Raw genomic sequence first — 72,089 nt, 5'->3', positions numbered from 1 at the left:
AACTGCTGTAAAGCAAACAACAATGCAAGTGTTTCCTTTTTGATCGTAGAATAATTTCTCTGGTGTTTATTAAATTTGCGTGAGAAATAACTAACCTGATGATCCACACTATTTTTATCCTCCTGAAGGAGAACCACTCCAGCACCAAACGCACTCGCATCAAATTCAAGTTTGAAAATCTGAGAAAAATCTGGAGCCAAAAGCACAGAAGTATTACACAGGGTATTACACAGAAGGGACTTTACACAGTCAAATGCATACTGACATTTACTAGAACAATCAAAAGATTTGGACGGGCTAAGCAATGCAGTAAGGGGACTGTCAACAGTAGAAAAATTCCTGCAAAAACTGCGATTTATATAACTTTGGCCTCTACCGATTGCACTTGTCCCTGCCTCACTTCATTACTAAGATAAATGACCGTAGCTTGGCAAAATTTACACTTGGCCAAATTAAGGGTTAAATTGGCACTAGCGAGACGTTCAGAAACTGTTCTCAACACACACGTGAACGGTCAAATTTGCAGAATATATAATACGGTCATCAAGGTAGGTATTACAGTTTAGCACACCTGGCAATACTAAATAAAAGAGCCGCTGAAAAGTTGCAGGTGTGCAACAGAGGAGACAGTTGGCCCTGCAGTCTGTTCTAAGGCTTTTTTCAGTCTCCCTGGTATGATAAGCTTTTAACATATTTATGTGACATGCGTGAGATTGGCACTTTCTATCAGGTGTTTTAATCATGTAATCAGTTTCACTCATTTTCTTTTTCACTACATAGGGACCATGGAAATGAGCAGACAAAGAAGATCCAAGTACTGTCAAAAGTACGAGCATCTGATCTCCAGGCATAAAGGAGCAAAAAGTATGGTCATACCTACACTTCATGACCTTCTGCTTCTTAGTGAGGGACTCTTTAGGAAGTGCGCAAGCGGCATGCAAAGGATTTCGGAAAGTGCTCACACGATCAAGTACATTTTCCTTCTGACTTGCATCACACGACAACATCTGGTCTTTCAAACCTCGGACCTTGGACTTGATGTCCAAACACGAGTTCGGCTGGGCTAAAACCAAGAGATTCTTGTACAGTCTCTCGTACAGCGAATAAAACCAGAGGAACTCCCTCATCCCAGTCTTTAGCTGTATCCAAACAATATTTCAGAAACATAGACTTTAATGTTTGGTGAAATCGCTCTAAACATCCCTGAGATTCTGGGTGGTATGGACTTGAAACACTATGCGTAATCCCCAAAGACTGCAAAATTTGTTCAAAAAGTCTAGATAAAAAATTTATACCCTGATCACTCTGTACAAGTTTAGGCTGTCCAAACCTAGAGAAAAAATGCACAAGGGCTTTACTAATAACAGAAGCAGTTATTTTTCTTAACAGAATTGCCTCAGCAAATCTAGTAGAAGTGCACATGATAGTTAACAAATGTTGGTTGCCCGATTTATTTTTACGCAAAGGCCAAACACAATCTACAATTACATGTTCAAAGGGCTCACCGATTACAGGTATGGGCACAAGTGGCACAGGTGGAATAACCTGATTCAGCTTCCCGGCCAGTTGACATGAGTGACAAGCATGAAAATATTTCACCACATCTCTTTTTAGACCTCTGCAAAATTTGTACGTTTTCGTCACTTCAAGATGACCAGAAAGTGGATGATTGTGAGCTAAAAACAAAACATGCTAGCGATAAGGAGAAGGGATAACAATTTGGTACATGACATTCCAATCTAGGTCTGTATCCATATTTTGCACACCATTTTCTCATTAACAGGCCATTGTCAATAAAAAACTTTCTTATCCTTAATTGATTCAGATGAAACGACAGAATTAAAAATAGGTAGAAATGATTTATCCTTTTTCCTGTACAATGAAACTTGAACCACAAAGGTTTCATCAGAAAATTGTAATTTATCTGCCACAATAAATGACTGCATCGCGCCTGTATCTCTGAGCATTTTTATTTCTTTTTGATCTTCATAATTACCAGTCAAAGAAATTAGCCCTTTTAAAACAAAAGGTTGGTAACTGTCATAATTTTTTTCTTCGCAAGAAATATCAACAGTAGAGTTGAAAGTCTGCACAATTCCAACACTTTTAGTTTGGGGTTGCTGTTTACGTTTTAAAACCACACAGTCCGCTTTTGCATGTCTGATTTTATGGCAATAAAAACACAAGTTTCTCGAGGACTCGGAGGACTTGATGTGGACTTGGACTTGCAAAAACACTTTTGCGCGTTTACACAAATCGTCTGCTAACACTGCTGCATGTGACAAAGTCGCAGCTTTTAAATTCTTCCAACAAAATAGGTTCTTTCAACGAATTAAAATCATTGGCTTTTCTGGCGGTGCACCGCTTATCGAATAAAACTCCTTTCTCTCGTGCACACTCTACAAATGTGTGGTTAGAATTTTTTTTATGTCCCCTAAATTTTTGTCTATATGCTTCCGGAACTAATTCAAATGCACAAAGTATGACTAATTTAACAACTTCATATTTTAAACTCTCCCCCAAAGACAGAGTTGAGCAAACTTCCAGAGCTTTACCAAATAGTTTACATTGTAACAGAAGAGACCAGGCATCTTTGGGCCAACGAAGTGATACAGCAAGCCGCTCAAACGTTCTAAAGTAAGAATCTACTTCTGTCTCTGGAAATTGAGGTACTAAAGCAATATGCTTACCCACATCAAACACAGTCGAGGATGAATCCAACAGTGGAGAAGTCTCACTCTCGGACAGCTGACTTGCAGTCGGCTGCACAGCAGGCACAGTTGTCTTGACGCAGGTTCAACTCAGCCTAACATACTTGAGCTGTCTCTAGAGCATCATATTGCATACGGGCCAGGCGGATCTTCAGTCGCATATCCCCTCTAGAATCAACAGAGCTGGGAGAGAACGGCTCAAAGCAGGGCAAACCGGCCTTAGCATCAAGTTCACACTCCGCCTCAGCATCAGGTTTACCACTCTGCGGCACCGTATCTCCCTTACTGAGTTGCTCCACAGCCACGTCAACACAACTTTACACACCACCAGTGTCCACATCATCAGCTGAGTTTTACATAGTGAGAACTATATCACGTTTGAGCGCTATCAGAAATAAATTTTGCTTCCTGCATAATTCAATCTGCTCTAATGAATGAGTAACAATGAAATCCTGCAAGCTAAACATTACCACAATGCACAGCCAGCAAAAAAAGAGAAAAAAACGCCACCATGCTATCCTGCATAAGGACGTGCAATGTTACACAAATAAAGCACAGTCAGCTTCCACCAACATACACAAAAACGATCACAATACTCGGTTTTGGGATTAAAGAATCTCGGACGAGCCCCCATTAAATGTTACAACTTCATGATGTTAGACTAGGGACTGAAGTAAATAACATTTATATTGTTTTGTGTAATATGGGAGAGAAAGAACCATGCATCAAGCAAAATACTGCCAAAAAAAGAATAATTTATTATACAAAATAATCAAAGATCAAAGATAAACGAAAATAGTAATAATGAAGAAGAATAATATAAATAACAACCAATAACACAAAAGGTAAATTTATATACAATTTATAATAACTCAGTATAATCCTTTTACCTAACAGAAAACAAAATAATCGAAAGCAAGTCTTCTGCGTTTACCCCCAACTTACCTACTCTAAACTTAACCAAACAGAAATATACAAAGCCAGTGCTCACTCCTAAACCTGGTGTGTCTACACACAGGTTTGCTATAGGTGATGTAAGGATGTACGTCACGTGACATCTACCTCTCCAAATCCCCCCTGGGGTAAACAAAGAATTTCAGCAAATAATCTCAAATGAAGAATAACAAGAAAATTAATGAAAATAAACAGGATGGCAATGACAACTTTTGGCAAAGCAATATTAAGTACCAAAAAAAAAAAAAAAAACACAAAAGAAATTACGGGAGGCAGATTAAAACAAAGAACAAAACAGTAACGCAAAAGCCTCTGTCTGGCGTCCCACTCATCGTCTTTTTAAAAACCCGGCAACCACTCAGATTGGATGCAGAAGCCGCCACGTCACAGAAGAGAATGCTGATTGACTGATCCTGCAGCCAATGACAATTCGACGGGGGTTGAATCCAAAAATAAAATTGGGATTGGGCCATAGACTCAGCCTTGTTTTGGTCATTTTTCTGATGAGTGCTCCAGCAATCTACACGCTTACAACGGGGGATTCATCGGCTGTTTGTTAAAGGAAGTATCAGAAAAGACTATTGATGTATGGGACTTTGTCAAAGCTTGACAGGAACTTTACAGTACACAGTTCATGGATAAGTTTCTGCCTCCATTTCACAAGTTTAAGTAACTTAAGTGCGATTAAAATGTTTGCTTCCTTGCTTTCTCTAGCTTGCAAATTATGCATTTAATAGATTTTTGTTACTTGTAACTGCTCCACACGGCTTGTTCTTTATCTGGTTAACTCTTTATATTCTCATTTTGCACCTTGAACCATGTTGAAAACGAGACACGTGCCGATTTGTTTACGGCTTTAAATGCGTTTGTGAGCTCGCGATTCACTGCCGTTTATCATTGCCATGGTTCCTACACACATACGGTGGTCAGGTTTCAAAATAGTTGTTTTTGCCACTGTGTGGATTAATACTGAATGTGTGTGATGGTTAAGAGCAGGGGTGTCAAAGTCAGTTCCTGGAGGGCCGGAGCCCCTGACACATGTGGTTAAGAGCAATGTGCTGGTGTTTAACTGCATTGCTTTAATGCACTCCTGCATTGGGCTCACACATACTCTCTGCTCTCTGACTACCTCAAAATTGTTAATAAGCCGTGATGGACATTTCTCTGTCTCACGCTGAACGCTGTCAACCAATCGCAATAGACTGGGTCAATGGACCAATCAGCGCAGACTAGCATCATGCTAAAGAGGAGTTTGGGAACAAATGAATCAATGTACGAATCATATGGGAGTCGTTGGGATAATTAAGTGAGAATAAATGCGTATTAGAAGACAATGAAAGTGTTTTTGACCTTGCATGCATATCAGACGGTTGTTGGAGACATTTTTTAATGTATAATAGGGGCTCCTTATTGGCTACTGACACCAGACCAGGAAGAAGCAAATTGAAGCGGATTGCACAACTAGTTGAGAAACACGCTGATTCCTTCCTGGACAAATGTGGTACAAATGTTGTGGGTCAAGGTTTTGCCTCCCTTGTTTTGCAAATGGAGAACCGAGTTGAGAATGTTAGACGACAGTATGCTTTGTACGCATGCTCTGTAGAGAGGCCGAAGAAAAAGTCCAAATTATCTGACCGTTATGGCAGCAGTCAGTGGGAACCAGAGTCACTGAATGACTACTGCAACCATGAGGAAAAAAGAAAAGGCTGCAAGAAGTAATTAAAGGAAAATCTCTTCCTGAGAGTGACATTAAACGATTAATGTCTGACTATGCTCAGCGAATCACTCTGAATAATGAAGACAATGTAACTAAAGACATAGAATAATGGCCTTACCTCTTCGAAGCCACCCATCTGCTAGATCACACAGAGAAATTGGTGAGGTTTCCTGTTCAAACTAAATTGCTGAACGAAATTGGGGAGAAGGGCAAGGCCATCACAGAGTTTCTTATGAGCAAGGGAATCAGAGTGACTGCAAACCCATTAAAACTTCTCCAGGGCCTTATGGAGTACCTTGCAGAGGACCCAAAGGTGCTGCTTCTAAACAAAGATGTAAGTGCACAGCATAATATCTGAATTTGTTATGTTTTAATTATCACAGTTAACAGAGAAAAATGATTTCAATGACTTATGTGTGTATCCAGCATTCCTAAATTGACCTTTTACCCTGTTTGTTCTATTTCCTAGGATGCTTTATCAGAGCCAAGCTTAATGTCCCAAAGCTCCCCATGTATTCTTGTAATAGGTAAGGGTATGCATGTGTTGCATATTTGTTTCATTGCTTTTACACACTCACTCATGTATGCACATACGCTGACACATGCACATGCAAACACACACCTTTAGCATTTCTAACATGCACATTTTCACTCACTTTCTGTATCTGTAAAGAGCCTCTATTTGACCCCTTTTTCAAGATTTAAGATAAGTCTTGTGTGTCTCCAGAATGTGTCTGTAAATTTTCAGCTCAAAACACCCATCAGATTATTTATTCTACCTTTGTGTATGTTGGAAATTTGAGCTGTTTTGACTTTGTAGCTGTTTTTGGTGCCTGTGCCTTTAATGCAAATGAGCTGGTTCTCCCCACCCACCATTCCCACATGCGTGTCAGAACCAAAAAGTTCGCTCACTATTGCTATAATGGGTGTAGGTTCACCTGCTGCGTCTCACGCAAAAGTAGCACAGTGACAGACAAGAATGAAGCAGATCTCCCTTACTACAGTAAGAACTTTCCCAACGGTTATTTTGATATATTTGTTTTGGATTTAATTCAAGCCCTTCTGAAACAATGAGTCACACACAATGTCGTTATGAAGTTTGCACACGCTCTCTCTCTCTCTCTCTTTTGCTCTCTCTCTCTCACACATACACACACACACACACACACACACACACGCACGCACGCGCACACACACACACACACACACGATTCATGTCAGACCTGAATGACTGTCAGAATCCTCGGAAGATTTAAAGGTACACTTTGTTCATCTTACTGCTTCTCTCTTCAACCTATGATTTTCCAAGTATTTTTGCAAAAGCATCTACACTTTATTTGGAAAAATGATTGTGATTGTTCACCCAACAATGAAAATTCAAAATTTACTCACTATCTTTATATCTTAAACCTGTATAACTTTGTTTCTTTTTACAATAGACAAATAAGCATATTTTGAAGAATCTTGATAACCAAACAGGGGCAGCACCCATTCACTTGCTTTGCTTTTGTGTCAGTACAATGCAAGTAAATGGGTGCTGCCACTGTTCAGTTACCAACATTCTTAAAAACATCTCCATTTGTCTTCTGTGGAAGAGTGTGAGTCTGACAGGTTTGAAATGACAATAGAGTGAGACAGAGTTATGGAGCAGATCAGTCTCAAAAATAATACATTTGCATTCATAAAATTGATATATCCACAGCACAATTCATAAATCCTCAAATCCAATTTGTCAATTTAAAACACAATTCATCAATTCAAAAGTAAAAAGCACAAATATTTCCCAAATGCTCACACATATCTTTCATAAATCTTACATACAGCATCTTACATAAATACATTTCAAGTGTTTACACAATTATGTATATTTGAAGTTCTTGTATTACTTTCCTCATGCATTAATGAATTGTTTTGGATGTGTTTATGAATCACTGAATCACTGAAGCTCCACCATTTAATTATTATTATTTTATATAAAATAAACTGTTTTAGCAGTATTATTAGACATTTGTCATTAAAATAACATCATAGAAAGGTGTTTTAAGCTATTTTGTCTTGACAGACGGGCACAAAAATGCTCATTGTAACTTGGATACTCGTTGTGTTTACTACAGATGCTACTATGCTGCGCCTGGGGAAAGACACTGAAGTCCCAATGTAATTTTGTTTCTCCTGATAATTCAGGTATGTTTTATAAAAAAGTCAATGTGTTTATTATAATTCATGTAAAACATGTGAGTACACATTTCCTATGTGTTTTAAAGTGAATAGCTTAATTACAGTTGTTTATTGAGTAGCGTGATTCAGATGAAAGTACCGGTAAAATGACAGTTGGTTTGAGTTATGTTTGTTATAACCATAACTGACTCCCCAGTAAATAATATGTATTTTACTCAGTATGTGATAATTGAACAGAAAATGAATTATTTGTATATATTGGTTGTATATTTGCAAATGTATTCACCTTGTTCTCTGTGTATGAGCGGGCGCAGCCATTTCAATCTTTTTGGCTCGAAACTTCTGGTCTCATTCACTTCCATTCATGTTTAGAGGTTAAAAACAGCTCGTTCTGCTGCTTGATGTTGCAAACTGATCTTTTCGTATTATATTATTCTACTTTTTATGTATAGTCATGCAAACACTTGTTTGTAGAGCGAGTAGTTTGATCGTTTTTTGCCATTTATTTTTCTAGTCATTTCTCCCATAGGCGTAACAATGGCAAAAACGAGCGCACTTCCGCATTGTAGAATAAAGTCAATAAAGTTTATGAGACTAGGGAGTAACATTGGGAATCGGTGTCAAGTGTAACGGTTACAATTTAAATGATACAAATAACAGACGCATGATTGTTCTGTGAGTATAGTAGTTTTATGGTAAATGTTTATAAACAAAAGTATTTACAGAGAAAGAAAAAGGAAAAAGATGGTTGAAAAATAATTTAAAGTGTATTCTGTATCATACTGATAAATATACAGAAGGTATAATATTTATATGTGTTAATGATAAGAGAGTACAGAGTGTATAAGTATTTGAAGAATTCATTGTGGTAAAAAAAAGAGAAAAACAAAGAGAACAAAACTGAATGTTTGATTAATTGAAACATGATTTGTGAGGATATATTTTCAGTACATGATTTGTGAAGACATGTTTGCTATAATATGACTGTTAATAAACAGATCCTACTATGCTGCGCCTGGGGAAAGACACTGAAGTCTCAATGTGATTTTGTTTCACCTGATAATTCAGGCACTTTTAATCTGCCTATGAGTTCCACTGCCGGGACCCGTAACACCTACACTGAAGTCGAGTCTACTGGTCACTACAAATTCATTTACTCTATGCTGTGCAATGTGACAGGTTTACCACGGACTATGAGAGCTGGTCAGCACAATAAAACAGATGACATGCTAAGATGCCTAAGTATGCTGAGAGTCTGAATATTTATTCACATCTGTCAAGACAAAATTGCCTAAAACACTTTACTATGATGTTATTGTAATGACAAATGTCTAATAATACTGCTAAAACAGTTTATTTTATATAAAATAATAATAATTAAATGGTGGATCTTCTTGAGTTTGTTCAGCAAGGAGTGTTTTTATTGGTGGATTAAACACTCACCGCGATTGGCTAAACAGAATACCCTCCAAAAAAAGATGTGTACAATCATGTCCTGCCAGAAAGATCTCAAAAATACCACACACAAATTCTAAGGACTCCATGCTGGTGTGAGCATTTTCAAATGCACATTCTGTCACGGTTGCAGGTTTGTGCGCTTTCCGGAGTATCTGTTTTGTCACATGGGTTTGTGTTGTTTGTTTTTCCACTTGTATTTGTTTGGTCACGTGTTATGATGGCACTCAGCTGTTTGATTGATCACCAGCTGAGGTTCATTACTGAGCCTATATCTGGGCTACGTTTCTATGTCTCTATGTCAGTTTGTTGTGTTTGCTTATGTGTATCTGTGTTGTGCTCAGGACTAGAACAGTGACTGCTGGTATCGTTTCGTCCCTCTGTTCCTGCCCCTGAGTTCCAGTGTCCTCACCCTCTTTTTGTAGCCCTGTTGGCTTATTTTTCACTGTTACCATTAAATATCTCACTTGCATTTGGATCCATCTCTGTACTCTTATTTCACACATGACAGAACGAACTGACCTTGTCATGGATCCAGCGAGTGCATCCCAGATCTCTGAGTTCGTCTCGCTCAGTAACGCCAGGATTGACCGGCAGGATGAGGCATTAGCTACCACCGCTCAGGCGATTCAGGCTCTGGTCGGCCAGGTCTCCTTGCTCACCACTCAGGTCCAACAGCTGGTTACAGGAGCAGCACAAGCTGAGACCGCACCAGCCCCTGTAGTGTTGCCAGCACCAATGGCTACTAATCGCCTTGTTGAACCTCGCCTTCCTCCTCCAACCTGCTATTCCGGAGAGCCTCACCTATGCCGGTCCTTTCTCTCCAAGTGTTCGTTGTACATCACGTTGCAACCGTTGTTGTTCTCCACGGAGCAGGCTAAGGTTGCCTTTGTCATCACTCTCCTTTCGGGTAAGGCGGCTCAATGGGGAACTACAGCCTGGGAACAGAAACTGCCATGCTGTTCTACCTTCGAGCTGTTCTCCAAAGAGCTTAAGAAGGTGTTTGATCGGGCCGCTTCCGGGAGAGAGGCCGCCCGAATCCTCGCTGAACTCCGTCAGGGAAATCGGAGCGTGGCGGACTACTCTATTGAGTTTCGGACTTTGGCGGCTGAGTGCGGCTGGAACGAGGAGGCGCAGTGGGACATGTTCCTGCATGGACTATCCGAGCGTCTTCAGGACGAGATCTATACTGCAGATCTTCCAAAGACCTTGGACGAGTTAGTGGATCTGGCGGTTCGGGTGGACGCCCGATTGCTTCGCCGAGAGAATCGCAGGCAGCAAGTCAGGTTTTTGGAGCCGGTCTCTGGTCCTCCGGTTTTGGCTGCGGCGCCGGAAGTGGGAAGCGCTGACCCGGAACCGATGCAGGTGGGCAGGTCCCGCTTGTCCGTGCAGGAGAAGCGCCGACGGAGAGAGGAGGGACTCTGCCTTTACTGTGGTGGCACGGGACATCGTGTGGTTTCCTGTCCAGTAAAAGATAACACCCATCAGTAGGTAAGAGGTTACTGATGGGTGAAATTAATCTGGATAAACCCTCTGCGGCGGCTACCTTGTTGCCCGTCACTTTATCATGGGGTTCCAGAAGCCAGAACACTCATGCCCTTGTTGATTCCGGGGCAGAGGGGAATTTCATTGATTCCAGTTTCGCTTTCAGTTTTAAACTTCCGGTTAACACCCTTTCTCAACCCATTGCAGTACGCGCCCTCAGCGGACTTTCCCTTCCCACTATCACTCACTCCACTAAACCCATAAAGATGATCACGTCCGGAAATCATGTTGAAAATATATCTTTTTTTTTAACAGACTGTGCTAACACACCAGTGGTTTTAGGTCATCCTTGGCTGATCCTCCATAAGCCTCACATTAACTGGGGTCTTAATACTATATTTTCGTGGAGTGAGAACTGTCATGAGTCTTGTCTTTCGTCTGCTCGTTCTGCTGTGTCTTGTTCTGTGTTTCAGGAGGAGCGCATGGACCTGTCAAACGTGCCCAGTGAGTACCTCGACCTGAGGAGAGTGTTCAGTAAGTCTCGGGCTGCTTCTCTGCCTCCTCATCGTCCCTATGACTGTGCTATAGATTTATTGCCAGGTACATCTCCGCCTAAAGGCAAACTATACTCTCTTTCTATTCCTGAGAGGGAGGCCATGGAGAAATACATTTCTGATTCTCTAGCGGCTAAGATAATTCGCCCTTCTTCTTCACCGGCGGGGGCGGGGTTCTTTTTCGTGAAAAAGAAAGATGGGTCTCTTCGTCCTTGCATAGATTATCGAGGGCTGAACAACATCACGGTGAAGAATACATATCCTTTGCCGCTGATGTCTTCAGCGTTCGAGCGTCTGCAAGGGGCATCTTTTTTCACGAAATTAGATCTCCGCAACGCATATCATTTGGTTCGCATTAAGCAGGGTCATGAATGGAAAACTGCATTTAATACCCCCAGGGGTCATTTTGAATATTGTGTTCTCCCTTTTGGGCTTTCCAACGCCCCCGCAGTTTTCCAAGCACTCGTCAATGATGTGTTGCGAGATATGATAGATCAGTTTATTTATGTCTACCTGGATGACATTCTGATTTTTTCCCGTTCTCTCCAGGAACATGTGCAGCACGTCAGGCGAGTGCTTCAGAGGCTGCTAGAGAATGGGCTTTTTGTCAAGGCGGAGAAATGCATGTTTCATGCACAGTCTGTTCCTTTTTTAGGACACATTGTGTCGGTCGAGGGGGTGCGCATGGATCCAGAGAAGATTCAGGCTGTGGTGAATTGGCCAATTCCGGAGTCTCGTAAGGCCCTGCAGAGATTTCTGGGCTTCGCCAATTTTTACCGGCGTTTTATTCGCAATTTCAGCCAGCTCGCCGCTCCTCTGACGTCCTTAACCTCCTCCAAGACTTCCTTCAGGTGGTCGAGTGCAGCACAGGCTGCATTCACAAAATTAAAGGGCCGCTTTGTTTCAGCCCCCATTCTGGTGACTCCTGATCCCTCCCGGCAGTTTGTGGTGGAGGTTGACGCGTCAGAGGTGGGGGTGGGCGCTATCCTGTCCCAGCGTGCATCCTCGGATGACAGAATTCATCCTTGCGCGTTTTTTTCACACCGATTATCTCCCGCAGAACGTAATTACGACATTGGTAATAGGGAGTTGTTGGCTGTCAAACTCGCTTTGGAGGAGTGGCGTCATTGGTTGGAGGGGTTCGGGGGTTCCCTTTATCGTTTGGACCGACCATAAGAACCTTGAATACATCAAGTCTGCCAAACGACTTAGCTCCAGGCAGGCTCGGTGGGCATTATTTTTCGGACGATTCGACTTTACCATCTCTTATCGACCGGGTTCTAAGAACATCAAACCCGATGCGTTATCCCGTCTTTTTGATTTTTCCGAGCGCAATACGTCTCTTGAGCCCATCGTTCCTCAGAGGATTTGTATTTCTGCGGTGACATGGGAGATCGAGAGCAGGGTTCGCACAGCCCTGGATGGGGTAACGGCCCCGGCCGGATGCCCACCCAGCTGCTTGTTTGTGCCGGAGGAGATTCGGTCTGACGTCATTCGATGGGGACATTCCTCCAAAGTGGCTTGTCATCCTGGGGTGAGTCGTACTATATTTTTGTTTAAACAGCGATTCTGGTGGCCAGCTATGGCACGGGACATACGTGAGTTTGTTTTGGCCTGTTCCGTTTGTGCTGTTTCTAAGACTTCTAATCGACCTCCCGCTGGACTCCTTCATCCTCTGTCAGTGCCTTCGAGACCCTGGTCGCACATTTCGCTAGATTTTGTCACAGGTCTCCCGCCATCTGGTGGCAATACGGCTGTTTTGACCGTGGTGGACCGGTTCTCGAAGGCTACTCACTTTATCCCTCTGCCCAAATTACCCTCAGCCAGAGAGACAGCGGATGCTGTCATAAATCACGTCTTTCGCATTCATGGCCTCCCGACGGACGTGGTTTCTGACAGGGGGCCTCAGTTTGTCTCTAAATTTTGGAGAGAATTTTGTCGTTTATTGGGGGCGTCTGTAAGTCTTTCTTCTGGTTTCCATCCTCAGAGTAACGGACAGACTGAAAGGGCCAACCAAGATCTCGAGCGTATGTTACGTTGTTTGGTTTCCCAGAATCCCACCTCTTGGAGTCAGCAGCTCCCATGGGTGGAGTACGCACACAACTCATTGCCAGTGTCAGCCACGGGCCTTTCTCCGTTTCAGTGTAGTTTAGGTTACCAGCCACCAGTTTTTCCCAGTCTGGAATCCGAAGTCGCGGTCCCCTCCGCTCACGCCTTTGTCCAGAGGTGCCGACGCACTTGGAACAGGGCCAGACAGACCCTCCTTCAAGTGGGTGCGCGCACCAAGGCTAAAGCCGATCGCCACCGGTCTAAGCCTCCCGTTTACGTCGTCGGTCAAAAAGTGTGGCTTTCAACCAAGAATATTCCCTTCTGTTCCGTATGTAATAAACTTGCACCTAAATTTATTGGCCCATTCACTGTCATCAAAATCATTAGTCCGGTGGCAGTCCGCCTCAAACTTCCTCCAGCGTACAGGAGAATACATCCCGTGTTTCATGTTTCCAAATTAAAGCCCGTTTTTCATACGGCCATTAACCCGCCCAGTCCGGTCCCTCCCCCGCCGCGTCTCGTAGATGGGGAGACCGTGTATTCGGTTAAGCGCATTCTGGATTCAAGACGGAGGGGGCGAGGATTTCAGTACTTGGTGGACTGGAAAGGTTACGGTCCAGAGGAGAGAAGTTGGGTTCCGGCTAGGGACATATTGGATCACTCTCTTATCGATAAATTCAATCGCCAGGGAAGCTCTTCTGGGAGCACCAGGAGGTGCTCTTAAGAGGAGGGGTATTGTCACGGTTGCAGGTTTGTGCGCTTTCCGGAGTATCTGTTTTGTCACATGGGTTTGTGTTGTTTGTTTTTCCACGTGTATTTGTTTGGTCACGTGTTATGACGGCACTCAGCTGTTTGATTGATCACCAGCTGAGGTTCATTACTGAGCCTATATCTGGGCTACGTTTCTATGTCTCTATGTCAGTTCGTTGTGTTTGCTTATGTGTATCTGTGTTGTGCTCAGGACTAGAAGAGTGACTGCTGGTATCGTTTCGTCCCTCTGTTCCTGCCCCTGAGTTCCAGTGTCCTCACCCTCTTTTTGTAGCCCTGTTGGCTTATATATCCATATATTTTTGGCTTAATATGTGGATGGGATATTAAAAATAACATTATTTTCTTTTTTTCCCTCAGTTTTTTATTGTTAAATATATAATTTTAGTAGCTGACTGTTGAAGACGTTTCGTATTGTTCGGTTCCTGCCATCTTGCAGTTTCTTTAAATGTACAGTATTTGAATCTGCACACTTGTCCTCTAAAAGTAACATTGTAAAGGCCATTTTCTTTGAAATTGTTTGCCAATACTTGTTTTAATATGTATTAGTTTTCTGGAATTACAAATGATTTGTGTTCAATAAAGTACCTGTTTTTATTGCAAAGTTGTTGTTTTTTTTAATCACTAAGTACAGATCACAAATTCTTTCCTGCTTCTCTACATATATACAAGAAATGTTTGTTTTTACTATAGGTAGACCATAAATAAAGTGTGTTTTTTAATTGCAGGGGAAAATCAATGAGCTGCTTTTACAGACATAATTGCCATTTGCCATTTTATTCTGCTGGAAGACATCAAATGAGTAAAATAGATATTTTTTATTGTAGGTATACAGTACCATTATAACAGAATCTGTCCATTTTTACTGTATATCCTTAAAACACAGAATCGGATCATTTTTTACTGTATACTGTTAAAATACAGAAAATGTCCTTTTTTACTATGGGGAAACTAACCGTTATTAATAAAAAAAAACCTTAAAAGCAGATTTATTTATTTATTTATTTTACATGGGCACACTGTCAATTAATAGAAGTTTTCTGTTTTTAATTTACAGTAAAAAAATCTGTGTAATGAGCTGCCAGTACTTTTTCTGTTATTTTACATAACAACCTTAGTTGTTATTTTAGAATATGGTTTACCTTATATCAGACTTTAGCTTGTCATTTGAAAAGATACCAGAGTTATCAATCACAATCCTCAACTTAATGGTCTTCGTGATTCATGCCTGTGCACTTCATTTATTGTACATTTAGTAGTTTTAGTTACCCTTGTTTATTCTTTTGTTAATAAATACCAATTTATTACAATTGTGTCTTCCTTGTGTTGATACAGTAAATACAGTAAAAGGCTCTAAAGGTCAGACAATCTCATTATCCTTCAGATTTGGCCAGATAATAAACATTTACATTTGTATAATTCAATGAACAATATTTCATTGTTAATTACTTTGACAGTTGAATCTGTCTGGGGCCCCAGTTAAAAGGAGTTATACACACCTTATAAGAGTGGAGTGACCAAAATCTCCATATTAATACTGTTAATTTTCTCAAACCAAACCAAACAAATTATCACAACATAATTTGTGTCCTGGTGTGAGGCTAAAATATCAATACCAAAACATTGATGTCAATACCTGTGATGAATTCAATTATCACTATAGTATATAAATGTAAATAAAAAAAAGCTCTCAAGACATCTAATATTATCTGTAAATTCAGGATTGACAAGTAAACTGAACCATCATATTTTTTTTTATTAATTTGAATTTAATTGTATTACTCTGGCTGTATTTTATTTTATTCTCTACTTGTAATAATATGTCCTGCTGGCATATTGTGTGATTTGTATTTCTCTTGTTGTATTTGTGTTCATATGCAATAAAAATGACAATAATAATAATATGACCTTGTGATTTTTAGAAGTCATGGAAGCTTTTTATTTTGATCAAAACAAGATAAAAAATACTTTACTGCCACCTAGTTGAATAAAATGAAATCTTCAGAGGTAATATGGACCAAACAGATCGTAGAAAACGCAAAGAAAACCTTAAAATGCAGTGAACAAAAAATATGCAATATCCTACATGCATCTCAAAATTGGGAGGGTTTTCTGTAAAAGAAGACCATATTTATCAATCTACTCCAATGTGTGTGACCCGGGCACTCTTCTGAATTGAATGAGGCCAAATTCTGTAAAAACAACACAAACAAAACAAAAACTAAAACAAGCAAAACATGCAACAGAGCTGAAGTGGTTTAAAGGAAAGCTCTTACATTTGTTTATATAAGCAATAGAAACGATATAACATTAAGGTTTTTATCATTAATAGTGTTAACAGTTTCATTAATAGCATCATTCTTTTAGTTTTTTGTTTGTTTATAGAAGTGACAATTATTAAAGTGAGTAATTATTAGGTCATTCTTTAGTTTGTTTCCTTTCTCTATTATAACAGTCATATGTGAAATATTATTATCATCATTGTTATTATTATGTAAGTGTTTGTGTTTTTTCAATTCTTTCAATGTGCATTGGTGTCATATAAAATAGATGTCATATTTGAGGTTTTGGATGAAAAAGATTTGTATGAAACTATTTGTGGTAGTAAAATGATTTGTGTATAATATTTCTTTTTTATTTGTATTACATGCAGGATTTTAGACAGCAACTTAGCAAGCATCATTTGATCTGTTTTTCTGTTTGTTTCTATATTTCTTTTTTCATCATTGCAATCACATGTGTTATAGAGGTAACGCAAACGGGAAAAAGTGATGGAGGATATGGCGACTCTGGTCCAGACAGGCAGAAGTCCTCGCCTCTTGAACCCAGGTCCTTCTTGCTGCAAGGCAACAGCGCTAATGTTGGATTTTATAGTACCAACAAAGAGTCAACAACACATCATCTCACACACATTTCTCTCTTTTAATGTTGAATGTTTTTTCTTTCTTCACCTCACCTTGTTAATGACTACTTTCTCTTCTGCTGATTTTCTCTTTCCCCTTGGACTGTTTCTTTTGTTTTTCTTTTCCCTTCACTCATAGCACTCCCTCTATTGACCTGGATAGCTATATATATGGACTTATACATTAACTAGTAGACTTACTAATGGTAAGTGTTCTGTTTTCTACTTTTTATTAGGAGTAACCTAGTAGAGTCTATTTTAATGTCTTAAACAACTGAGGTACAACAGTAAAGTGCTCCATCACACAGCATAGTTTATAGGTTTGTAGAAAACAAACAGCTGGCTTTTACTGAACTGTCCTTGTTAAAATGCGTAAAATAACTAGATTAATTCTGTTAAGTGACAAGATTTTGTCTAAGCAAAGTCAGCCCTTACTATTCTAATTAAATAATGAAAAATCAAGGCATAATCATATTTTATTTTGCTAAAATAAGCATAATCTAGATAATCATATAAGCCACTTCTGAGACAAAATTATCAACTAGAAGTCAAGTTATTATTTGTTGTTCCTAAAACTTGGATAGACGACAAGAATTGTCAGGTAGTGTAGAGCAGGGATTCCCAAACTTTTCAGCCCGCAACCCCCAAAATAACAAAGTCAGTGACTCACGACCCTCATTTTTCTAGGTGGTTATACTGTAAATATATAAGTGTTGCAGACACAACTATAGGCATATATAAGCATGAGCATATTGACAACAAAAAAATGCAATAGCCTATTAACCGTATAATGATTTTTTTTGTCATTTATTAATTTTATTACATTTTAATCTAAAAATTAAAGGCTGATGGCTTATTTTTATTTGTATGTTGTTGTTGTTGTTGTTGTTTCTTTAACGCAACTATTAATTATCGTCTCTGAGTTATGAATAAAATGTGGTAATTCAAATAGTTTAATAAAATTTATTTGAGTTTTGGAAATCACCAAGCGACCCATTGTCATTGTCCCGCGACCCCCCAGGGGGTCCCGACCCCCACTTTGGGGACCACTGGTGTAGAGGGTATTATAATTTGATTAAGTATATATGTGTATTAAATCCAAAACATCAACTTTTTATTTTGTTTAATATTAGCAAAACTACCTTTCTAAGGTAATTAAAAAGAAGGTTAAAAGTTGGTTAATATAATGATAATAAATCCTGCAATACAATAATATTGTATTAATTCTTGTGATTTGTATTTGCTATTCACAGACAACAATCACAAAAATTACCAGGCTTATATACAGAGTTCAATATATATGAGTGCACCCCTCACAAATATCTCATTTAATTTAATATTTTCTACAGGAAGCCTCACAATATTATATTTGTTCATGAACGTTATATTAGTCAATACTGAAGCAAAATCTGGAGTTAATCTGACAAAATAATTTATGATAATGGTCCAAAATTAGTACACCTTAATTTATATGTAAGGGAAATATATTAAATAAAAAAATAAAATGAAAACTAAAAATGAAATTAAAATAAAATTTCATCTCTTTAACTGCTGAATTTATAAATGATCATACCTACCAACACTCCCGTTTTTTCCCGGGAGTCTGCCGTATTTAGACCCATAGACCCATCACAAATAAGAAAATCACTCCGCTAGCTAGAAACCAGAAAATGTTTTGGCCAAATTAAGACACAAAATCACCCCAGAGAGGATAAAAACATCCCCAACAGAACATGAGTTAATAAATATATTTGTTTAATAAATCTGTTTTGTTCAAATTCACCCAAATATATGGCCTATATTCACTGAGAAATGGATTAAAATATTCATTTTCAAAATGGGGTGTAGGGTGCCATGGTGGCACAGTGGGTAGCACAATCGCCTCACAGCAAGAAGTTCGCTGGTTTGAGCCCCGGCTGGGTCAGTTGGCATTTCTGCGTTGAGTTTGCATGTTCTCCCCGTGTTCATGTGGGTTTCCTCCGGGTGCTCCGGTTTCCTCCACAGTGCAATGACATGCGCTATAGGTGAATTAACTAAGCTAAAATTGGCCATGGTGTATTTGTGTGAATGAGTGTGTATGGGTGTTTCCCAGTTTTGGGTTGCGGCTGGAAGGGTAAAACATATGCTGGATAAGTTGGCGGTTCATTCCACTGTGGCGACCAATGATTAATAAAGTGACTAAGCTGAAAATTTTACTCATTTATGTTGAGATCTGTACTGTCATGTTTTTAAACTGTTTTTTTTTCAGCAGTGTTTATAACTGGCCATGGCCTGACGGAAAGCTTTATAAATAACTGAGTTTTGACAACATGTTAACCCTCCACCTCTGCCAGCCTGACCACCATCTCTGTTCAAGTCCCCCAGACATGTCCATTGGTCTTTAAAAGCATAAGACACACACCACTTAGAATGATCCTCGTAGCTTCTGAACATCTGAGGTCCGGGTAGACAGACCGTGTTAATGTTCATCACGTGCCAGGGAAGTGAGCAGTTAGAGGGGAGTTGATGTGCCTGGTGAAGCCATGATTCCACCAGAAGATCTGTCCCCAGTGCTTGAGCCACCCAGCCTGTGTAAATATCTGTAGAGAAAATGTTCAGCATTGAATTAGAGATTTTATATTATTCAAAGAGCTCCTATTATGGGTTTTTGAAAATGACCTTCCATGTAGTGTGTAACAGCTCTAAGTAAAGTGAAATATCCAGCTAAGGCTTAAATCTGAAAGTGCACAGTGTTTAAAACTATTGATTCATCTACAAAAGCGTCGACTCATCGTGTTTCAAATTAATCGTCCTGATAACGAGTCTTTAGTTGCGCCAGCATGACGTGGATATGGAATGTAAGCCCCGCCCATTTGTTGCACACGCAAACTGAGGAAAATTTAACCACCCTGGCCCCGCCCACAAACACAGTAGCAAAGAAGAAGAAGAACACTGTAGCAGATGCCAGTTAAAATCATGTCGCGAAGACATTGTGCTCAGCTGGATATTATTGGTATAGTGTGAGGGGAAATAAGTGTTATTTTCCCTACCCAAAGATGAAACTGTGAAGAGTCAGTGGTTGTGGTTTATTTTTGCAAAACTACCTCAGCATTATAGCCCCAGCCTTGTGCTGTGTTCCCGTAATTTTTCTGACGAGTGCTTCAGCAATCTACACGCTTACAACGGCGGATTCGTTGACTGTTTGTTAAAGGAAGTATCAGAAAAGACTATTGATGTATGGGACTTTATCAGAGCTTGATAGGAACTTTACAGTACACAGTTCATGGACCAGTTTCTTCCTCTATTTCACAAGTGTAAGTAAGTGTGACTGAAATGTTTGCCGCCTTGTTTTCTCTAGCTTGCGAATTATGTATTTAATTGTGTTTTGTTACTTGTAACCGCTTGTACTGTATCTGGTTAAATCTTTATAATCTCATATCGCGTCTAAAACCACATTGAAAACGTGACGCGTGACGCTTTCTCTACGGATTTAAATGTGTTTGTGAGCTCGCGATCCACTGCTGCTTGTCGTTGCTATGGCCACTATCAGCTGTTCCTACACACATGCAGCGGTCAAGTTTCCAAATAGTGTGGCTTTTGCCACTGTGTGCATTAATGCTGAATGTGTGTCACTGTTTCTACTTATGGTTAAGAATAGAGCAATATGCTGGTGTTCAACTAGTTGCTTTAATGCACTCCTGCATTGGGCTCACACACATACCTGCCAACATTTATCCCTGAAAATCCAGGAGACCGAGGGGGTTAGGTTCGGGGGTGGGGTGTCTGAATAACACTTTTGAGAACCAGGTACTATGTATTGTGGTGTTAGTAACTACTATGAAGTGTCTTTCAGGTCGCAGCAGCGATAGGATCCTATACCAATGTTGGCAACACAGGGGTTTCACAGACCATACCAAAATGCTGAGGACCGGGGGGTGGGGATGTTGGAGGTGATGGTCATGGTTGAAATTACGGGAGTTTTCTGGGAAAAATAATAACAAAACGGGAGGGTGGCGGGAGATGGGTCTGAATTAGCATCACACTAAGAAGGGGTTTGGGAACAAATGAATCGCTGAACAAAACATATGGAAGTTTCTGGGATAACTAGGTAAAAATAAATGCATATTATGAGACAATGAATGTGTTTTTTGACCTTGCATGCATATCAGCCTGTCTTGGAGACCCCAGAAACCAAAATATGACCTTTTTAATTTATAATAGGGGCTTTTTAATCATGTATGGATATTGTTTTATTGATTTATACTAAAATATCCACAACTGTGTTCCCAAAAATAATCTTATGCATTTCCATGTTTATGCCTTGCTTCTGTGGAACACAAAAGAGCTCTGTCCTCCCTCCCACCCACCAATCCTTATAATAATGATATCTCATTAATACAGTAATACAATAACTTACATTTTAAATCTGTTTTGATGTCTTAGTCCATCTTTATAATATATAAGGCAATGGTCTCCAACCTTTTGATCATTTGAATGATGAAGTGGAATAAATTTTGATAGAAAGTTATCTAGATAAAGGGTTATATAAAGGGTTAGTTCACCCAAAAATGAAGGTTTACTCATGATTTACTTACCCTCAAGTAAATATATATAAATATTACTGTTCTTAAGTTTATGTTTCTTTAGCATAATTTGCATAATTTGTAGTCAAACAGCTACCATAATTACAGTACAGACATAAGTTATTGGTAAATTTTATTTTAAAGCAAACATTTTGCTGTGTTGGATTATACCAAAGACTATAGATTACACAAGACACGTCACTAGTTTATTTTTAATGGAGAAAAGTGTAACGGCTCTGCCTACTAGTACAGGAGCCATTCATCAACTGCTAATGTTTAGACTGATGTTTCTCTGGGGGAGAAGCTCGGACCAGACGTGTGCTTTTACGACAGTTTTTGAGGTCAGCTAACACTGGAATCTCAGTGAATACTTGCTTCACAGACATGAGAAATATATCCAAATTAAGCTTGAAATCTGTTTTAAATGAATCCACTACACTTGAAAACAAAAGTTTTTATGTTTTGTAATCTGTTTGAAACAAACTCGAGGTACAGTCTATCCTAATCATCCTAAGATGATCCTAATCATCTTACATGACAGCAACTACTCAAACACCCACAAACTTGAAAACAAATGCCCCAGCGACGCCCCTGATTAGACAAGGCATTATTCAGAGGATGATTATGTATAACATGGCCATAAATGACGTTGGTGCTGTGATCTCGTTTTTTTCGAGTGCGCATGCGCATTAGCAAAAAATGCAGATTTTGTTTGATTTAAACGTTTAGAAACGAAACGTATAAGGCAGTTGCAGACATTCCATGTCTCCCGGAAGTTCCAGCAGTCTACCACAAATGCATAAAAGCTCCCGAATGCCTGCAAACGAATGATAATCTCCTGGAAAAAGCGTGTCTCCCGCCTGGTTTTTAAATACGTTGCTCTCTCCTCTCTACCGCATCCCTCCCAGTTCTTTAGGTATGTCGGGCGCAACTCCCACACCCCCCGCCCTCCTCAGATATGTTGCACGCACAAGCCCCCACCACTCTTCAGATACGTCGTGCACCCAAACCCTTCCCCCCCTCCGCCCCTGCTCTTTAGACACGTCGCGCACACCCTCCAACAACCAGTATCCCCCCGCTCTTCAGCTACATCGCGCACATCCCCAACCACCCCCGCCCCCAAACCTCTGGCATCTCCCTCCCTTTCTCTGTCTCCCCTGGAAATTACTTTTCCCAATTTAGGATGTCTGCAGTTGTTGTTTAATTTTATTGGTGATTCCAAATATGTAATGTAATTATGTAATGTTCTCTTCTTCAGAATTGTCTGAACGCTTTATGGGACTATTCACATATTGCATCTAAAAAAATGTGTCACGTGCCACTTCCTAAACCAATTTAAACAAGATTCTGAGCTCATGTTCCCATGACGTCTGTCATTGCTAGGCCACCATCAGCTGTTCCTTCACAGACATGGAAAACTGCTTTCTGGTGGTTTGAGCCCCACCAAACCAGAATGCACTTCCAATGAGATTGTATGTGATGGTCAAAATAGTAAAACTTTTACCGTGTGTTGATTAATACTGTATGTTGTTGTTATTACTTGGAATTTTCGTTAAGAATAAATTGCTGAGCAAATCATTTTGGAGTCTTTAGGACAATTAGGTATAATAAATGCATATTATAAGTCAATGAAAGTGTTTTTTGACCTTGTTTGCATCAGCCTCTTGTTGGGGACCACCAAAACCAAACTATGAACTTTTATAATGCAAAATATGAGCTCTTTAACAAATTAATTTAAATGCAAATAGGCTATCTTGCTAAATGCTAATATTTCTGTTAAATGGATGTGTATATATTATGATGGGATTAGTGAGGTGTCTTTTGTGCACTGCAGTCAAGTTTTTTTAATGCTATATGAATGTATGTGAAAAAAAAACAAAACAAAAGTTGAACTTGAATCTTGCGCATGGCTACATAATCAGTGTAAATAGTTGCTTAAGCACAGTTTTGTACTTTGACATAATGCAATGTCAATGAACTGCAACAGTTTGAACTAGGAGATTTGAAGAGCTCTTACCATCCACATAGTTCTGTGATTTGGCAAAACTGTAAAACGTCTGTCCTTGAACTGACTGCAGCTTTTGTAAACTCTTCCTGTTTTTTATGGCAGGTGTCTTGCCATCACAAATTTGTGCCATTTCTCCAATATCTGGGCGAAATGCCACAGGGACAGAGCAATTATACATACGTGGATTTAGATATGCTAACTGCCATGCTGTTAAGACAAAAGAATACTTATTTTATACTTGTGAACAGTTATATTACAGCTTAAATCAAATGTATCATAAAACATTGGAATTCCATGTGCTCACATATTTGAGGAAACTGTGTATAGTTGAAGGTAATGCAGAGTAAAGTCTGTCCATAGTATTTTCCTGTGAGAGGGTAGCTGTAGTTTCTCTCTGGGAATGGAGGAAAATGAGGAACACTGTGTGTCAGCCAGAATCCCTGATCCTGGTCAAACATCAGCCCCCCTGCAGAAAACATGTAAAAGACCGTACAATTACTCATAAATCCTCAGTAGGACACATTGATACATTATTACAAGGAATGTTTATTCACAAGCAGTGTTGGGTAAAATACTTTTATGCCTACCTTACTCTTAAAAAACAAAGAAAAGAATGCAAAAATAGCATACCATGATTTTAAGGGAGACTCAAGAGTGTAATACGTTTCTTTTAAATGTAACTAACACTGTTCATGAAGCAATTCCTCATGTGGACCAAGCAAGATCAGGACTAAAAAATAACTTGTATTGCTGGGAACTAAGAGAAAAAACAAAGATATGATGAATAAACGATTTATATATTTAATGGTGACACTCTGGCTACATACATAAACTACGGGACACACAATAGGACATCGGGTGTGAAAGATGAGAAACACCACTAAAATAGGACATAAGGACACTGGAACAAAGGATTACATGAGACAGACCTGATTCAATCAATACAATTAACAGTAGAGAGAAACTGGGACAAGAAACACATGTGGAGAGAAGCCGAAACAAAACCACAAACACAGTCCAGAGTTCCGGCCTGGCTGAGTGCAAGGAACTTGGACGGTGCTGAGAGGCCTAGTAGCTGCATTGGGACAAGCAGGGCGAGGAGTTTGGGAGATGCCAACAGGCCTAGTAGCTTAACTGAGCCAAGCAGGGTGAGGAGAAATACCAACAGGGCTAGTAGCTGAACTGGCACTAGCTGGGTGAGTACACTACTACAAGCAGGAAACAAGGACAAAGGACAAATACAGTCCAGGGTCCTGATATTAAGAGGGGGCGACATGTACAGACATGGCTGAGAGTCAGGCTGGGACAAGCAGGGCAAGGAACTTGGATGGTGCCGACAGGCCTAGTAGCTGGACAAGCGAGGAGGGAGATTCAAACAATGCTAGTAGCTGGACAGGAACTGGCCAGGAGAGAACATTAAAGAATACACAGGACACATTTGATTCAATCAATACAATAAACGCTAGAGAGAAACACACATGGAGAGAATCAGAACACAACCACAAACACAGTCCAGAGTAATGACAACAAAGGGGGGTATGGGGTGTACTGGCATGGCAAGGAGGTTGGAAGGCACCAACAGGCCTAGTAGCTAAACTGGGCCAAGTGGGATGAGGAGTTTAAGAGATTCCAACAGAGCTAGTAGCTGGACTGTAACTGGCTGGGTGAGTACACTACTACAAGCAGGAAACACGGACGAAGGACAACAAGACACACCTGATTCAATCAATACAATAAACACCAGAGAGAAACTGGGACAAGGATCACACATGAAGAGAATCATAACAAAACCACAAAAACAGTGCAGGGTCCTGATATAAAGAAGAGGTCGACATGTACTGACATGGCTGAGAGTCTGGAAGAGGCTGGGACAAGCAGGGCAAGGAACTTGGACGGTGCCGACAGGCCTAGTAGCTGGACTGGGACAAGCGAGGCGAGGAGTTTGGGAGATGACAACAGGGCTACAGGTAGTAGCTGGACAGCAACTGGCCGGGCGAGAACACTATTACAACTAAGAAACAAGTACAAAGGAACAAAAGAATACACAAGACACACCTGATTTAATCAATACAACAAACACTGAGGAGAAACACATATTGAGAGAATCATAACACAACCACTAACAGTTCAGAGTCATGACAAAAAAGGGGAGTATGGGGTGTACCAGTATGGCTGAGAGCCAAGCTGGGACCGGTGGGATGAGGAACTTGGGACGGCACCAGCAGGCTAGGAGCTGGACAGAAACTGGCAGGGCTAGAAGCCAGACTGGGACCGGCAGGGTGAGGAGCTTGGGAGGCACCAACACGCCTAGTAGCTAAACTGGACCAAGCGGGGTGAGGAGTTTAAGAGATGCCAAAAGGGCTAGTAGCTGGACTGGAACTGGCTTGGGTGAGTACACCATAAAACAAGGAAACAAGGACAAAGGACAACATAAGACATGCCTGATTCAATCAATACAATAAACACCAGGGAGAAACTGGGACAAGGTTCACACATGGAGAGAATCATAGCAAAACCACAAATACAATCCAGGGTCGCCCTGTAACATGTACTGGAGCTGAAGCCATAACTGGCAGGTGCTCTGGGACTGGACTCGAACTACATACATAAACTAGGAGACATGCAGGAGGACATCAGGGAAACTAGACCGGACAATGAAGTAAGGAAACAGAAACTTTAATACACAAAATAATCAAACTGAAACAGGTGCTGGGGATCAAAACACTAATACAAGCAGGAAAAGGAAACCGGGACAAGAACAGGGCTTAAAGTATTCCGGCACCACACTGGATCTCCGGTGTGCGGCCGTGAGGGAAAAAAAACAAAAATTTGAGCCTGCACATGCGGTTTAATTAGGGATGCTCTAAATAATCGATTAACCGGTAACCGAAAGAGTGCGTTTGTCACCAATTAATGGTATCAGTTAAGCGAATAAAAAATATTATTTTTTAACCCCCCCCCCCCCCCCCCCCCCCCAAAAAAAAAAGGTTTAGGCAGAGGATTTTTTTTACTTTAACCCCTGCAAGAAGCACACATGGAGATAATCAAAACAAACACAAAACAATACCTCCAACACAGTCCAGGGCCCAGACAGAACTGAAGAGAATTTAAAGTAAAATTCAGATTTCCTCTAAACTGGAGATTGCTAAGATTAATAATAATTACTTAATTTATTACATAATACAGACTCGCTTTACAGGAAACTGAAAAGAAAATGTTAACAAAATGTTGTAAACATTTCAGAACATCTGTAACAATCATTTAAGAAATAATCAAATTATCGTTTTAGTTTGAGTGTATTTTAAGCATAAGACATTAACTAATATTACAGGCCCCAATCTTTTAAATGCATAGTGTAAATAAATACAAAATACCACACACATAATAGTACCTTTTGTATGTCCGTACTTGCTTGGGTACTTTAGTTCTGGTGGAGCATCGTTGTAAAGCATATACACTGAGCTGTTGGACTGAAAAGTTAAAAGTGCAATACTATGAGTGCAGTAAAGTGTACAGTTCTTGAGAGTTTGCATACCCTTTACAGAATCTGTTAAAATGTGAAGAATTCTAACAAAACAAGAGATCATACAATATCAATGAGAGTCAATACAGTACTGTCCTGAGTAAGATGTTTTAGATAGTGAATGTGAGCATTTGAATCTTTTTTATTTACTGTAAGCTGTGTTTGAGTCCCTCAGTCCTCTGCAAAGTTGGATCTCACTATCATATACATTCACTGTACAAGTGAATGTATGATTGTGAGATCCAAGTATCTCAATCATATCCTGAAAACTGTACAATCAGCAGGACACATAGGATTTATTGTCAAGAACAGCAGCTGTTTAACTGTTCAGAACAAACAAGAGACTCATGAACAACCATCACAAAGCAGAAAAACATGCATAGATCATTAGGTAATTACACACAGTACTCAAAAACCAAGGGGATATGCAAAGATTTGCAGTGGGTTATTTTAATAAATTAGCTGTTTTTGTCTTGAACTACAGTGGTCAACATTTGACATTACAGTTGTCCTAGAACTATTGAACAACACCCGTTTTAAAATAACAATTTTTTTTTATATTCACTTCAAATGTTGACTACTGTATCTAAACATCTTTTATCTGAAATACCCAGAACTCTCTAAAATAATTTTTTTTTTAACAGATTCTGCAAAGTTTCAAGCCCAAATTTACACTACCTGACAAGTCTTGTCATTGATCCCAGTTGTAACACATAATAACTATAATAAATAAATCCTGAACAGATAAATGATCTGTTGAACTGCTTCCCAATCATCAGTCAAGTTTGGTGAAGGAAAAATCATGGTTTGGGGTTACATTAAGTATGGGGGCATGCGAGAAGCCTTGTCAAGACATTTGTGCTGCCCATTACATTACAAACCACAGGAGATGGTAAATTCTTCAGCAGGATAGTGCGCCTTCTCATACTTCAGCCTCCACATTAAAGTTCTTGAAAGCAAAGAAGGTCAAGGTGCTCTAGGATTGGTCAGCACAGTCACCAGACATGAACATTATTGAGCATGTCTGGGGTAAATGGGTCTGAAGATGAATCCAAAGAATCTTGATGAACTCTGGGAGTCCTGCAAGAACGCTTTCTTTGCCACTCCAGATGACTATTAATAAGTTATTTGAGTCATTGCAGAGATGTATGGATGCAGTCGTCCAAGCTCATGGGAGTCATACACAGTATTCATTCTTTTCCCACTGCGCTTTGGCTTTATATTCTATACTGTACATTATTTCTGTTAAGTGACAAGACTTTTGTCTAAGCAAAGTCAGACCTTACTGTCCTAATTAAATAATTAAAAATCAAGCCATGGTCATATTTTATTTTGGTAATATAAGAGTAATCTAGAGTCATTTGCCTTTCATATAAGCCACTTCAAATGATCAACTAGAAATCAAGTTATTATTTGTTGTTCCTAAAACTTGGAAAGTTGACAAGACTTTAGTCAGGTAGTGCATTTAGTTCAGTGAAACAAAAACAAAACTAAATTATCTGTTAAACTTTAAAGAAAAATCCTTAGTAACAAAGAGCCCTGTTAAAATGTATATTATCCATTTTATAAACAATTTCATTAACCATAAAAACTGCTATTTATTTTACAGATGGTAGAAGATTGTAATAATTATAATGTTCATAGAGCTTACTGTATAGCCAGAGTAGAGCTGTGTCAATGTTCTTCCTAAAGCTCCATTACTGCTGTTGACTGTATATTTACTTATCTGAAAATCCATGATGGATGGGTCCAGATACATGTAGTCTACTCCGCTTCCCTTAACCTCCATCTTGTAAATGGGAAGTTTGTACATAATAAACCTTTTAGAAGATTGAATGGTTACAATGCTGATAAACACCATTGCATATATAGTGCATTGCTGTATGATCAATGTCAACAATCAGTAAACTATAGATTTAAACCTACCAGTCAACCGGCTGACCGTCCTCATTTAAGCAGGATATAACTGCCTCTGAGAAACCCATTAAAAACAACAAGCAGCACGCAGAAAGTTGAAACAACACAAACATTTCTGTCTGGAAATGGTCTGAGTTTCCTGTTTAAATGACAACAGAAAGAGAGACGTTTTCTCTAGTTCCGAGCAGCTACCGTAGTGTAAAAAAGAGGAAGTGTGTCTCATGACAGACATTATGCAGCTGTAATCTAGAGACAAAAAAAGAAGCAGCAATGACAGGAAGCTTTCCATGAAAGAGACTGGAGACCTGAAAATCTGGTTGTTAAGAAATCCAGAATTGCAAATTTCTCCTCTAAACTGTGTAAATAAGGGTCATGTCCTATCAATGATGTTACCGTACAAATAAACTATGTGTGTGCTGACATTCAGGCTTTTAAGGAACTATTATTCATACATTTTTTAATTGACATTTTATTTTTTATTGTGTAATATACTTTGCCCCCCCCCCTTCTGAAATTAGAATAAAAAAAACAAAGACAGTGCATGATTTTGTACATAAGAATCGCTAAGAAAATTAAGGAAGATTGACCAATAGATAAAGGCAGAACAAAAGCAGACACACTCTGATTGTCGCTCCTGAAAGGCATTCCATGTGACCACATGAAGATATGTTGTTTCAAGGGAGCAGGGAAGGTTATGGTATTTGATAAGAGATTATGGAAGCAAATAATTTTTTACAAAATAATGAAACACACAGATAAATTGTTTAAGCTCTAATGCATGCATATAAAAAGAAGAAGAGTACATTTTGATTTCATAGTGACTTTAAAGGGATTTGAAAAAAAATCTAAAAATTGAAAATTTATTCACTATTTACGCACCCTAAATAATAATAATAATTCCTTACATTATATAGCACTTTTCTGGGCACTCAAGGCGCTTTACACATAGGGGGGAATCTCCTCATCCACCACCAGTGTGCAACATCCACCTGGATGACGCGACGGCAGCCATTTTGCGCCAGACCGCACACCACACATCAGCAAATTATGATATGGAGAGGGTTAGGAGGCCATGGGCAGATTTGGCCACAATGCTCCTTTTCGAGGGACATCCTGGGATTTTTAATGACCTCAGAGAGTCAGGACCTCGGTTTTAACGTCTCATCCGAAAGACGGCGCTCACTGAGCAGTATAGAGTCCCCGTCACTATACTGGGGCATTAGGACCCACACAGACCGCAGGTTGGGTGCCCCCTGCTGGCCTCACTAAAACCACTTCCAACAGCAACCTAGCTTTCCCATGTGGTCTCCCATGCAGGTACTGACCGGGTGTAGCTCTGCTTAGCTTCAGTGGGCGACCATGTGAGAGTTGCAGCAAGCTAGCTGCCGGCTAAAGTGATTCTAAAGGCTGAATTATACTTCTGCATCAAGTGATCGCTGTAATCCACGGCGCATGTCTTGCATGTACCCATGCATTTCTACTTCTGTGTTCTGTTTGTTTTGCTCTGTTTGCTGGTTGCCCAACATCCTCTATTAATAAACTTCAGTTAGTGCAAAATGCAGCTGCCAGAGTTCTTACCAGGTCTAGAAAATATGACCATATTCCCCAATTTTATCCTCCTTACACTGGCTGCCTGTTAAGTTCTGTATTGATTACAAAATATTGTGTCTTACCTTTAAAGCTTTAAATAATCTAGCTTCTGTTAATCTAACCAACCTTCTGTCTCGCTACAATCTAAGCCGCTCTTTAAGATCTCAAAACTCAGGGCTTCTGGTAGTACCCAGAATAGCAAAATCCACTAAATGAGGTCAAACCTTTCTCCTAAACTCTGGAATAGCCTTCCTGATAATGCCTGAGGCTTAGACACACTCTATTAAAGACCTATCTTTCAGTAAAGCATAAGCACAATGCATTGCATAACGGTATGATGCATGAGCGTGTTCGACGCAGGTGAGCTGGCTTGACAAACCACCTGTAGGACACACTTCTCCTGTCTTAATGGACCAGACGTTGTGTAAGAAACTCTCATTATGCTTTACATGTTTGTTTCTATTTTCGCATCTTCGTCACTATGAACAGTAGCTATGCTAATTATTTTCTAATTTTCACCTCGAGATACTCATCCCGAGGCCTTTAGAGATGATGCAGTGCCAATGATGCAATTCAAACCCTGTGAAGAGATGATGCCAAGGTCTCCATAACCCTGGACCAAGCTGTATCCTGATCAGATGCTGTGGTAGTCATGGAGGAGCAATGAGCATCAGACTGATTCCTGAAAGACCCCAGTGACAGATGAGTCTTCACATTGATCCCGTCTTATGACCTACTCACACCTGCAGTTTCTCCACGATGGACGTTCAGCGTTCTCCAGCCTCCAGTGCCCAGACTGCTGCTCTGCATCAGAGGTTTGGCCAAAGGAGATATTGTCATGCCCAACTGAGCCTGGTTTCTCTCTAAGTTTTTTCTCCTTCACTTTCAAAACTGGTGAAGTTTTGTTCCTCACCACTGGCCTGCTTGGTTTGGGACTTGTGGAGCAGCGTATAGATGGATTTGCTTTTCAGTGTTTGGACTTTCAGAGGTGAAAATTACTCCACACTGAACTGAACTAAACTTAAAATTAAAGGGCACCTATGGTAAAAAATCTATGCACCTATGGTTTGGACAGACATATGTGTAGGTATAGTGTATAGACCGTCATATTGGGGTGATATAAACACACCCAGTCCTTTTTTTTTAATTTAACAACATAAAAACGGTGGACCAATTAGAGTGGTTTTCAGATGGACCGCAATTTGACGTAGGAGAGCGGTCCCCCCACCCATCAATACTGATTGACAGGCGTGCATCACCATATCCTCAGTTTGTTGTGTTTCACGTCTGCCATTTTCAGCGTGTGAGTCAAAGCAATATCACTAAAGGAACACCCTTGCTCTATTTTTAGATGTAAGGCTCATTAGGCTCAACACAAGATCAACATTGACCACATGATCGCTCTAGTCGGAATTATTGTTTATAACTTAGTTTGTTTGTAGGTAGTTTTGCAAATATGTGTACTTTTCATTGCGTCTACCTTAAACTTCAGCCGTTTGCATTTCTCGCAGTCACAGAAGCTCCCTGTGATCTTAACTAGGTGCAGCTGGAAAGTGCGCGCGCGTTGCCTCACGTGTGCGTCCCTCCATTGGCAATAAAGTAACGAACTTGCCTGCAGGCGACGCGCCACGCAGCGCCATGCATTTTAGAATTCTAAACATAGGTTTCTATTAGGGTACACACATCGCCGCTTCAAGTCGGCGGCTGTCCGCGGCATCAAGCCACGATTCGGGACACTTCATATTTCTGCCACGCCACAGAGTGCCATCTGAATAGTTTCATTTTTAATAACATCCGAATGTGCGTGTCTGAGTGTGCCATGTTGATGGTTATTAGTCTCAGTGTACAAGCTCGGAACTTTAAACTAGCACACAGTTGGCTGTAAAACTATACAAAGACAAAAATGATCTTGTACTCTCTGCTTGGTCTGTGTCTGACTCGTACATGTACAGCTGAATGCTGGTGAGCTCTTGGCTCCACCCCCTTGTTACATTGGGCGGGAAGTCGAAACTAATTTTCATGTGAAGCAACACACCCCTAAAATGGCTGCCTGTGTTCACGCCCAAAAATGAAGGGCACAGAGGTTACCCCTTTTTTCATATTTAATATAAGTCTTTTGTGTCCCCAGAATGTGTCTGTCAAGTTTCAGCTTAAAAACACTCATCAGATTATTTATTATAGCTGTTTGAAGTGTCTATATTATAGCTGAAAAAAAGTTGTTGCTGTTTTTTTGTACTGGCCTTTAAGGCTAGTCCTCCCCGCCCACCGTTCCCACGTGCCTGTCAGCAATCGCCACCCTCGGCTGCCTCAGGAAGCAGATCTCACATAACGTGTGTGAGAAATACTACAGAACGAACTTTAACAATCAGTATTTGATGCATTTTTTTGTGGAGTTGCAACAATAAGTCACACACAATGTCATTACAAAGTTCACGCACACACACAGCGAGGACACACACATATAGCGCAGACACATACACATAGCGCAGACACACACACACACATAGCGCAGACATACACACACACATAGCGCAGACACACACACACACACACACACACACAGAGAGACAGCGCGTTAAGCTTTGCACTCGTTTTGCACGCATATGTGACATGATACTGGTAATATCCACTGCTGTATGGATATCTGTTATGTTAATGCACAAAATAAACCCGATTTAACGTCCACAAACCGGGATTGAAGCGTCTTCTTTTATAATTGTTCTGACACGCGGCTGTGCTGATTAAGTGAATCTGAAGTGAATCGCTGTAATTCATTCAACACTCCACACTCCACACTCCATACCACACTCAAAACCACAGGGTAAGAAAATTTCCCAGAATACACCAGCCACAACAGCAGGATCGCTGCTCACGGAAGTAAGAAGATCCACAAATTCGTATTTTTTGTCATTATTACAAATTTTTTTGTAATACAAACAAGCATATGTTTTAATATATTCATAACTGCGTTCGTGTTTTACCGCCATGCTTAAAAAAAAAAAACGCTAAAATAAAAATTGGTAAATTTTGCAATCTATAATCCATAATAATAATTTCTGTATAGCAGTCCTACAACATTCTGACACTCGATGACACTCGAATCCCCTGTCAGAAAAGTCTAGTGGCTGGGAATGGGCTTTTTACAGTGTCTGCTATAATGTTAATGTTGTTTTTGGTGTGTTTACATGGATGAATATGGACACGGTGTAAATGCGCAGTATAGTTACGATCTTATTGCCACATTAGATCGTTATGATAACATGAGCCTTCAGTGATTTCCTGAAGATAAAAACCAAAAAATAACACAACTGGAATAACTACAGCAGTCGCGATCGTCATATCTCATATGAAGCATGAGATCGCGATGGCATATGATGAAGTGTGCAGGTGCTGTAGTGCTGTCTAAATTCTTAGGGGTAAATTTTAAAGCCCTTCCCCTTCACCCTCGGTTTTAAGGGCCAGGGTTTTAAGGGTAGGGGTACAAAAATAGAATTGGCCTTAATGTACTAGAATGTATGTTAAGCTGCTTTGACACAATCTACATTGTAAAAGCACTTCATAAATAATCATGAATTGAATTGCTTTAACAATGACACGTCCCTATATAGCTGGCAGTGGGGTTTCTATGTTTCCCTGTGTTGAGTTTCTTCATGGGTGTTTTGTTTACACCGAAAATACCTGTAAGGCTAACTTACTGCATTCAAGGAAATGAAGCAGCAACTCACTCATTCAAGCTAATTTGCAACAAATTTAATCATAAAGTAAACACATTTAACTTGACACTTGTTAAACACTCAACATTATGGGCACTATTTTAACAATCTAGGCACAGAGTCTAAAGCGCTTGGCGGTATCCGAATTCCCTTTTGCTATTTTAAGGATGGAAAATAGGCTCTGCGCCCTGGCGCATGGTCTAACAGGGTTGTGCTTATTCTCTTAATGAGTTTTGGGTGTGTTTTGAGCATAACCTGCATTAAACTAATCAGAGTCTCATCTCCCATTCCCTTTAAGAGTCAGTTTCATCCCGCTATGACACATTCGCTATTTACACGGCGAACTTTGTAAGTGTAAAAACTGAACACTTCTCTAGCGAGTAAAGAGTAAAACAGACCAGTGCGAGGATAAGGAACGAGACTCCATTCAGCCTCTTCACTTTATCTTTCTCTTTAATTTACTCCTTTACTTTACACCTTTCCGATAAGGAAATAGTGTTGTACGCATTCCACTGAAGACATTCATTAGCCTAGATATTTAATTTCATTTGCGCAAAAATTAGTTTCAAAACTATTTATAAATTCAATTATAATTTCCAGCAAATGAATAAATGAACAATAATAACGAAGTTTACATTTGCACAACAGTTGTGCACATCATAGTAGCAGTTTCTCATTCCTTCCAACAAATTACGAATGCTTTTGGACATGCATCAACTGCTTTTATACAACTCTCTGCTGTTTTATAACATTATCATTTGTTTATGTCATGTCTGTCAAAATGATCTAAACCTGTGAATGCCGAGTAGTCATTCCATATAAAACTAATAGTCCTCATTTCATTACTTGAGTCATTACATACAAAAATGTTGAACTAGTGTAATGTAGTCAAAAACTGTCAAGCTAATTTTATAAAAATGTTTAAATATTTTTTTCCTAAAAATGTCTTTTAAATTGAGCATTTTCATGAATGATTTACAGACCTTTGTATGTATGTATGTTGTAGGTTTAGTTCCAATATGTACTGCAATGTTGTTTACAGTTGTGCATAGCTCTACCCAAAGGAAGTTTATGTTTGTTGTAAATAAGAGTATATTTATTCTTTTGCACAAGGCTGTGAATAAATGAATAAATCAGAATTGCAAAGAGCATATGCAGTAAAAATGTGAAATATACATATTCAGTGTCTTGTACTCGGATACCTCACTAAATACGGTGATGTCTAACTTTACTGTAGTTTTCAAATGGCTATGTAATGCAGGCTATGTATGTAAATAGCATATAGTGCTGTCTTGAGCATTTTCAGTAAGTGTCACCAAAATCTGACTTTTTTTGCATTGGAAAAAATTAACAGAGTAAACGGTCATAATGAAAACATGACAAAGCCATTTGACTATCTTGTTCATAAACAATGGTGTCAGGACTTTTCATCTTGATGCCACTGACACTTTCATTGACATCAATACTTGCTTTTGAGGTATGAGCTATCCATTTTGAGCAAGTGACACACTTTTGCAGGTTATCAACTAGGTTTTGCCATTTGTACTAATTGTTTTAAGAAATGCATTAACTGTTGTGCAAATGTAAATAGTGTTGTGAGAAATGCACCAAAGCCACTGAGAAAAACTGTAATATTTCATATGTAAAGATATTTGTGTATTGTTGTACATCCTGTGTGTATTAAGCAATGTGTAAGCATTTGGAGCTGCATAGGCGCATAACTCATGTGCTCGGCGCTGGACTTTGGAGCAGCTTTTAGTTGGTCAATGGCGCGGTCTATTTCAGTTCCTTTTGGTAGAGTTGTGCACAACTGTAAACAATATTGCAGTACTAGAACTGAGCCTAAAACATACAGTAGGTCTGTAAATCATTCATAAAATAGTTCAAGTTTGAAGACATTTTCAGGAACATATTTTTTATAAAATTAGCTTGTCAGATTTTGACTACTAGTTCACCATTTTTGCATGTAATGACTCAAGTAATGAAATGAGGACTATTAGTTTTATATGGAATGACTATTCAGCATTCACAAGTTTAGTTTTGACTGACATGACATAAGCAAATGATAATGTTATAAAACAACAGAGTTGTATGAAAGCAATTGCATATATTTTGTGACGACAGTGGCATAAAACAATGAAATAAAATGCTTTTTAGCCATATTTAAACACTATTCATGTGCGTGAATAACATTTACCTGCATGGCGGTTTTAGGTATAGAGCGACCCCTTGCAGTTATAGTGTTTATGCTTTATGAGTTTCTTTCTTTTGCCAAACAAAACAGAAGATATTTTGAAGAAAGCTGAAAAAGGTATGACAGTAGGAAAAACAAATACTATGGAAGTCAGGTATCAGGTAACAGGTATCCAGCTTTCTTGGAAATATATTCTTTAATGTTCAACAGAAGAAAGTAACTCATAAAGGTTTGAGTAAATGATGACAGAATTGTCTTTTTTGGGTGAACTATTCATTTAGTTATCCCAGAAACCCCTTTAACGACCATGAAATATTACCAGCTCAAGCCTAATTTACTCTTGTCCCTCAAAAAATATGTTGAACTTTGGTTGATTCAGGGGTGGTGAAGGGGGAGCAGTCGGCCACATGAATTTGTGGGTCATGGACAGTACGAAGAAGGACGTGACAGTGGTCACCGTGTAAATAAAAAGAGAGAGGTGGCTTGTTTTTGGAGGGTTATCAGCAAATCACCACCCCTTTGGAAGGTTGTGGAGGTGGGACAGATCACTGAACATTTGGACCAATTAAAAACATGATAACTAGTACGTGACGCCATCTCTTTAGCAAAACCCTTTGCTCTATCCAACATCTCCTCCAATCACTGGTGCAGCCAGCAGTGACTCCTGAAACAGGCATGGCCACTACCTCAAATCAGGTAAAGAGATTGACTTTTCATTAAATCTTATAGACAAGTTATTAGATTCTCTTTCTCCCAAAAAAGAAAGATTTCAGCTGCATTGTTATTTACTAATGTGTTTCATCTAGAATGTGGAGTTCGTGAGAACCGGCTATGGAAAGAATATGGTTAAAGTTCTTCACATCCGCCGTGAAGGGAATCATCACCATATTATTGAGCTGATTGCAAACGTTCAGTTAACCCTTAAGACCCGCAAAGACTATCTAACAGGAGACAACTCTGACATCATCCCCACTGACACCGTCAAAAACACCGTGCATGCTCTTGCCAAACTAAAAGGGGTAGGCATTTTTATTTGTTTAATGTAACGATTTTTTTCATGGCCAGTTCGGTTAACGAAAGTGGTTTTCAAGGCACGTTTGAACTATGAACTGTCATTTTAGGTCATGTCTGTATAAATTTAAGCACAAGATTTCTTGTCTTGCAGGTTAAAAGCATTGAGAGCTTTGCACTGGATATCTGTGAACATTTCCTCACATCGTTCAATCATGTCACAAGAGTGAAGGTCAACATTGATGAAGTTCCCTGGAAAAGACTGGAAAAGGTGCTGTTACTGCTACATCAAACTATATGTATTTAGTACAAAGGCTTCAAAGAGTATTTAAGGGTCATTATATAAAGACGTCATTTTTTTTCTGTCCTTAGCTTTGACAGAAATAATGCACTTGAACAATGTAGTATTATGTAAAATTTCAAGCACCACAAAACTGCCTGTCCTCACAGTGCTTTCATTTGAGGTCAAAAACAGATTTTTCTACCATTAAAGTAGTGATTCCCTGAAATTGTGTCACTTATGCTGCCGTTTAGCAAAAAATTGATTATGAATTTTTATGAAATGCATTTTTTATGAAAAATGTCACTGGTGTTACTTTTCTTATGGGTGAAGCTGGATTTATACTTTCGCCTGGCGCCGCATCGCACACCTCGCGAAATGGATGATACTTGCTGCTTTCGCCGTTGTGATATTCTTTAAAATGACAGGGGTGGTCAAAAGAAACTGACCGTAAAATCAGACGGATAAACAGAGAAGTAGAAAGTTTCCGCAACTACGTCATATCATTAATATCATTCAATATTTTTAAATTAATTACTTTTATTGTTTTTAGAAATTATTTTAATGATTATAAAGATTTTTATAACCATTCAAGATTTTTTTAATAAAACTTTGATGCATCACTTGCTTTTGTTCATATATCGAACAGTTTTACCTAAAGTTTATTAAAATATTAATAATAACAGAACATGGGTTGCTCAAATATATTTTTATTATGGCAAGAATAAAAGCAAAAAAAAAGGCACACCTACTAAAAAATACAGATGTTTTTTTTTTTTATTTAGCCTGCTCCACAATTCACACATTGTCTGACTAGTTTCTGTCCTCTTCTTATGCTAAAAAGGCAATAATGGTCCAACATTCCTGACAATTATCACCAATAAAGCCTAGAAAAACAGGGCATTAGTATATTATAAACCGATAGGTTCAAATATGCCTTTTCTAGTTATCAAAGAAATAATTTGTTCCTTAATTATATTTTTGTAACTAATATATTTTTTTAATTCAATATTGTAAAATATACATCAGTGTAAAACCTATGAACAGTGGAAAAACATATGCTGTAATTGTGTACCCCGGTCTCCACTTTTGCCATGGCCTCTTTTGGCTTTAACAAACTCATCCCTCAGGTTTTTCCAAACCTTTTAACAAAAACTTTCCTCCTTTCCCACGGCTATTGCAATTTCTAGCCAAGAATTATTGATCATCTGGTTATCTCTATGATCACGGATCATAAAGATGTCTGTACAGTCGTACCTGCTTCAGACAAAATCTCTTTAAAGTGGTTTATATTCAACTGAAATCAAACGCGGTGCCGTGCAAACTGTTCGTTCGAGTCTCAAAAAAAAAAAAAAAACATGCGCTCCGCCAGACGAAATCATGTCGTGCGCACCCAAAGCGAACTTCCGCAAACTTTGCGATGACGTCACATTCACCGCGCACACTCAACTGAACTAGCAGACACGTCAAGTATAAACCAGGCTTGATACCACTGAAGATGGCATTTCTTGTAAGTCATCATGTCACTGGAGTTTATTTATTAAAATGTGTCAAGAGACATAATATACTCCAAAAATATTTAGATTTTTGCTGTTTGTTCAAATAACTTTTTTATTTTAAAAAAGTAGTTTGAACAAAAAGCAAAAATATAATAGATCTGCATCAACACAATTCTTGAGGGTTTTTGTGACAACTTAATTGTTTTATTTTCATTCTACTTAAATTTGTAAAAATGAATAAGTCCACTTATTTCCTTCATGTTGTTCCAACACAAATGGATTGTGTAGAACCCAGCATATTTTACAGTGTAATTTTAAAAAATACAAATTTTACATCTCCTGAATTCTGCATTCAGTTATAAAACACTCTCCTTGTTGTATAATCATAATTTGTCTGTAAATCAGACTACATGTGCTAAAAAAAATCAAGAAATAATATTTCATAAAAACCTTTAATATTGCTAACAAAGTAAGTAACACCATTGAAAAAAAACTGTTGGTGACAAAGGAACTATTAGTGTTCAGAGAAATAAGTGCTACAGTTAGGACGATGAAGTTTTTTTTAAGAATGTGAATGTCTTTTTATATAGAAATGGAGTGATTGTAAGAACGTGTCTGTGTGTTAATGTGTCAGATAGTCTTCAGTGGAGTGAGTTTCCTCCATTACCTTAACCACCTGTCTGTCGGGTTTCGGAGACAGTTTTTTGACCACACTTCATTATTAATGTTCATTTATTCATTTGCTGGAAATTAGAACTGAATTTAGAAATAGTTTTGAAACAAATCTTTGCGCTTAACAAACAAAATTAAATATGTAGGCTAATGAAAGTCTTCAGTGAAGTGCATACAACACTATTTCCTTATCCACGAAAGTAAAGAGTAAAAGTAAAGTAAAGAGAAAGTACAGAGGCCGAATGGAGGAGGCTCGTTCTATATCCTCATGTTGCAGATGGTCTGTTTAACTGTTTTCTCGCTAGTGAAACATTCCGTTTTTCCACTTACAAAGTCTGTCATGTAAACAGCAAATGCGCCATGGCGGGACGCAACTGACTCTTAAAGGAATGGGAGATGAGACTCTGATTGGTTTAATTCACATTAATTCACATGCTCAAAACACACTCATAACTCCTTAAGAGAATAAGCACAACCCTGTTTGACCATGTGTCGAGGTGCAGAGTGTTTTTTTTCTGCCCTTAAAATAACAAAAGTGGATTCAGACAGTCTAATGCTTTTGCACCACGCACTTAAGACTTTGTGCTTAGATCGTTAAAATAGAGCCTTATGTGTCAGTGTCTTATTTTAAAATCTTGCAAAGTGTTAGTAGTCCAGGGGCCTGTACCACAAAGCTGGATTGGTTGGCCAGCAAGTTAAGTTTCAGTTCAGTTTGCACCAATTCTGGGTTTTAGGTACCATAAAGGTAGCTTAGCTGCTCCATAATACCATGGCAAAAAAGAGGTGCAAACTTAACCGGCTAGCCTCTAATTGAGCTTTAAGTTGTCGTGCAGACTTTCACGTCATATTAAATAGTTGATTCACACTTTTTTTGGGGTGTTTAACAGAATGGAGTTGAGCACAACCATGCTTTCATCCACTGCCCAGAGGCTTTGCGCTTCTGTGAAGCCGAACAACATCTGAGTAGTGAGTACAAATGAGAATGTCGACAAGCAATAGTGGTCTACTAAGAGAACAACTAGTATTGCTTTATTTCAGCAAATTTATTTAATTAGTTTTTTTGTTGTTTTTCTCAGAGACTCCAGTGGTTCACAGTGGTCTAAAAGACATGAAGGTACTGAAGACTACACAAACTGGATTTGAGGGTTTTTTGCGAGACCGTTTCACCACTCTCACTGAGGCAAAAGACAGATTCTTCTGTACTTCTGTCTATGCAAGATGGCGCTACAACACGATAAATGTGGCATTTGATGCTGCATGGTGAATGAAACACTTTTATGCCATAATAAAATGCAGATTATTTAAATGTGCAATACATGTTATGCGCTATATGTCAACTGTACAATTCCCTTGTAGGAAAGCTGTTAAGGACACCGTCATTCAAAAGTTTGCAGGACCCTACGACCGTGGGGAATACTCTCCATCTGTTCAGAAAACTCTCTATGATACACAACTCCTGGTACTTGACAGAATTCCAGAGGTAAGTCAGACTGATGTCTGTGTAACTTTTGTTAGTCGTGTTTGAAGAATTACTTTATTAATATTGGTTAGACTTAACCCTTGTGTTCTGTTGGAGATGTTTTCATACACTCTGGGTGATTTTGAGTCTTTATTTGGCCACAGATTTATCTGTTTCCCATCAAATGTAATGATTTTTCGTGACAAACCTTATTAAAACACATATTTTGGAAAAATGCTGAGAAAAACTCACTCTGGGCAAATTTACTACACTTTCGTTATGTTTGTGGCATTTTTCGCCCCATTGACTTCCATTATTATGTTGCGTTTACACCAGACGTGGACGAAGCATCAAGCGTGAGTGATTTACATGTTAAGTCAATGCAAAGATCCTAATAGACATCCGGCAGCATGAATGAAGCCACGCGAGTTCAGAGTTTTGTGCATTAGACACTCCGCATTATCCAAACACGTGCTTGCTCTTGTAGGGGCGTGATTATGACGTAGTGCCTGTTGTTGGTGTCCTGAGAGGAAATACTCTTAGGACCCCAAAGGGATCGTCTGTGGTGAATGCCTGATCAAAAGCTATTATTGTGATACCATGTTGTGTAGTTAATTAGAGCTGCGTAAGCTTGTTGTAGCCAGGAGGCTAACGGTATGGGTAGGATTATGCTAGCACATAAGCTAACTGAGCTAATTAAACAATATAAAAGATAAATGCTCATTTTCATAACATGCCTTTAATTATACATAAGTATACGAAAAGGTCAATATAACGCTTATACATGCCATTTTAATGGTGAAATGAAATAATCACTCTTTTTACATTTTTTAAATTATGAACTTGATTTCATATACTGTACTTTATAATTAGGCACTACAAACTATACCTATTACAACTCCAGTAAAACAATATGATCATTCGGGGTCCTAGAGGCAAACCCAATTCTCAGGGGGGACTCAATTTATCATGACACCGGACAACAGTTCATCAAATTGTGCTCCGCTCAGTCTGAAACACAGCTGAAAGCTTTCATCATCCAGGTAGTTTCTAGAGGAGTTTACAAGTTCACAGAGCTGTATGCACCTCAGAAAGTATCTAGTGAAATCAGACATGGCACCAAACAAATCTAAGCTGTTTTTCAGGCTTCCTAAAGCACAGCTACTATCTCAATAAAATCCATGTTAGCCATTTAGCAACAAAGCTAGAGTCACCAGGCAGACAGAAGCCCTGCTCATGACACTAATCTGCATCTATTGTGAAGTGAATTTGACGCGAGAATGAAGCGAGTAAATTCTAAATGTTCACCCATCTATTTAAACATGAATGGTGTTATTTATTCGCGCATGCCATGTCTGGTGTAAGCTCAGCATAATAATGACATTTTTGACTGCATAGACACCATATAATCTTGCTTTCTGTATTGCTGGTGGTTTTCCCTGTTGGAAGAAGTATATAATGAAATGTACAGGCCCAAAGATATAACAAAAGGTGGTGAATTTGAACAATACACAAGGTTTAGGAATTGAAAAACATAACCCTTTATTGGATGTCCTATGGATGTCCTTAATTTATTATATTCAGACCCCCTAGTTTTTCGCGATCACTGAATCCAACCCAAAATCAACAAAAAGTCGCAAATTTTAGCGATCCTGCAAAATTCTTAATTGAATGCAATATATTCACAAAAAATTTAGATAATCTCATAAAACATCCAATTCTAAATCATAAAATCAAATTATATTTATTTCAGTTTGGAATGAATTGTTTTACATGACTTATAGACGTTGTATAAGCAGCGCACGTGATATTTGAGTGTCTCTCGAAAAATTACGTCTCACTTGCGCCCTCACAATCATTGCATGGAGAGGGGGCAGGGGAATTTTCAGCTTGTGCAGTAAGCAGATGAAGCACAAGTGATTTACATGTGAAGTCAATTCAAAGATGAGATATGGACATCTTGTGGTGCGAATTGGGCGTTTTGTGCATTTGACGCATTTCAGACTGCAAAAGAAAATTGGAGCAAACGGAGCAATGGTAACAGACAGGTGGAGATGAGGTTGGTTCAAGGGTGATGGCCGCTGGACGTGACCAAGTTGAAGGGCATTATTTGTGCTTCACATGTATGGCTGGTATTATGATATGCACCAAATCGTGAAAATCTAGGGGGTGTGCATATTACTCAATTTTACACAAAAGAAGTTAAAAGCCTTATTTAAATGTCATTTTTGAAATGATTTATTGTCTTCACAGGTTGAGGAAATTGAGATAATTATGCCGAACCAGCATTATTTTGTCATCGACATGACAAAAATAGGACTCTCGAACAAGGATGAGGTGAGTGAAATTTAAAAAAAGCTTAAGTTACATGCACGTCATCAGTTCAGATTGATCTGAATTTCTATTGACAGAACAAAGTCTAAAGATTTCAGGCTCTGACAAGGGCCTTTAGGGCTGCCCCTCTTTAGAATGACTTTATTGCCACATTTCAAAAAACCACACACACACATGAACATAACGAATGTTTTCCCATTTTACCTTAGAATATGATGGACATGTGAAATATTATTTTCTAAGTATTACCTTTATATGTATCTTTCAGGTTTATCTTCCTCTTGATAATCCATCAGGAAACATCACAGGCACTGTGTGCAGAATACCGCGAGCCAGAATGTGAAGAAAAACAACCTTCACGAACCAGACATCTCATGTACACAAAACAAATAAAGCATATGATGCAATCTAGCATGGTCATCTGTCCACAATTCAACAAACTAGATTTGAAGAATTATAAATAGTTTTTTTAATCACATAAGAGAAAAACATTTTTTAAAATATAAAATTAAGTTGAGATGAAACTCATCTTTACAGTGTCTTTGTTTAAAGGTAAAGTTTGTAAGTTTGACACCCAGTGGTTGAACTAGGTACTGTATTGCACTCCTGGATTAGCTCATACTTGAGGTCTATCCAGCTGCAGACAATCTAGGCAGAGGGCGAACCATATATGGTTATTGACGGTCAGTCTTCTACTTTTTCTTGTGTAATGATGACTAACTCCTTAGGAGCATTATCTCAGAATTTCATAAATATGGCAATCGAGATCATCCGTGCTATGATTGCCATTCATTAGACTGTGAACAGTTTAGGGTTTCCCATTTCAGTCATTCTTATATATGTTTCAAAAGAGTAAAAACCTACATACAGCACATTCCAGTTGGATTTAATGTTTGAGTTTTTAACTATAATTATCATTAGGTTCATACCCTTAAAGTAGAGATATAAATAGAAAATTGTGTCAGAAGAACTTAAAATAATAGATAAACAATACTATCTGATATACTCAAATAGCACACATGCAAAGGAAATAAAAAAGCACTTCAATAACAATCAAGAAGTCGATTTTTTTTCAGCAATCTGAAAAAGCACCATTTATTGCAGGCTACACTCACATTCGTTTCATCTTTTTAAAACACCCTGTATCACAAACTGCTTTAGAGTCGCAGCGTCTATCCGTCAACAACTACAATTCACCAATCCATTAGAAATCACACTGTTAGTTACAGAATGAAATAAATAAACAGAATTTATAACAGCACAAAGGCCTGTCATCCAGGCAGCATTCCTGCAAACAAACCCGTCATCCGTTGAGCCTTTACAGCTGTAAACCACAGCAAATCTATAATTTTCAGAACATCTGATCATTTGTGCTGATCATTTATACAGATTGTTAAAAACTGGGAAAAACGAAAAGCAAAACCACCAACAAACCCATAAAATCAACTGTGACATGAATGTCCCTCTCACTTGCCTTCAAACATCTTCATCATGGGTTACACTGAAACATCTTTAAAGGTGGAGTTTCATTTTTATTTTTTTTAATTTGACATCACAGTTCACTTTTATCAAACTAAGCATTTAACCTTAAAAGCAAGAATGAGTTATGTACAAGCACACAAAATCAAAATCTAAACGAACACACCATTAAACAAAGGTAAAGTGAAAACAGTAAGTGTGCCTGTAATGCAAAACAAGACATTAAAAGCAATAATTCACCATGTTTGTGTTTTTTTTCTTCAAGATGCATAAAATGTGTTAGTTCTGTCTGCAGTTACCCTGCTGTGATTGTCTTCCATGTGTCCATGCAGCGGCAGCGGCTACGAGACGTTACTTTTTAAGTGTTGGGTTTGGAGAGGCTTGACATGATACTCGTATATCTTCAGTGCAGGACCCAGTTTTATTGAAAGTCCGGTCAGAACATCGTTACGAGTCATTAATAAAAGGGATTTGCCATCGATTTCCTGTAGGGAAGCAGATGTTTATTAAGACAGACATTAAGATAAAAGCAATAACAAATTAATTTTAATTTGATGTCTGAGTCAATTCATTACATAACTTAAAACTACTGTATAAAAACAACATTTTTAAATTTAGAGGTTAAAATTAAAAATTATATAATATGAATATATACCACTTATAATTTGTAAGGTGACAGTTAAGGGGTCAAACTAAAATAAGTACATGTGCTTCATCACTGAAATGTTAGTAATATTAAAGTGGTTGAACTAGGTATTGCACACCTGGTTCAAAACACACACAAATCTTGGTTGCCAGATTGAGGACAACAACAGCAGTGTGTCTGACTGTTGAGCCTAAAGGCTGATTTAAACAGTGTTCTAAATAAAAGTAACGACACGTGAAAGAAGGAATATTTTCCATATTAAAAGGAGTTTTTGTCCAAACCAACACAAAATTTATATTTTGGGAAGGGCTTCTATTTTGTGCAGCTGATCAACAGAAAACTGAATGATCACCTCTGGTACACCTCATGTGCTTTATTCAGTGTTAAATTCTAATAATGTTTGAGTATAATAATGGAGTTTGAATGCCATTTTACATGACATTTATTGCCATATACTGAAAGCAGCAGCAGCAGATAGTTCACCTCAGATCTTGAAAATAAAATAAACCATTTGAAATTGAACTTTAAAACTGACTCAGTGCAAGCCAACACATGTCAGTGATTCAGCATGTACATTCAATAATGTTAAAGAGGAGAAGCACTTTAGCATCAAGAGCAACACCGTTTAAGTACATTTAGACTTGTTTTCAGTTGCTGTGTTTGGTTAGAGAACACTTAGACTTGTTTTCAGTTGCTGTGTTTGGTTAGAGAACACTTAGACTTGTTTTCAGCTGGTTGTGTATGGTTGTAGGACATTTAAACTTGTTTTCAGCTATCTGTGTACGGTACTAAAAAGTTTAACCACTGTTTCCTTGGTTACTGTAAGAGTTTGTGTGTCGAGCCGGATGGTTTCGCGCCCCCCGCTGCAGTTTCAGGTGTTTTTACTCTCGAGGCGTGTCCAGCTGAGCTCAATCAGCAAAGCGCTCAGGGGTGTATATAAGCAGCTAGTCTCACCGCGACAGCGGTCGCGGCAGCCTCGTGTGAAGACCAATGAGAGTAAAGACCATCGACTCTACCTGTGCGACTCCACCGAGCAAAGACACCGATTGTTTTCCTTGCACTTTTATTATGTGTTTACTAATTCCTGTTGTTACTAACACTCGCAGAGCACGGGAGGTACGCTGCAGGCGCAACCCTCACAACCTTCGATCAATTCATGTATCTTCTATTTCACAACTCTCTCTCTCTGTGGGCCTTTTTGTCAATCTGCTGTTAACAAGGCAGATTTTATTACCTCCATAGCCACTCATTCTGACTTTAGTCTCATGGCTCTAACTGAGACCTGGTTGAGACCGGAGGACACTGCTACACATGCAGCTCTTTCTACTAATTTCTCTCTTTCCCACACTCCTCGTCAGACAGGGAGAGGGGGTGGGACTGGATTTCTGATTATGACACTCCCTTGTTGGTGCTAGGTGACTTCAACATTCACATTTAAAGACCTCAAGCTGCTGACTTCCAGACTCTGCTTGCCTCTTTTGACCTCAAAAGAGCACCTACTTCTGCTACTCACAAATCAGGTAATCAGCTAGACCTTATTTACACTCGACATTGCTTCACTGATCAAACACTAGTAACTCCACTACAAACATCGGATAATTTCCTTCTGTCTCTCAACATCCACATTACTCCTGAGCTGCCACACACTCCAACTCTAGTTGCCTTTCGCAGAAACCTACGCTCTCTCTCACCCAATGGACTATCCACCATTGTTTCAGACTCTCTTCCTCCATCTTGCAAACTCTCTGCACTTGATACGAACAGTGCCACTGATACACTTTGCTCCACACTAGCATCATGTCTAGACAGACTATGTCCTCTTACATCCAAGCCAGCCCGTGCCAGTCCTCCTGCACCCTGGCTCTCTGATGTTCTCCGAGAGCATCGCTCGAAACTTCGGGCAAAAGCAGACGTACTTTCGTCAAAAAGTCAACAGTGCCACCAATCCTCGCTTGCTTTTTAAAACATTTTCCTCCCTCCTCTATCCTCCTCCTCCACCCGCATCCTCCACACTCACTACTGATGACTTTGCTACATTCTTTTGCACCAAAACTGCAAAAATCAGTGCTCAGTTTGCGTCACCTACAACAAACAAGCAAGATACACCACCAACACCACACACACTCACCTCTTTTTCCCAGCTCTCTGAGTCTGAATTGTCCAATCTCGTGCTATCTAGCCATGCAACCACTTGTCCACTTGATCCGATTCCCTCTCATCTCTTGCAACCCATTTCTCCTTCAGTCATACCAACACTGACTCACACAATTAACACATCTCTTGACTGTGGTTTATTCCCTACTTCATTTAAGCAGGCTAGGATAACCCCACTGCTAAAGAAACCCAACCTGGATCAAACGCTACTTGAAAACTACCGACCGGTATCCCTGCTTCCATTCATGGCCAAGATTTTGGAGAAAGTAGTGTTCAATCAAGTCCTGGACTTTCTTACTCAAAACAACCTCATGGACAACAAGCAATCTGGCTTTAAGAAAGGCCACTCAACTGAGACTGCCCTGCTCTCGGCCGTGGAGGATCTTAGACTGCCTAAAGCAGACTCTAAATCATCTGTCCTCTTCTTGCTGGATTTATCAGCTGCTTTTGACACTGTAAACCACCAGATCCTGCTATCTACGCTTGAGTCACAGGGCGTTGCAGGCACTGTTATTCAATGGTTCAGATCTTACCTCTCTGACAGGTCATTCAGGGTGTCTTGGAGGGGAGAGGTGTTCAACCTACAGCATCTAAACACTGGGGTACCTCAGGGCTCTGTTCTTGGGCCACTTCTCTTCTCCATCTACATGACATCTTTAGGACCAGTCATCCAGAAACATGGATTTTCCTACCACTGCTATGCTGATGATACCCAGCTATACCTCTCTTTTCACCCTGATGATCCCTTGGTTCCAGCTCGCATTTCAGCCTGCCTGTCAGACATTTCACACTGGATGAAAGATCATCTTCAGCTCAACCTCGCGAAAAACGGAAATGCTTGAAGTTTCTGCCAAACCAACTCTACACCATAACTTTTCAATCCAGACGGATGGGGCAACCATTACTGCATCCAAAATGGTAAAAAGCCTTGGAGTAATGATTGATGACCAACTAAACTTCCCTGACCACATTTCTAGAACTGCTCGATCTTGCAGATTCGCACTCTATAACATCAGAAAGGTCCGACCCTTCATATCTGAACATGCAGCTCAACTTATTGTTCAAGCTCTTGTTTTCTCCAAACTGGATTATTGCAACTCTCTACTAGCCGGGCATCCAGCTAATTCTATCAAACCTCTTTAGCTGCTTTAGAACGCAGCAGCACGAGTGGTCTTTGATGAACCCAAAAGAGCACATGTCACTCCACTACTCACCCGTTTGCACTGGCTGCCAGTTGCTGCTCGCATCAAATTTAAAGCTCTGATGTTTGCTTGCAAAGCGACCTCTGGCTTTGCTCCTTCTTATCTGCTCTCACTTCTGCAGATTTATGTGCCCTCCAGAAACTTGCGTTCTGTGAATGAACGTCGCCTCGTGGTTTCATCCCTAAGAGGGAAGAAATCACTTTCCCGAACTCTCGCATTCAATCTGCCCAGTTGGTGGAATGATCTCCCTAACTACATCAGAACAGTCACTTGCTGTCTTCAAGAAACGACTAAAAACTCAACTATTTCGTCTCCACTTTCCTTCCTAATCTGTAACTGCCTCTCTGGCTATACCACTAACTGTTCTCTCTCTCTCTCTCAAAAAAAAAGACTTTAAGACTTCTTAGACTTTTCACACCTGAAACTTGTCTATAGCAGTTGTTCACTGCTGCTCTTATAGTTGTGTAAATTGTTTCCTTGTCCTCATTTGTAAGTCGCTTTGGATAAAAGCGTCTGCTAAATGACTAAATGTAAATGTAATATGTATTCATTAGATTGTAAACCTTACCATTTTGCTAGAGTGCAGTGAGTGCACTATTCTGTGCTTCTGAATGGCTGTAAATTAAAATTGCATGTTGTGTCTGGTGCAGACAGCCAAATTGATTATCACTGCAAATTTCGTCACGTAGCATGTTGTTAGGACACGCGATAATGTAATAGGGGTGTAACAGATTACTGTTGATCTGTACGGATCACAACCAATGGTTTGGAACACACGTGACCCATGGATTAATAACTTTTTTTGAACTTGTAGGTTAATCCAACATTTAAAACAATTGCAGAGAGATTGCCTCCCACGTCATTCAACATTTCAAATCACGTGTATAAAGATTATTAATTAAAGGTGTTTTCTGTATCTACCTATAATGAAACATGAAGTTTTATGTGTGAATTGTTGAATCATTAATTGAAAAATAAATATGATATGTTCTACGAGATGTTAGATTTCTATATTTAGCATTATCAGCAACAGTGGCAAAGATAAATTTTTGCACTAAATATCTTCAGTTGGCTCTTTCTTGATTTTTATTTTTAATAATATTACAGGTTCTAAGTTCTGCTTGTTAAATCCAATGGTTTTTGCAGTAATATTTTTGTATAAATGGAAAGCACCTGACATTTATCTCCTACCTTTTTTGCTGATTCAAAAAATGGTCCAATCCATGACTCAAAAACCGTAGCGTGATCTGAACCATGAGATTTGTGATCCATTACACCACTACAATGTAACCTGCTCAACTAATGTTTACGTTCATAATATTTATATTATTTGCTAATTAATAACCACTTCACTTTAATTGTTCACTTTAGGGTTGAGTGATGTTGACCAATTTTCTATTGTACGATGTCTAATGTGAAACATCGCAATGGATGAAGACATCGTCGTCATAGGTGGCGGTAAACTAATTATTTAAGAATAATTATTTAATTAATAACAAATTAATTATTTGTAGCCAACTGTTTCAACTACCTGAGCAGCATGGTCTTTGTTTTACCCATAAGTAATCAAATCATAAATAAATAAAGATAAGTTACACACAAATTACCACCTGTCAATCACTTTTTTCCTAGGGACTCTGGCATGAATAGGCAGTGATCTGTGTCGTTATAATCGCATCCACAAACTTCGTATGTAAAAAAACTTGCACAACCAACAGCAACCAACCAACAGGTTTGTGAGGTTTTCACAAAAATGACTAAGTACAAGCGTGAAAGCGAAAGATTAAAGTAGTGTACTGACGCTGTGACACATTACCTGATAGATTCAAAAGACAGAAGAGTCGTTAGATAGAGACAAGATGAATTAAATATCATGTTTAACAACTATAGTGAGATGTGATCCAGTGGTATATCCTTGATAAACTGTCCGACGTGCACTGTGCTCTGGGGTTTTGTGCTTGAAGCACCCGCTGACTGCCTGGAGCTCAGACATGCGCATATGCTGCCACAGCCCATGCCAGAGTGTGTGTGATGTCCATTTTCAGAGGTGTAGTGTGGATGGAGAGCTGTTCAGAAATGTTAGGTGAAATGCCAACTAAAAAGCAATGTCCACTGTGCTGTGCGAAAGCGCTTCTCTTCCTGTTAAACAGAACAGTCGCATGATCTATGATGCAAGTGTGCTCAGGTTCGGTAGGTAAAAATGCAAAATGCAATGTGAGCGCAGGCCAAGGGGGAGAGGGGATGGGGGACAATCACGCTCTGGCACGGTTCAGGGCAACTGTATCTTATGTGAGTGCACCCTATGTCTAGGTCTTAGTAAATACAGAAGAGTCAAGATTTAAATACGAAAAACTTTTTTTTTTTTTAAGTGAGATGCTAATAGATTAATTAGACTATATGTCTCAAACTCAATTCCTGGAGGGCCACAGCTCTGCACAGTTTTGATCCAACCCTATCAAACTCAGCTGATCCAACTAATAGAGGTGTTCAAAAGAGTCATTAACACCTTCATTAGTTGGATTAGTTGTGTTTGATCAGGGTTGGAGCAAAACTGTCCATAGCAGTGGCCCTCCAGGAATTGAGTTTGAGACCTATGAATGAGATGATCAGTTTTGATTTATGCCAAGCTAAGCAAAAAAATCTCCTGGCAGACCTAAAGATCGGCTGAATGGATTAAAATCGGTAAAACCCAACTGTTTAACTTTATGGGACTTGTAAAATGGGAATATTTTCAAAAGAAGTGGAGTGTTCCTTTAACAGTGGGAAATTTGCATTGCTTCATAAAACATATTTCAAACATCTAGCTGTGATTGTACAAAGTAGGGCTGCATAATATTGAAAAAATCTGATATTTCGTGAATTTACTTTTCTGCAATAAATATTGCCATGACTACAGTTTCACAAGATGGTTTGAAAAGCAATATTTGATGGTTTTCTGGGGAGTCTTACACTCTCAGAAAAAAAGGTACATGGTGGTACAAATGATGTACCTTAAGGAACACTTTTGTACCCCTGTAAAAATTGTACCATATATGGTATAGGAAAGAGCTTGTATGATACTGTTCAGTGCCTTTTATGGTACAACTGAAATGAAGGTACAAAATTGTTCTCCCTTCAAAGGTACAAAAGTGTTGGACAACTCCCTCTTCATTACATTTGCAAATAAAATACAATCGTTCATTCATTCACTTTTCTTTATCTTAGTTACCAAACTGCCTAAAATACAACCTCTATTATAAATATGACTGGAAAGTGATTTTATGAAAATGTTCACATTAAAACTCATCATTTAAATGTAGATTTTTCAACATTAAATATTAAGTTCTAATTATTAAGTTCCTGGCAAAAACAACTACAGTTGTTGTGAACTATATTCATTATAATGCCGTTTTTAATAAACATTTTGGCGTTTGTTTTCCATTGAGCACGTGAGCTGGCATAGATAAATCCCGGCGAACTTTTTTAATTTACAAATGATTGATTGCTGTCTAAATGGCACAGCAACAATACATTGATTAGTTAAAGTTGCTGCAGCCGGTTGAGTGCAAAGTCATGAAGCAGACAACATCTTTAGTTTACTTTTTGCCTCTATTTCTACAATTTTTGGAATTGGTGCTTTATTTGACTCGCCGCAGTGGTTAAAAATGGATAGCAGAAAGCAGAGGACAACCCGAGTCGACTTTTTGGCTATTTAATACAAAACTTTCATTTAGGTGGTTTATCAGATGCCTATAACGGATTGCCACGGATGGCTACGGAATTGACCATCTGAACGGATAGCGGGAAGCAGATAACCACATCACCATGGCTTTCTTTATCTTCCGAAGGACTTGTTTTAAAGTTAATGGAGGCTGGACTAGAGTTATCTGACGAAGAGAAGAGGCGAGTCATATGGAACATTATATTTAACCAAACCAATTATAGGCTAACGTTATAAAGTTTTACAGAAACTTAACATGACTTTAGGAAGTACAACTTTAACGTAACGATTTCGAGTGCCGTAGATTTGCAGTACTGTTATTTTGTTACATTTCCTTTTGTTCATCATGTGCCACGCGAGTGTAACATTAAAGGCATTCTTCTTTTGTCTCTTTTTCTAAAGGCCTTTTTAAAGGTAAAAATTGCCTTACTTACGCAGACATATTAAGAAAGTTTGAGTTGCTAGTTATTTGGCATTTTATAGAAACATGACTCGTGAATTCCATGTTAGACACAGTATTTTGCGCACAGTGTATTTACATTATTATTATAGCGCCTCAAGGCGTTGTGTTTGTGAAAGTTGCAGGATTTTCGGTGCAAACGGATCCAGTGAAACGGCTCGCGTTTTCTCCCTTTAATTGGTAATAATGTAACATGAGACCTTGTGTGCGGTATACAGTATGTGCGGGGTAAAGCCAGCATCTTGCCTTCACTGCACCTTTATGCAAACATTGCATTGTAATCTGCCCAGCGCACTCCGTTTACAAGAATATCAAATTACCTGCTTATGCACTAAACAATCGTCCTGTCCGAAACTTGCATAACGTTAATGTTTCTTTGTCTTTTAGATTTTGGGGAAACGGCCAGTGCTGGTCTCAGGGATCACATGATCGTGCAGCTTTTTGAGAAGTATTTTTTTAAAAGCAAGTCAAATGTATCAAACTTTTCCAACTGAAGGAGAACCAAAGTGTACAGCTGCCTGAAAGTCCAGCTGCATCCACAGATGTAAGGCAAGTCCTACAGCTGTTATTCACTTGCACACTATTTTTGTATTATAATTAACTCTACCTTAATTGAATCAATGGTGCAGCCCTCCCTACTTAATGTATTTGTAGTTTGTTGGGTTTCAGTGTGAAATTGCTTGAAATGATTGCAGTGTTTTTTATGAGTAATATTTAAATATTTTGTTTGAGCAAACTGAAACGGTAACATGATACATAACAATAATGTGACAAAATAGGTCCATATAATCATGACACAGATTTTAAAATAGGCATGTTTCTAGTATGGATTAGCATGTTTCCTGCTATGCAGTTAATAAAGGGTCCTGAGTGATTGCTAAGTTGTTGCAAAGTAGTTGCTAGGGTATTCTGAGTGGTTGCTAAGGTGTTCTGAGTAGTTGCTAGGAAGTTTCTAAGGTTTTGCATGGGTGTTTTGACTGGTTGCTAAAGCATTGCTAGGCGGTTGCTAAGATGTTCTGAGTGGTTGCTAAACTGTTGGTAGGCTTTTACTAGGGTGTTCCAAGCAGTTATTAAGATGTTGCTAGGTGGTTGCTAGGTTATTCTGAGCTGTTGCTATGTGCTTAGTAGAGTGTTCTGAATAGTTTGTAAGGCGTTACTAGGGTGTTTTTTGTGGTTGCTAAGATGTTGCTAGGGTGTTCTGAGTGGCCTAGCAATGCTTTTAACAACCAGTCAAAACACCATAGCAAAACCTTAGCAACCACTCAGAACCCCCCTATTAACTGCCTATATAGCAGGAAACATGCTAATCCATACTAGAAACATTCTTATTTAAAGATCTGTGTCATGATAAAACTGACCAATTTTGTCACATTATTAATATGTATCATTTCATCACATTTAAGATTTTTAAATGTTTCACCTCAATTCAGCATCATCTCTTTGTCTAAACAGCACGAAGGGCCCCATCACCATATCCTACTGCTTACACACTACCAAAATTCTCAAAGAGTGTACAAGTAAAACTGGATGCAATTTAAAAAAAACTGTGTTTTGTTTGTGTGTGTAAAACCATATGTTGCTAAAATGTTTATTTTTGATTCATACAATGGCCACAAATTTTTATTTATTTAAAAACATTTAAAAGCAACATGTTGTAGCTTTTCACAATCCATTTCACAATAACTTTAGATGTCCTTTATAGCTTCAAAAGTGCTTGAGAGAAGGCCATTTTTTTTAAAAATTATTTGTCTTCTCTGCATTTCAGTTATTTCAAGAAATGGGACGAATGCATGCTGTAACTGATTAAAGCCAGTGTTTCCAGGATTCCTTCAACAAAATTGTCCAGTGTGTTGAAGATGGCTGAGGAGAAATCTCATATAGAATCACATTACATGGACGCAAGAAATGCAGCTGTTGCAGACAGTCTTTATGGTATGCATATGTTTCTGTTTAGACATATTTTTGAAAATTTAGAAAATCCAAGTTAAATTTCATTTTTTTTACCACGAACCAATAAAAACAGATCTTAAATTTGCACAGTTGCTCTATAAAATCTCTAAAATCTGACAAGGCATCTACAAAAAAAGATAAGTGTATATTGCCATATAGTGTATTTGCTGTATTGTATTTTTTGTCCAATTTCTTGTAGGTTTAATTATTTGTACTTTTTGTTTATTTTTAATATAGCATTGGAACTATACAGAAACCATAACACTTATAAACAATGAGTAATTTGAACTATTACACCTCTAATACCTTTTTAATGTGTTCTTTTTCATGCTGTTCTGGTGTTACTTCCAGTGATTTTTTTAAGGAGAAAGTGGACCATTCTCAGCATTGGACAGGTATTCCATCCATAGATTTTTTAGTAACAATTTATTGATGTTGGTTTAAGTCTTTTGTGCAGTTGCAACAAGTCATTGGGAATTAGATTTTAATTAATGCCAAACTTTTGATACTAATTTAACATTTTGTCCAGGAAGCACCAGCCACACCCTACCCCATTGTGCAGATTTTGGGAGCATCTGGCTGGAAACAGGTCTTCAGTGATAAGAAAATCTTCAGCACTGTGAAAATGGAGGGATCTGCCAAGCAGTTGAAGTGGAGGATGGCATTCTTTCTGCTTTTTGTCCATATTTTGTGCACAACAGGAACAGGAACACTTTGCTCTTTCACCAAAGGCATGTGTTAAAGATATCCGCACCAAATGATAAGCCATTGCCAACTGCTGTTGTCAGGTTTATTATTCTAGTATCATAGATGGTGAAGATGCCATGACCCTATGCATGTCCAAAGTGTTCACGCCGTCATTTTACTATTGTACAATTAATCAAACATTAATCAAACATATACAACTAATTCATGCTCATGAGCATAACTTTTCCATCTGTTGTGAACTTGATGACTGTCAACATTTTTTCAAATATGAGTCTTTTCAGCCTCAAGTATACAGAAAGCACAGAACTCACATTTGGCTAAATAAAAACAATGTCACTGAAGAGGATGAATATGACATTAGGGACAGTGAAGCCAACATCGATTTTATAGTGACAATGAAGTGAACTTCAGGATGCTCCTGAAGATGCTATACTGGAAATAAATAATCTTTTGACTAATTTCAGGGGGAATCTAGTTTGTTTTGTTTTGAAATGCAGAGAAAAAAATGTCCTCCCACAGTCTGTTGAGCAAGAAATCTTGGAAGATGTCAAGTTTCTTTTAATTTATTCAAAGAGAACTATAATTCCTCGCTTTGCCACCATCTAAAGCAAAATGGATTTAATAGCAAAGAAATTCTTGAACTTTTAAGGCATTTACAGTCAGTTGACTTTTTGCTGAGGCCTGTAAAGTATTAGACTCTAAACATTTGTTCAAAGAGTACTGTACTTGTCAATTGGACATGATAGAACCTGTGCAGCATATTTACGGGATGATAATGGCAATAAGATTGGAAATTTTGCATATTTTCTCATTGTGGATGTGCTGAAAAAATACTGCAGCCACAAAGATGTATGGGATTCTAGAAAGAAACAAACACAGACTCTGTACTATCTATTATACTGTTGGTAATGTAGGAGTAAAATACAGTCCTCAGCTAAAGCATATTCACCTTGCATTATTAGTCAAGCATTCTATATATAAGCAGCACATGGATTTTATTCTGAAACCTTTGTTGGATGATTTAAAATTGCTTTCTACTGAAGGCTTTCCTCTGATTTTCAGCAGTAAGATCTTAAATGTGAGTGCTGCTATGGCTTCTATCTTAGGGGACAATCTATATGCACACATGGGTGGATTTAGTATGTCCTTTAACTTCGGATGAATATGTCGTTACTGTATGGCAACTCACTCAAATAAGAAAGAGTTTTTCAGTGAAGATAAGCACATTCTCTAAACTTCTGTTGTCCACAAATGTCATTTGGATTCTATTAAGAAAAAAGTACAAACAGTGCTGAAAGTTTTCATCAGGTAGCTTGTTGGGTGATTTATGAGAAAGTTACTGGAACGAGTGTGACCACTCCATTTACATCTTTACCAAGGGAGCTTCAAAACACACTTAAGGGTCACCTAAAATGTCAAGCTATTGATTTTACTGATAAAACATTTAGCTGTGTAAAAGAAGTTTGTGAAAATAATGTAAAATATGCAATCAAAGATGTGTTTATTGATGATATGCACACTGAATAAGTTCCATTATTCTTTCAAGTGAAGTATGTTTTAAATGTAGATACTTTATGGATCATGTGGGGAAACTGTTGCTGCCAGTGTTTTGATAGTCATTTTCATGCATTTCATGTTTCATATGACAAGGATTGGTTTTGTATGTTGCCAGGAGAGGAACTGGACTACCGAACATTTGACTTTTATATGGTTGATGACCTTTTGTATGATGGAACCAGATATACTTAGTCACAGTTCTATGTTTTGTGCATATATAATTACAATGCTTTAGCAGAATTTTATTTTCACTTTAAAGTAAATTATATGAACCCAAGTGATAACTATGAATGATGAATGCCTGTATGAATGAATGATGCAATGAAAAGTGTCAAGTTAAGTTTTATATTGTACATGAAAACATTTATTGCATATGCTGTAACATTTTTGTGAAATGTATTAAACGTTTTACAGCAAATTGATTTTCTGAGTTAAAACATTTATTTAATCTAAATTATAAATGGAATAATGTAATGTTAAGTGAAAAATGTTTTTATAATATAAAAATGTATTCAATATTTTACATTAATAAACTGATACATTTCAGGTTCAGCAGAACAATGGCTTTTAATAGTTCTTAAAAGTACACATTTGACACCTTCAGGGATCAGATTTGTACCAGTGATGAAGGTACAATATTGTACCAGCAGGTTACAAAAGCCAAAAGTACATTTTGGTTGTCCAAGGTACAAATAATGTCCTTAAAGGTACAAACTGCAATAGTACAAATTTGTTTCTTTGTTTTAAGGTACAATTTCGTTCCATGAAAAGGTACTGCCCCAGTGACAAGGATTTGTACCTTCTTGGGTACAACTTTGTACCTTTTTTCCGAGAGTGTAACAGTATCCAGGTATTAAAATAGACTGATTTCACGCGGCCGCCATTTTAAAAGCGAAATCGAGGCTGCAGTGAGAGGAAACCCGGAAGTATAGCCTAAGTCACACAGGAACCTGACTGTATATCTTATCAGCGAAGAGAAAGTGACACAGATTTATAATTTCACTGCCTTCTGAATGACCCGAAGGTCCGTTCTGAATGGAAAGTGAAAATAAAAAAAGATATCAGAAAAAAACTAATTTTCAGCTGAGTTAAAGAGCCCATATTATGGGTTTTTGAAAATGCCCTTCCATGTTGTGTGTAACACAGCTCTAAGTGAAGTGAAATATCCAGCTAAGACTTAAATCTGTATCTGTACAGTGTTTAAAACTATTGATTCATCTATAAAAGAGTCGACTCATAGTGCTTCAAACGAGTCGTCTTGATAACGAGTCATTAGGTGTTTTGTGATGACGCGGCTACGAAACACAAGTAGTTGCGCGCGCAAACCCGGGAGATTTGAAACCTGCGGCCCCGCCCACTAACACAGAAAAAAGCCACCCACACACACACACACCGGTCGAATGAAGTCACGCTGTGCAGATGGATACTATCGACAGTCTACCCAAAAATGAAAGCTCAGTATTATAGCCCAGCCTTGAGCAGTTCGAGTGCTTCTGGAAACTACATGCTTACAAAGAAGACTTCATCGGCAGTTTGTTAAAGGAAGGATCAGTAAAGGCTGTCAGAACATGGATCAGTGCATCATGGATCAATTTTTTTCCTCCATTTCACAATGTAAGTATGTGCGATTAAAATTGCAAATTATGTATTTAGTTGTGTTTTGTTACTTGTAACCGCGTGTGCTGTATCAGGTTAACTCTTTATATTCTCATATCGCGTGTAAAGCCACATTGAAAACGCGACGTGTGCCGCTTTGTTTTCGGATCGTCAGCTGTTCTTACACACATGCAACGGTCAAGTTTCAAAATAGTTCAGCTATTCTGGATATAACTGTGGTCGCAGATATAACGGAGGACGCGGGTGGTGAGGGAGGTGTCGCGGGTGCCGCCCTCTCTATTCTGCCACCCCAGGCATCACATTCGGGTTGATCGTCCTTTGCCAAGAGCGGCAGTTCAGCTTGCTCCGGCCCTGTGTGTGTGTGTGTGTGTGTGTGTGTGTGTGTGTGTTGTGTCCTCTGAAGAGGGGGAGGATATTGTGTGTGTGTGTGTGTGAGAGAAAAGAGCAGGTAGACTGTGACGGGCTATGAGATCTCCATTCCAGTTCTTGGAGTTTTTGCTCAATAAAATAGTTAGTCGTCTGTATTTTCAAGTCCATCGTCTGCATTTACATTCCCCCACTGGCAGCCAAAATCCACGCCTTACACTATGAAGCGTGTGTGCACTGTGACTACTTTTATATTGTTGATTAGCTGCTGGGCATTTCACTCTGTCTCGCGCTGAAAGCTGTCATTGTCGACCAATCGCAGCAGGCTGTCATCGGTCCAATCAGCGCAGATTAGCTTCGCGCTAAGGAGGGGTTTGGGAACAAATGAATCACTGAACGATTCATATGGGAGTCGCTGGGATAATTAGGTAAAAATAAATGCAGATTATAAGACCATGAAAGTGTTTTTTGACCTTGCATGCATATTAGACTGTTGTTGGAGACCCTTCCAATCAAAATATGACCCTATTTCATGTATAATAGGGGCTCTTTAAGGGAAATTGCAATAGTTAGCTAACGTTCTCTTTCTAAGAAAGCGCTCAGTGGCACCTAAATGTTAGCGGAAAATTGAAATTTTTAAAATTTCAGTACCGTAACAACACTATTACAGACAACACGAGGGTGTGCTACAGATGACTGCATTGTTTTATCGCTCACCGGGTTACATAGGCTGAAGCAGGGAAGCGTCCCCACGGTGTTTATGAACTGGTGTCATGAACTGAAGCCTAGGAGGACACTTAAGCGTATTACTCTTACAGAGATGGTGATTTTGTTTGATGACTAATATGATTTAAATTGTTTAAATTAAACTGAACTGAATGATATTAAAGTGATGTTTACACCATATCTGCACTTTAAAATCACGGCAACAGCTGGAGGTTTGCACAGCATGTTGTTGCAATGTTTATAGTGCTGGTCCTATCCCTCAGAGTTTCTTCCCACAGTAGCCTCGCTTCGTGTTTTAAAAAGGCGGCCACATGAAATAAGTGTATTGCATAATCACAAAGCAAATTATGCTTTTCTTACATTGCTGTGTCTCATTTCTAGTCAAAATATCTATAAAGTCTTAAATACAGTAAAAATTTTAAAAATATTGTCAATTTTAATAAAACAATTGTTTTTCTATTAAAACAAGCAAAATTATCTGGCAATGTGGGAAGTAAAATAATCTTCTTTTTCTTTTGAAATGTGGATATTTTAAAAAATAAAGAAAAAAAATGTTTGCAATAAATTTGATAAATTCTGTATAAATAATTAAATACAATTAATCTTTGTTACACATAAATTCTGGCACAAATATTTTAAACTCTCTTGAAATGCTCAGTCACAGGCAAAAACACACGCATATGCCAAACCTTCACTCTATTATGATTAAACTTAGCAGTGACACTATAAATCTCTGGTGTCCTGGAGCTCCTGGTCAACTATAACTCTGACGGATGCAGATGTGCACGTTGCGATATTGATGCTGAAATTATATATTGTGCAGGCTTACTACAAAACAGGTCAAACTTACTGTATTACTCTAAGCACATTCAAATTGTCAGTGTATAAAACACGTAAACCGTGTGCCTACTGTTTTGTCATGAATTATAACAAATTTTTCCAAAATGGTAGCTGTGGGGTAAAGCGTGCCAGATGTTTCAGTGTAAACTGAGCCAGTAGGTCAACCAATAATAAATAACTTAAACTTATTCATGTCATGAATGCAAGTCATGACACTACATTATCACATACATTAGCACATGACTATCACATACAATAGAATAAATACACACATTTGATAAAAACTCAACTAATAATAAAAAAAGTATCCAACTTAATTATCAATAAATATACTTGTCATAAATATTTTTGAAAATGTTATGAATATGACAAGAAGCTCTACCTGATCCTGGAAAGCATTGGCTTGCTCCTCAAACCCTGTAGCTTTAAAATAATTGACCACATCCGCTACGGCCCAGTGGGCTGGATCAGTAAGCTGCCCATTCTCCATAGAACTATTTGGGAAGAGAAAAATCTTTAAATGATACACCAATTTGATTTAATCCAATACTGAATGCCTATACAATCTGCAAGACATGTGATATGACTTTATTGGGCTTAAAACTGCAGTTAAAAGTATCCCTAAAGAGGTATCCAGTGAAATGACTTTGTAACACAATTTCAATATTTTATATCCATATAAGGCTTTCACGCACAGTAGGATATAGACACCACAACAGAACTGAATTATTAGAGCAACCTGGTCTTAAAAAACACCTCAGCAGCACATATATATATACACAGGACGTGACATTGACACCTGTCAACCCGCCAAATGTGGTGGTTTAGCTGTGGCAGGTAAGACAGTCGCATACATGTCATTTTATAACCATAAGGTTTGTTCTGTAGCCAATTAAAAAAAGCTGTATTTCTTAATGGAGATAATAATATTGACCTTAAAATGGTTGTAAAGAAATGTAAATTTTGACCAGCCAAAATAAAACATACAAGACTTTCTCCAGAAGAAAAAATATTATAGTAAAATATTGTAAAATTGTCTGTGCTCCATTAAATATCACTTGAGAAATATTTGAAAAAGAATAAATATTTCACAGGAGGGCTAATAATGTTGCCTTCTCCTGTAGGTTGAAATATAAATATATTTGTTTATTTCTTTATTTCTGATTTCCATAGTAGCTGTTGTTATGCAATCCAAGGATTAAGTCCAATTTACATTCCTCTGCCATTGTGTAAAAACTGAAAGATCATCCAAACCTTAGGCAACAGCTTATCTTAAGTGGCAGAGGATGATATAAGTAGATTTTTGCACTGTTCTTGAATGTCTACAAACTTCAGCCAATGTAGACCATAATTATTTAAATGTAAACAGATTAAACTTCATTTTCACTGTCCACTTAAAACATATTGGGTTCGTCTCAATCAGCTCCCTATCTCCAGAGGTTGTGAATCAGTAGGTTGTGTACACAAATTCGGGCACTGATGAGCTTGGTTTACTATACATTCGGACACTGATGTTGTGCAGAGAACATCCTTATTGTACAAAATCAACAACAACTTTTTAAAAGTACATTATAGATAAATAATTAGATTTTTCATATACTAACAACATATTAAGCTTTCATAAATGTTTGCTAGATTGTTCTGTACCGGTCTAACTATGTTCATTAATGGTTAAATATTACAGTTAAATATAAATAGATAACAGTTTCTCATTCATTCATTTTCTTTTCAGCATAGTCCCTTTATTAATCAGGTGTCGCCACAGCAGAATAACCCATCTACCCAGCTATAACCCATCACTGGGAAACATCCATACACACTGATTCACACAAATACACTATGGCCAATTTAGCCTACCCAATTCACCTATAGCGTAATTCACCTATAGCACACCTATACCGCAGAAACTGCAGCACCTGGAGGAAACCGACGCAAACACGGGTAGAACATGCAAACTCCACACAGAAATGCCAACTGAACCAACTGAGGCACGAACCAGCGACCTTCTTGCTGTGAGGCAATCGTGCTACACTTTTTGTCGCCCGATAACGGTTTATTTATTTAAAAAAAAAAAAATTTTTATTGTTATGCTTTGTGGATTGCCTCATTCCTAATTCTGCGCTTCAGAATTTTGTTAAGGGAACACAGTGAACATCAATGCAATGTTTCAGTATTTCAGTGGAAGAATTTTGATGCACAACATTGCCTCCGGTCTAGTTGTGCTGGTTCATACAGTACTTTTCATGACCTTATTCAAATTTTAATTCACACAGGTAAAACTATCATAGTTCACCTTTTAAATTGTAAACTAATCCATAGTTCAATTCATTTCATATTATCATTATCATAATGTTTTTTTAAAGAGCTTTATCTTTACACTACCCATTGCATCAAATTACAATCTATTTGAGCTGAACCACACTAACAGTAACCAGAGACTACCCAAACCTGCCATATGTAAACACACTTCTACAATCCACAGAATGTATGCTGTCCGAGGGAGCTTAGCGGGCTGCAATTTAAGAAAACACATGCAATTACAAAAAACCAGCAAATTAAGAAAAGATCTTCATCCATTTGACAGCACTCGTTCTGGAAATCCTCACAACGCATACACATTAAAAACGCGCTGCAAATTAAAAAAAAACACGCTGCATTTTCTCACAACGCAAACAATTTACAAAAACACACTGTATTTTCTTAAAACACTTTCAAAAACATCGGAACACAATGGAAATGTTTCAAGGGGAACCAAAAATTTTATGGACGCTGCTGTGCCATGACCATGGCTGTTTCTCAATTCCAAAAATGCAAAGAATGGACTTGCGTTCTTGTGAAGACCTGTCTTGCCAGGTTACCTCGGAAGATTAAACTCGGGAGACCACGAGAACAAAGAACGTGTGCTGTGAGAAATGAGATGCTGCGTTCTTCATGATGGTCACATGGCCTTTCAATTGTTTTTGACAGAAAATGATTTAATAACATTACAGCATTCAGACAACGATTGATTGTTTTTCCCCTTTTCAATATGTGCATATAACATGCACAAAACAATATGCACAGATTTTATTAGTAATTTCAGCAAATAAACACTCTTAATGTGTTTATGCCTTTATTAAGATTTTCATGCAAATGTTTACTTTCATCGTCTCATTTAGGGAAACTCCTGAGATAAATAAGTTTTATCTCTGAACTTTAATAATAAATCTATATAAAATGCTGCACTTCCCACCTACTTTATTCAGTCGCAACGATTTCTGGGACTTCTAGAGTGAGTTTGGTGCTCATCTTTGATACATCCAGGAACTTTCACGCATCCTCCATTCTTGCAGAGTTGAGATTTGGAACTGAACTTTGGCGGTTGATGACGTTACACAAGAACACAAGATCGCTGAAGAACGCATCTTTAGAAACAGCCTATTACTCAGTGAAGTTATAGGTGATCTTTTTTTGTTTGTTTGAAAAGGTGAGTTTTTTGTTTGTTTATTTTTACTTCCCGAGTCTTTTGTATTTTATAAGCCTAAATAACCATAACCATAACCTAAATAGCTGGGTCTGTCACGTTTTGGGTCCTCTTGAAACATTTCCATTGAGTTCAGTGCTATTTAAAAGTGTTGTGAGAGAATGCAGTGAGTTTTTCGTAAATAGTTGTGTTGTGAGAAAATGCAGCACGTTTCATTAATTTGTTTGCATTGTGCAGCGCATTTTTAAAAAAAATGTGTTTGCATTGTGAGGATTTGCAGCATGTGTGTTGTCAAACAGATGCAGATCTTTTCTTAATTTGCTGGAGTTTTTTGTAAATGCATGCGTTTTCTTAAATTGCAGCACGCTAAGCTCTCTTGGTCACCGCAAAAATGTCTAAAAGGGACAATTAAAACAAAATGCAACAAGTCTTTCTTTCAAAATTCTAGAAGCTGTTAAAAAGTATTTACTTTTTAAAGATTTAATAAAGACTTTATTAAAGATTTATCATATTGATATGGTACACACTTACTTTTTGGTGTCCACTGAACCATTTTCCTTGGTTTCCATGACTGTTCAATAACACACAAAAAAGGAGAAAAAAATGATTAACTTTAAAAATTAACCAATAACACTATTCTTATTCATCTGAACAACAACTGAACTATCGCTCACCTGTTTGTCAGAAAGATGAAGCTGCTCTATTCCATTAAAGCTGTTCTATCCTCTTGTGCTGCTCATGCCATCTTCTTCAGTCTCCCGCTGTGCCAAACTGACCCCATTGTCAATAAACATAAACCTTCAAGTTTATGAATAAATGTTGTGGTAACTGCAAAACACTAATACAGAAACTCATTCAGTTAACTGGTGTTTTTAAGCACTGCGATCCATCAATTGAGTAAATCAAAATTTGAAACCACAAAAAACCCTAGAGACATATTAACAAGTATTTGAATCTATACTATTACTTATTAACCATGTTTATACAAATAAAGAACGTTATTTTAAAGTAAAAAAAAGATTTCCACTTCACCCGAATATTAAAGCCAAAGAGAACTGCTGACATTTCTAGATGTAACTTAACGTTAAGCGGTTTGCTTCACATCTGAGCTGGTTTGACAGGTTCAGCGTCAATGAAGAAAAACACGATATGCAAAATGACAACCATCGCTTGTAACACAGAGAAAAGCTGTTCAATTAATTCTAAATCATCTAATATTTTTGTAAGCAAAGTTTACTTGGTTTTTAATCATTTAAACGTAGCTTTCGAAATATATATTTACAACAAGACGAAATGTAACTGATGACGGAAGCTGAAATCTGACAGGCAAACAAGAGTAGCCTAAAATACAATCGAAACATAAAATTAGTATTTTACAAGTGTTTTCATGTCGAGTTTAACAATGTGACGATTAATAAAGCAGATGATAAACTCATTAGCTAGCTAGCTTTCATTAACTGAACATTTATTGCATTTACCGTTTTTCCAAAGAAAACAAAATCAACATTTTAAACAGTTTGGGTGAAAATCTTACCAATTATTTTAGATGTTTTATGTAGATGGTGTGAATGTTACTGGTTGAAGATCATTGATACAATATTACGCTTTTTTTTCCAGTACAATCCAACAAATGCAGACGCAGGGGGTAATGGGTAATGTAGTCTAGAACGATGGGAAATGTAGTTGGTCACAAGCGTGAGCTAGTGAGCGGTAACTCGTTTAGCCTACTTCCTTACAGATAAAACGAACCTAATTTTACTTGAGAATTCAATGCGAATGAAATAGGTTGTTTTACCAGTAATTTTCAGAGAGATGATTATTTTTGTAGTCTACAGGATTGAATCCCCCTTCCTAACGCTTTTGTGAAATGTTCATTTTGATGCCTTAAAAAACAAATTAATAATAAAAAATAAATAAATACAATGGCGAAAGTGGTTTAATATTCACAGTAAACACATTAAATCCATACAAATATGTTGCTTTTGTAAAATCATCATCATCATTAATAACACAAAAATTGTCTTAATGTTAACTGTCATCCAGTCTAACAGATATTTGTAAATAATCAAGCAATATTACTTTCACCAGTCTTTATATAATGTAGGGGAGAGTGGGGTACGTTGATCTATTTATTTTTACTTATGTGCTCATGACAAGTAAAAAGGAGGCAAAAGTACAATTAAAGCATTTAACTTGAACTAATCAAAACTCGACAGCTTAACAGCAGGTCGAATATTAGGACCTAATGGCCTTAATGAGGATTTTTACAAGAAATTTTAAAAACATCTCACCAGACCCGTTTTAGATATGTTTAAAGCATCCTACAAATAAATCTTTAAGACATGCTCTCATTACTCTAACATAAATTATTATCCATCCAATAGTCCGTCCATCTCTCCCCCAACCACCCCACCCCCACCCCCGGCGGCTCTTCAGTTTTCGATCACGTTGAGCACCTGGCCCTGTAAGGGTCTGTGCACAGGCCTGTAACCAAACACCCCTTAAAGACCAGAGAGGGGTCTGGATGCTACGGAGACCCGGAAAGGACGTGATGGTGGGGAAAAAATTGGGGAAAAAAACTGGGTGGAAGAAGAAAAAAAACAGAATGATAGTGTAATATTTACGTAAGCACTGAATATTTGCGACACTAATTTACGACTAGTAGAGGAGTTTACTAGTGATGGTTAGTCTGTAATACGGCAGCACGTTGTGGATTAAAGCTGGAAGTTGTTGGTACTCCCTGTCCGTCTCCTTATTTAATTACTGCAATCCCTGTGCAACAAATAAAACTAAACACAGAACAAGACATGGTGTCAGAAAAAAAGTAAAGTTTTAAAATGGATTTAGCAGGAGTACCATCACCGCACATGAACTGGGAATCGTCTAATTTACCCGACGCATGAAGGAAATTCAGACAGCATGCAGAGCTCGTGTTCGCAGGTCCACTGAAAAAAGGGCAGAAAAAAAAAGTGCAGTTATTTGCTCCTGTGGATAGGTGAAAAAGGAAGAGATATATTCAACACCTGGGCGCTTACGGCAGATGAAGCAAAGGTACTGCAAACATACTACGACAAGTATGAAGCATATGTGATGCCCCAAACAAACAAAATCTTCGCAAGATATAAATTTCATGAGCGAATACAAGGAGCAAATGAAAGTTTTGAGCTATTTGTAACTGAGCTAAGACTCAGACTATTAGCGAAAGACTGTGCTTATGCAGACAGTGAGGAAATGGTCAGAGATCGCATCGTGTTTGGGATTCACTCTTCTCGAGTGCGAGAGAAGCTGCTGAGCATTGGTTCCCAGTTAACGCTAGACAAGGCCATGGACATAGCTAGATCGCACGAAGTTGCACAAGCTCAGCTCAAAACGTTCGCAAACAGCGCATACAATCCCCTTGTTTAAGTGCTGCACGCTGTCACCACACAGAAGAGAGCAAAGAAAGCTGAAGTGAAAGCTTCACATCGCAGCAGCAATGACGTCACGGAGCACGGCAGAAGTTGCGGTTTCTGTGGCAACCAGGCTCACGGTGCATCTGAGAAATGCCCCGCTAAAGGTAAACTGGCAAATGTGGAAAACGTAACCATTTCGCCAAAGTATGTCGTTCTGCTTATTAAAGGAACATGTATGCAGTAAGCAAAGAGGTTTCACTTTGTGAAGAAGACCCAGCTGCAGAGTTTTTCATGGATTCAGTCTCACAAAAACCAGGTGACATGGAACAAGCATTTGCAGATATACTACTGGGAGTAGATGAAATTGAAATTAGGTTCAAGTTGCACACTGGAGCGCAGGTAAATGTCTTCCACTGCACACATTTGATTACGGTGGCCGGGAAGTGCAAAACTATATTACAAAGTGTGAAACACTTTTACAAAGCTCGAGACAAAAATGCATTTTGAAAAATATTTTTACCAATCATAAGACACAATTACATAGGAAAAACAATTTTACCAAGGACGAAACAAATTTACATTTTAGAAAAAAAATTAACAAAATGCACTTTTACAAGTCCCGAAACTAATTTACAAGTCCCGAAACAAATTTACAATTACAGATTCCTTACGGAAAGGGAATGTCCCACACACCGGAAGCGACGTAGTATGTACCACATACCGGAAAATATCAGCTCGAGTGTGACTTTGTAGACAGTTTAACACGTCTACTACAATAAAAACCATGGTTTTATCATCTGCGATAAAACATGGTTTTGTCATTTAGAGCTATTCTGAGAAAATATCAGCGTGAGAGTATGTAGAAACATGTAAACGTAAGTATATGGAAACAATCATAGCATGACATATGTTGACTGATAAAGATATCGAAACCGAACTCACCATGTAGACCTGGATAGGTCAGTTCGATAGATCGGCTGATACCTGCGCTGAACCTTTTTACAAGGGTTCGAATCCCGTTGATTACATGTCAATTATAATTATTTTAATTACATTAATTTTGGTTATATACTGTTCTGCTACACAAATATTAAAATCAATAATGTTTACACTGACACTCAGTAATAAGAATCTTTATTTGGTATGGGCATGTTTGTTCTGTGAAAACGTGATAAATCTGCACACGTGAATAGTTTACATCACCAGTTAACACAGACACCAGTTAAACCGTAACACCAGCTTCATTCAGTTTACTGTTAAGAGTCCTCAAGCAGATGTTTACACCGTGTACACTTGACATTATGTCCATGATTACAGCGTACGAGTGGCCCTCGTTAAAATATTGAACACATTGATGGAGTGATGCAGTGTGTCTGGTGTTTCCGTCTGGTCCGCGTCCTTTAGAAACTCCAAAGACCGACCACACGTAAAGCAAAACCGCGTTAAGCTGCTTATGTGTTTGCCGCAAAACATCCCTCGACCGCAGTCCATGTTCAGTCACCATGCACTTTATATACACGTATTCCACAGTACGAATTTACCGCGCTCACCACCAACACCACTTTTCCCCGCCTCACTCCCGGTGTATGGGACATTCCCTTTCTGTAAGGAAAACTGTAATTGTAAATTTGGTTCGGGACTTGTAAAAGTGTTTTACCAAGTGTTATGATTGGTAAAAATGTTTTTCAAAATGTATTTTTGTCTCGAGCTTTGTAAAAGTGTTTCACACTTTGTAATATTGTTTTGCACTTCCCGGCCACCGTATTTCATAGAATAAAAGCTCAGTGCAAACTCTCACCGACTAAACACAGTCTCACTGGATATGGTGGTCAAGTGCTCACAATAAAAGGAACATGTGCACTGCCATGCAGATATAAGGACAGAGAAACACTGATTAACTTTTACATAGTCAACACGCAAGCACAGCCTATGTTAGGTCTAAAAGCATGCCTGGATCTGGACCTAATAAAGCCAGTGCTCTCAGTAAATGCACCTAAAGAGGACAAATGCATCATGAGGGAATATGCTGATGTATTCGATGGCATTGGATTATTCCCAGGGGAATGCACAATCCATTTGAAATCTGATGCAATTCCAGTCGTTTATCCTCCAAGAAGGAGGATATGTGGCAGACTGAAAGAAGAGCTGCAAAATATGGAGAGACAAGGGGTCATAACAAGGATAACAGAGCTCACTGACTGGGTAAATGCACTTGTAGTTGTGGAAAAACCACGAACCCGCAAACTCAGAATATGCTTAGACCCCTGTGACCTCAACAAAGCGATCAAACGTCCACCCTACCCTTTACCGACGATAGAAGACATCACACCCAAATTAATTGGTGCGAAGTACTTCAGTGATTTAGATGCCCGTTCAGGGTACTGGGCAATCAAACTAACAGAGGAGTCATCCAAGCTCACGACATTTAACACTCCATTTGGAAGGTACCGATTTCGACGTCTCCCTTTTGGCATAATTTCTGCACAGGATTAATTTCAACGCAAAATTAACAAGACGTACGAAGGTCTAAGGGGTGTCGTTGCAATCGTCGATGATATCCTGGTGTACAGACAAACCAAAAAGGAGCATGACGACAACTTGCACGAATGTTGCAAAGGTTTCGTGATAAAGGTGTAAAACTCAACCCTGAGAAAAGCATTGTGAGTGCTACTGAGGTTCGCTACTTTGGTCACTGTTTATCTGCTGAAGGAATCAAGCCAGAGCCTGAAAAGGTCTCAGCAATCAAAAACATGGAGCCACCAAAGAGCAAAGCAGAGCTCGAAACAGTCCTGAGCATGATAAATTACTTGTCCAAGTTTGGTCCCTGTTTATCGGACATTAATGCTTCACTTCGTCAACTGCTTAAACAGTCCAGCGAGTTCATATGGGATTCTCAGCATGATGATGCATTTAAAAAAATGAAAGACCTCATAACTAAGGAACCTGGACCAGTTCTTGCATATTATGACCCGCAGAAAAAACTGCACCTTCAAGTGCATCAAAGTTTGGCCTTGGAGCAGTCCCGCTTCAGGACGGAAAGCCGCTCAGCTATGCATCAAGGTCACTGACTGAATGTGAGGTGAGTTATGCTCAAATAGAAAAGGAGCTCTACGTATTCGGCTGCAAGCGTTTTCATCAGTACGTTTATGGCCGTGAAGTCATAGTAGAGTCTGATCACAAGCCACTCGAATCAGTGATGAAAAAACCTCTAGCTGCAGCTCCACCGCGACTCCAAAGAATGATTCTACAACTCCAGAAATATGACATTACTATCATACACCGACCAGGAAAGGAGATTCCAGTGGCAGACACCCTCTTTAGAAAATCCATAGAGACAGAGCACGACAATCTCAGCGAAGGAATGGATATGCAAGTTCACATGGTATACAAAAGCTTACCAGTCAGTGGCACAAAGCTGCAACAGATCCGTGCTGAAACTGAAACAGACAGCCAGCTCATTCGGCTGAAGCAAGTGATTCTGAATGGATGGCCTGGAGAGAGGAAGAAATGCCCGGCAGACGTCAGCGATTTCTGGAACTTCCGAGACGAACTCTCATTGACTAATGGAATCATTCTCAAAGGTGACAAAATAGTCATACCCACCTCACTCAGAAAAAAAATGCTCACACGCATTCATGTTGGCCATATGGGTGTAGAAAAGTCAAAGCAAAGAGCACGAGATGTGTTATTCTGGCCAGGAATGTGTAAGCAAATAGAACACATGGTCGAAACGTGCAATACTTGCCTGAAGCAACGTCGTTAAAACACTAAGGAGCCCATGATTTCTCACGAAATACCAACCAGACCATGGCAAGTCGTAGCTTCAGATCTTTTAACCTGTAATCATGAACAATACGTTATTACAGTTGACTACTATAGCCCGTTCTTTGAAGTGGACAAACTCACCAACACAACGGCCGCCACTGTAATCAGCAAACTGAAAGTGATTTTCGCGAGACATGGTATCTCAGAGAAATTTGTCTCCGACAATGGTCCACAATATCGAGGCAAGGAGTTCAAAGACTTTGCAAAGACATGGGGTTTCACACATACCACCACTAGCCCCTATTACCCCCAGAGCAAAGGTTTGGCTGAGAAGACTGTGCAGATCACAAAATTGATGTTGACAAAAGCCCAGATAGACAGGAAAGATCCCTATCTCAGTTTGTTAGAGTATAGGAATACACCCGTTGACAGCTTTAAGTCACCTGCCCAGCTCCTTATGAGTCGCAGACTGCGATCCATACTGCCAACCACAAACAAGCAGCTCCTACCTGAAATTGTCAAAGTCACA

At 38.6% G+C, this 72,089-nt stretch overlaps 3 protein-coding genes across 3 annotated transcripts; 1 reads left to right on the top strand and 2 right to left on the bottom strand.

Moving 5' to 3' along the window:
• Positions 1-18,959: 18,959 nt before the first annotated feature.
• dnase2b (deoxyribonuclease II beta) lies at positions 18,960-28,962 on the bottom strand. The gene is made up of 6 exons (XM_056467651.1): positions 28,793-28,962; positions 28,518-28,686; positions 26,735-26,813; positions 23,648-23,809; positions 23,353-23,550; positions 18,960-19,352 (listed from the first exon to the last, which is right to left on the bottom strand). Exons 1-6 carry the CDS (start codon positions 28,894-28,896, stop codon positions 19,018-19,020), a joined length of 1,047 nt encoding a protein of 348 aa, XP_056323626.1. The 5' UTR covers positions 28,897-28,962; the 3' UTR covers positions 18,960-19,017.
• Positions 28,963-36,824: 7,862 nt separating this feature from the next.
• Positions 36,825-43,946, top strand: uox (urate oxidase). Its single transcript, XM_056467828.1, has 8 exons — positions 36,825-36,976; positions 37,087-37,299; positions 37,446-37,562; positions 40,630-40,708; positions 40,819-41,002; positions 41,099-41,222; positions 43,455-43,538; positions 43,804-43,946. The coding sequence occupies exons 1-8, from the start codon at positions 36,956-36,958 to the stop codon at positions 43,876-43,878; spliced, it is 897 nt and encodes a 298-aa protein (XP_056323803.1). The 5' UTR covers positions 36,825-36,955; the 3' UTR covers positions 43,879-43,946.
• Positions 43,947-44,589: 643 nt separating this feature from the next.
• samd13 (sterile alpha motif domain containing 13) lies at positions 44,590-66,076 on the bottom strand. Its single transcript, XM_056467829.1, has 5 exons — positions 65,938-66,076; positions 65,078-65,241; positions 64,935-64,974; positions 61,323-61,434; positions 44,590-45,499 (listed from the first exon to the last, which is right to left on the bottom strand). The coding sequence occupies exons 3-5, from the start codon at positions 64,970-64,972 to the stop codon at positions 45,356-45,358; spliced, it is 294 nt and encodes a 97-aa protein (XP_056323804.1). The 5' UTR covers positions 64,973-64,974; positions 65,078-65,241; positions 65,938-66,076; the 3' UTR covers positions 44,590-45,355.
• Between the last annotated feature and the right edge of the window lie 6,013 nt (positions 66,077-72,089).

This window comes from Danio aesculapii, chromosome 11 (assembly GCF_903798145.1).
Source record: "Danio aesculapii chromosome 11, fDanAes4.1, whole genome shotgun sequence".
Taxonomy (NCBI): Eukaryota; Metazoa; Chordata; class Actinopteri; order Cypriniformes; family Danionidae; genus Danio; species Danio aesculapii.
The sequence above is the reverse complement of the archived record's forward strand: the minus strand, read 5'-3'. Positions and strand labels throughout refer to the sequence as shown.

Bases quoted from the DNA above. Each gene is read 5' to 3' on its own strand.
- uox (XM_056467828.1), top strand. From the start codon at position 36,956: ATGGCCACTACCTCAAATCAG. The intron at 37,563-40,629 runs GTGCTGTTACTG...GGTGTTTAACAG, and splicing joins CCTGGAAAAGACTGGAAAAG to AATGGAGTTGAGCACAACCA. The intron at 43,539-43,803 runs GTGAGTGAAATT...TGTATCTTTCAG, and splicing joins GACTCTCGAACAAGGATGAG to GTTTATCTTCCTCTTGATAA.
- samd13 (XM_056467829.1), bottom strand. From the start codon at position 64,972: ATGGAAACCAAGGAAAATGGTTCAGTGGACACCAAAAA. The intron at 61,435-64,934 runs GTAAGTGTGTAC...CTTCCCAAATAG, and splicing joins GGTTCAGTGGACACCAAAAA to TTCTATGGAGAATGGGCAGC. The intron at 45,500-61,322 runs GTAGAGCTTCTT...GCTTCCCTACAG, and splicing joins CCAATGCTTTCCAGGATCAG to GAAATCGATGGCAAATCCCT.
- dnase2b (XM_056467651.1), bottom strand. From the start codon at position 28,896: ATGTTTGTGTTGTTTCAACTTTCTGCGTGCTGCTTGTTGTTTTTAATG. The intron at 23,551-23,647 runs GTGAGCACATGG...TTGTCTTAACAG, and splicing joins TACACAGTTTCCTCAAATAT to CATGGCAGTTAGCATATCTA. The intron at 19,353-23,352 runs GTAAGAGCTCTT...TTTTCTCTACAG, and splicing joins ATCACAGAACTATGTGGATG to ATATTTACACAGGCTGGGTG.